The 72,089-nt window shown below is 38.3% G+C and overlaps 2 pseudogenes; both read right to left on the reverse strand.

Moving 5' to 3' along the window:
- Positions 1 to 10,363: 10,363 nt before the first annotated feature.
- LOC149192748 (protein-tyrosine-phosphatase PTP1 pseudogene) lies at positions 10,364 to 32,880 on the reverse strand (annotated as a pseudogene).
- A 200-nt stretch (positions 32,881 to 33,080) lies between these two features.
- On the reverse strand, positions 33,081 to 33,680 carry LOC149192749 (serine/threonine-protein kinase TIO pseudogene; annotated as a pseudogene).
- Between the last annotated feature and the right edge of the window lie 38,409 nt (positions 33,681 to 72,089).

The raw sequence follows: 72,089 nt of genomic DNA on the forward strand, positions 1-72,089 counted from the left end.
TTAGCCTGTGAGCTGTATTGTTCGATTACAGAGAGAGCAGGATAGCTTGTGAGCCAATTATTTGTGTAATCTGAACATTTTTACACTTGTATGATAATACAGAGATAGGGGTTTTGGCTAAGGCTTTCCCCAGAGTATTCTTCTGTGTTCATGTGTGATTGATTTCTCTTCATCTGTTATATGTGTTTTATTTGATCTTGCTCATATTCGATTAAGCTTCCGCAAGTTTTTTGTAGAGGTAGATCTTGTATTTTGCTTTAGTATATTGCATAATCTGTTGATCTACAGTGGGAATTTCTACATGTAGTCTGGTCGGTGTTTGGAGTAGTTATTTGAGAAGGTGCCCAATTTGTAAATAAAAGAAATTCTTCCAGAAGTATATGACTGTTGCATTCTAAAATCAAAGAAAGTATCTTGAGAAAAAGACGTTTTCCCTCTTCTAGCATTGTTCAAACCCTTCCATAACTATTAGGAATAATCCCTTCACTAAAATAAATGAATTTCAATGCTTTAGATGAGTTGTCGCATAAATTCAAAATTTATGTTTTTCTTGTTAAATGACGATAAAGATGTTGCATATCAAGTTACAAATGTTCCACATCTTTGCTAAATAGGTTCAAAGTCTTTGGTTTAGGCCTTGCACTATGCTATTACTAGATATTAAACTATTGCATGTTGGGCCTTCTCCAGAGTCATAAAAAAATCATCATTGATGACCCATTGTTTAAATTTATTCCAAAAAATATCATCTTTATGGCATCCAAATCAACATCCTATGGTCTTGTCATAGGAAGGAGGTAAAGAAGAGTGTAACACCCTCCTCCCGCATTCACCCAAGCTAACCGGTCCACTGGGGTAAACATGTGATGAGAGGCTACTATGATGTGATTCAACTCCCCAAGTATAGTTAAGGAAGTGGAACCAACAAAACAAAACCAAACTGACCTTCCCTAGGAGCTACAAACCCTTCAAGAGGTAACCAACCCTTCCAGTTTCTTAACCCTAAGACAACTTATCTTTTTACTGTCCTAGAGCCTCATTCGCTCCCATGAAGGGGAATGCATGTGACCAAATAGCTCCTGTCTCTCCCATAACAAGGCATGCCAATGAATGTGGACTTTTCCGGGCAGTTATGAGACAACGACCCCAGATTCTATGCCACTTTTTCAGGGCCAGGACTCAGGCCACTGCCCAGAAATTCATGAAACTTTCAGGAATGATAAATGACATTGAAAAAAAGGTACTAATGCAAACACTTGAGTAAGGACTTGACCAGACCCCTACTAGCCATGACATACAATTTGTCAAACATGTCACAAATATGCAATCTACAGGTCATAACAACAGATCTAAGCATAGGAGTCTCATACTTCTATGAGATTTGTAAAGAAGCATTTTTGCCTTATCAAATTAGATGCATTATCATCTATTAGGTCATATATTCATTTTAATTTCAACTACTAATCAAAACATGATGACAACCATACATCAAGTCTGTCATAAAATATACTCATAACCAACATATAACCAACATAAATAACAAGGATATAACAACCATAAGAATCACATACGAGCCAATATATTTAGACATGAAATACTAAGGAGAAGGAACTCCTATTAATGAATTCAAAAGCCAACCAGTTATGAGACTTCCACAAACCACTTGACCATAGATTTGTTGAACCAAATATTTCTTTCATCCAATCACCCCTGCACGATATTCCAAGCATGAATGTAGGACTCAAAATGAAATCAAACTAGGTTTTCTTAGGCTTTACTATAATCCCCACGAGATCACTAGGCCGTAAACAAGCATGGATGCAACCAGATTTCTCCACCTACACCGTGAGGAATTTTCCTGTCTCCTAGTCTCTAGGCTTTATCGTCTATCCTTCCATACAACAGTTGAAGATTCCTAGGCCTAATCAAGACTCCACCCTCCATGCTTTACCGTATATCTCGTCATTCATCGGTTAAGGATTCCTAGACCCGATCGAGGGCACCCACTTCTAGGGTTTACCGTATATCCTGCCATTCACCGGTCGAGGATTTCTAGGCCCACTGAGGCACACAAAATCATGCTTTACTGCAATCCTACCTTCTTTGGTCCAATTATTCCTAGGCCTTGTGTTCTTTCTTTTAGAGACCACCTCACTCAGTTTTGAAACCATCCGGAAATCCAACTCAACCAAATACACGAGAACCCATCACACCATGGCTATCTGGAAATGGAAAGGCAAGACTGAAGAACACTGTCACACCTGGAAAAACCCATGCCAATGACAACAAGAGAACCAAATACACACATGCATGTACCATGCATGCCAAATCTAGAAAGGAAATCACACATGCAAATTGATGCCTGCAGATAATCCGGTTGTAGCTCCTAGATGTTTCTTTTCCTTGCTTGAATTTTTCTTTTGCTTTGCCTTCTTGGTCCTTCCTTTTCTTTCCTTGATCCAATGCTAGAGTGCTCCAAGAATGCTCTAAGTGTCTAAGATTGAGAGAGAGAGAGAGAGAATAGAGAGAGAGCTCCAAAAATCAACTGACAAAAAGGTACCAACTAATCCTCATAAGCATTTTTATTAATGAGGCCTCTATTTTCTTCAATTTTCCATTCTTGACATGAAAGCTGTGACCTTTCACCTTCCTTTTCTCCTAATTTCCATTATTTTCATAAATAAAATGCCAATTAATTCCTCATGCCTTTTCAAATCCTTTTCCATTTCCTTTGCAAATTTCCCCTTAGCCATAATAAACCAAATGAAAATCCACACTAGGATGTTTAGCCCAACAATCATCTTGGAATACGTGTCCCATGACCTTGGTTATTATTTTGCCTTTATTAACTTTATTACATGGAATTTTTACCAGGCCTATTACAGAACCATGCCCCTTGGGAGAACACAATCCATAGTGTTCAATGACACCTACAACCAAAAAGACTACTGAAAGAAAAACACACTACCCATGGAGCTTTATAACACAACTCATGGTGGTATTTACATACATATACATATGTACATATACCAAAACATCACACCAAGACATATACCAAAAACATTTTCTCAACTAGCAAATAAAGAAGGATACATAACCCACAACTGATCTGCCACCTCCTATGTAGCTTCATCAGGCCCAAAGTGCTTCCATTGCACTTTACCCTACTCGATTGCTCAGTTTCGGAGCATGAGCATATTTCTATGCAATATACACTAAGGTTTCGACTGGAATTCTCCATTTGGCTCCATCTACAATATAGACTAGTCAATCACATGATCACCATATTTAACATACTTCTTAAGCAACGACACATGGAAAACATCATGGAATTTCACTTTCGGAGGCAGTGCAAGTTGATAAGCTACTGGTCCAATCCTTTCAAGAATCTTGAAAGGTCCACAAAAATGAGGTGCCAACTTGGGACATGATCCAATCCTCAAGCAACTCTTCTTGGGATTGATGCACAAATACACTTGTTCCCCAACCTGAAACTCCCTAAACATCCTATTCTGATTTGCATAACTTTTCAACCTATCTTGTGCTGTGTTTAGATTCTTCTTGATAACCTGCATTTCATGTTCCATCTATGCCAACATGTCCAGTCCTATAAATACCCTGTTCACTGGATCACTGCAACTGATGGGAGTATTACAACTCCTCCCATATAGTGCCTCAAACAGACTCATCCTCAGTGACTCTTGATACCCATTGTTATAAGCAAACTCAACAACCAAAAGGTACTCCTCCCATCTCATTTGCTGATGCATCACATACATCCTCAACATGTACTCCAATATCCTTTTGACCCTATATGTCTGTTCATCTATCCGCTGATGATAAGATGTGATGAAGGCCAACTCTATCCCCAAACCTGCAAATAACTCCTTCCAAAACTTGGAAGTAAACTTAGCATCCCTGTCTAACACAATCTTTCTTGGAACTCCATGCAACCTCACTACATGTCTGATGAATACCTATGCCACATCACTAGATGAATAATTATATTTCACTAGAATGAAGTGTGCTAGCTTTGTCAAATTATCAACCACAACCATGATGGAATCATGCTCTCTATATGTCCTCGATAAACTTGTGATGAAATCCATGGAAATGACCTCCCACTTCCACTTTGGAATCAAAATCAGATGTAGTAGTCCACCTGGATTCTCACATTCTGCCTTCACCTGTTGATAGTCCAAACATCTAGCCACAAACTCCGCCACTTCCTTGTTCAGTTTCGGCCAATGATAAAACTTATTCACTACTGTCAATGTCTTCTGGTACCCTGGGTGACTTGAATACAGTTTTGCATGAAATTTTCACAAGATATTCTTCTTGATATCATTGTCGTTTGACACATATATCTTGTCCCTAAATATGATCAAACCATTTGTTGTAAGATGATAGTCCACATCCTGACCACCTGTAGCCTGTTGTAGCCTGTGCATAAGCTCCATGTACCTGCCATCCTGTTGTGTTGCCTGTAAGATATGATCATGTAAGTATTTCCCATAAGAGCTCATAGTTGTAATGTGATTCACCTGTACTCTCATGCTAAGAGAATTTGCAACCTTGTTCTCCTTACTGTTGATGTATCTGATCTCAAAGTCGAACTCACTGATCGTGGCCAATCATATAGCTTGCATGGCATTCAAATTCTGTTGGTCAAACAAGTATCTCAATCCACTGTGATCGCTCATCAATACAGACATCCTTCCAAGAAGATAGTGTCTCCAAATCTTCAATGCATAGATGATCGCTACCAACTCAGGATCACATTTCAAATAATTCTACTCATGCTCATTTAGTTTATCCGACTCATAGCATACTACCTATCCTTTCTGCATAAGGAATCCATCAAGTCCTTTCTTGCAAGCATATGTGCACACCACAAAGTCTTTATTTGGATCTGCAATCTTTAACATTGGATCATTCGTCAACAATTGCTTCAACTTTTCAAAATTGGCTGCACATTCCCCTGTCCATTCAAATTTCTTACCTTGCCTCTACAATGACGTAATAGCATATGCAATGCGAGATAAGTTCTAGATGAAACTCCTATAATAACCTGCTACCCCCATAAATGATCTTACCTCATCCACATTCCTAGGAGCTTCCCACTCCATGATAGCCCTTATCTTCTTTGGATCCACTGTTATGCTTTCCTTGGAAACAACATGTCCCAAGTAATGTACCTCTGTCTAAAAGAAACACCATCTGCTAGGCTTGGCATACAAATGATGTTCTCTTAACAATCTGAACAATGTTTCTAAGTGTTTGGCATGTTCTTCCTCATTCTTAGAATATATCAAGATGTCATCAATGAATATAATAACAAAATTTTCTAGATAAGGATACAATACACTATTCATCAAGCACATAAAATTAGCTAGAGCATTAGTTAAACCAAATGGAACTACAACAAACTCATAATGCCCATACTTGGTATGGAAAGAAGTCTTGTAGATGTCCTCTTCTTTAATGCGTACCTTATAGTATCATAATCTTAGATCAATCTTCGAGAACACTATCGCTCCCTTCAACTGATCAAACAAGTCATCGATCCTCTTCAATAAATACATGTTCTTGATGGTTACCTTGTTCAACTTCCTATAATCAATGCATAGCTTGAGAGTACCATCCTTCCTCTTCACAAACAACATTTGTGCACCCCATGACAATACACTTGGCCTAATGCATCATTTATCAATCATTTCCTTCAACTGAAACTTCACCTCGACTAACTTTGGAGTGCGCATCTTGTATGGTGCCTTTGATGCTGGTGTTGCCCCTGGTACCAACTCAATGGAAAATTCCACTTCTCTGTGAGGAAGAAACTCTAAAATCTCTGCTGGAAACACATCCTGAAACTGCTACAAGATCGGGTACCTGCTCACTACTCCATGCCCTCAGCATCCTTACCTTTATCACTAAAAATATGCACTGCAAATAACACACACCATTTTCTACAACTGTGCTTTGCTTGCATAGTTGTCACCATTATAATTGATGTTTCCTTCTTCTTAACCTGCAAGATTCTTTGTTCTCCATTTTCATCCAAGCACTCAATGGCCTTGTCATAACAATCCAATTTGGTCTTATGAAGATACAACTAGTCCATACCCAAAAGGATACTATATGATCCTAACGGAAATACATTTAAATGTGCTAAGGTAGGCATACCATTCAACTTGAATGCACAATATCTTACCCAGTGATACACTCTCTTCTTTGTACCTATAGCCAACTGCACTAAATAGGATTATGCATGCACTTTATTCAAACCACACTTATCCACCAACTCAGGACTAATATAACTATAATTATATATAGGGTTAATCAAAATGGAAACAACTTGATCACAAAGCTTACCGTCCATCTTCATAACAATTTCCTGGTGATCTACCTACTTGTTATCCAGCGTTGCATAAATATGTGGAATTCTCTGCCCAACATCCCCAACTGCCTATGCCTCCTGAGCACTGTAGATATGCGGCCTACCACCCTCATTCTATGGACAATCCCTCTTAAGATGATCGTTACCACATATCCAACACTGAAACCATCTTGTATCGTCACCTATATTATGTTTCCCTCCAGGTTATGACCGATGTCCCTATCTAACCATGTTGAACTTCTTATAAGGTGAAACATTTTTTTTCTCACCTGCATCCCGAGGCCTTGTTCTTTTCAGCTGCCATTTAAATTTAGCTTTGTATTTCCCTTTTTAGCCATGCTGCAATTTTGTCTTATACTTTGACTGCTTATAACAATGCTTCAATTTCCCAATGACTTATTCAAGCGATTGAGGCTCAAAATACTCAATCCGATCTCTAAATGCTAATGGAAATCCACTAACAAATCTCTGAACTTTGGCCTTCTCATATTTAAGATACGGTAGATAACTCAATAACTCCAAGAACTTAGTCGTGTACTCCTGATCTGACATCGACCCCATATTTAGCTCATAGAATTCCTTGGATTTGCTTTCATAGTACCTCTCTTGAAAATACTTCTTGCTGAAAAGTCCCTTGGATTCATGCCAACTCAAGTCTTCTGTCTTAATGTCTCTAACCCGCTTCACATCTTCCCCCTATATTTATGATTTCCCTTTGAGGCTAAAGATAGCTATTATGGCCTTCACATTCTCTGTGTATTCATACAACTCAAATAATTTCTTCATCCCAAGTAGCCATGCTTCTTCATCCTCCAACTTCTTCAAATCCCCATCAAAGGTAGGTCACTTGGCTTTCTTGAACTCATTTGGAAAATACCCCTTGTCACTCCTCCTATAAGGATGATAATGATGAGATCATAATGCTTGTCAGAACCAGAACTAGAATAGAACCTGTGTCCATAACCTATCCTATCAGGACTATCCAAGAGCCTTCCATCTTTGATCATGTCATAGCTATCTGACCTATTCCCACCATGAGATATACTACCATATGCCCCACTGGTTCTGGCCTCCTGCCCATGGCTGGTCTGAAGCGGTCCCTGTTTTTGCAATTTTGACAAAATATGAAGGATTACTACATTGACTTCTGCTTGTTTCTCCTGTGCCTACATGATTCTGTCATTGGCTGGCTTGCAACTTATTATTTCTACCTTCAAACTTCTCAATGTATCTGCTAAGTCAGAAGAGTGCCCAACACCACGTTTCTCATCTGATCCATAGGGAGAGTCTCGTGAACTGTAGTCTACCATCTTTCTAGTCATGTTTGATCTCTTTTCTACAAGTATACCATGTCAGCTAAACCCAAAACATAACATAATCAACATACATAGTTCAGTGGAGGATATTTCATCTGCAAGATCAACCAAATTAGAAGGATAAATGTATAATCATAATCATAACAACATATAATCATCATTCAATCACTATCAAGTTATCAATGCTTGATCATACCAACCACATACCATGACCTCATGTATGACAACTACAACCATATCAATATATGCATAACAATTAAGAACTAACCTGCATAACCAATGCATAACCTACATACACTTATGATGACCACATCCAACAACACACCATGGCAACACAAATGCAGCCATGACCAAGACCATGTATACATAACATGCACATATATCATAAGCATAGAGAACACATATATGCAACTAGCATGAATGCATGACCAACACACCACCCATTCAATCCAAGGGGTGAACCATGCTCTGATACCACTCTGTAACACCCTCCTCCCACATTTACCCAAGCTAATTGGTCCACTAGGGTAAACATGTGACGAGAGGATACTATGATGTGATTAAACTCCCCAAGTACACTTAAGGAAGTAGAACCAACAAAACACAACCAAACTGACCTCCCCTAGGGGGTACAAACCCTTATGGAGGTAACATACCCTTCCAAGTGCTCAACTCCTGAGACAACTTATATTTTTATTGTCATGGAGCCTTAGTTTCTCCCATGAAAAGGAATGCATGTGACCAACGCCCTCCAGTCGCTCCCATAGCAAGGCATGCCAATGATTGTGGACGTTTCCAGGAAGTTCTAAGCCAGCGACCCCAGATTCTGTGCCACTTTTTCAGGGTCAGGAATAAGGGAACTACCAAAAACTTCATGAAACTTTCAAGAATGATAAATGACATTGAAACAAGGGTACTAATGAAAACACTTGAGTAAGGACTTGACTGGACCCCTACTAGCCATGATAGGAATTTCGTCAAACATGTCACAAATATGCAAGCTATAGGTCATAACAATAGATATGAGCATAGGGGTCTCATAATTATCTAAGATTCATAAAGAAGAATTGTTGCCTTATCACATTAGTTGCATTATCATCTATTAGGTCATATATTCATTGTACTTCCAACTACTAATCAAAACATGATGAGAGCCATACATCAAGTTTGTCATAAAATATACTCATAACCAACATATAACTAACATAAATAACAAGTATATAACGACCATAAGAATCACATATGAACCCGTATATTTACACATGAAATAATAAGGAGAAGGAACCCCTATTAATGAATGCAAAATCCAACTAGATACGGGACTTCCACACACCACCTGACCATAGATTAGATGAACCAAATATTTATTTCAACCAATCATCCCCATGCCATATTCCAAGCATGAATGTGGGACTCAGAACCAAACCAAACCAGTTACCTTACGCTGTACCACAATCCCAACCGGATCACTAGGCCCTAAACAAGCATGGATGCCACCAGATTTCTCCACCTACACCGTGAAAAGTTTTCCTATCTTCTAGCCTCTAGGCTTTACCATATATCCTACCATACAATGGTCGAGGATTCCTCAGCCTAATCAAGACTCCACCCTCCAGGTTTTACCATATATCCCACCATTCACCGATCAAGGTTTCCTAGGCCTGATCAAGGGCACAAACCTCTAGGATTTACCATATATCTCGCCATTCACCAGTTGAGAATTCCTAGGCCCATTGAGGCACACCAAATCTGGCTTTACTGCAATCCCACCTTCTCTGGTCTAGGGATTCCTAGGCCTTGTGTTCTTTCTTTCAGAGACCACCTTACTATGTTTCAAAACCATTCGACAATCCAACTCAACCAAATAAAAGAGAGCCCATCACACCATGGCTATCCAGAAATGGCAAGGAAAGGTTGAAGAACATTGTCACACCTGGAAAAAACCATTCCAATGAAATCAAGAGAACCAAATACACACATGCATGTACCATGAATGCCAAATCTAGCAAGGAAATCACACATGCAAATTGGTACTTGCAAATAATCTCATTGTAGATGCTAGATGTTGCTCTTCCTTACTTATTCTTTGCTTTCCTTTGCCTTCTTGGTCCTTCCTTTACTTTCCTTGATCCAATGCTAGAGTGCTCCAAGAATGCTCTAAGTGTCCAAGAGTGAGAGAGAGAGATAATAGAGAGAGAGTTCCAAAACTCAACTGACAAAAAGGTACCAACTGATCCTCAGAATCCTTTTTATTAATGAGGCCTCTATATTCTTCAATTTTCCATTATTTTTCCTTCATTTTCCTCTTTACATACAACTTGTGAGCTTTCACCTTCCTTTTCTCCTAATTTCCATTATTTTCATAAATAAAATGCCAATTAATGCCCCATGCCTTTTCAAAGGCTTTGCCATTTCCTTTTTCAATTTCCCCTTAGCCATAATAAACCAAATGAACATCCATACTAGGATGTTTCACTCAACACTTAGATTGGAATACATGTCCCATGAACTTGGTTATTATTTTGCCTTTATTAACTTTATTTCATGGAATTTTTACCAGGTCTGTTACAACAAGCATTTCTCATTCATAAAGGTATATGGATCAACGATATTATATCCTAGAAATTCCATTTGAAAGAAAAGAAGTTTAGCATTGTATTGTTGTGCTTATATCTAGGGAAGATACATTACCTTCTAGAATTCTGTAAATGGTGTGACTTGAGGTGCAAAATGCACCAGTTCTTCCTACACCAGCACTATAATGTACAACAAATGGGCCCAACTGTGGAGGTATCAAGTATAACCTTTTAAAAAGTTCAGAGACTGGTTGAATAATTTTAGGAACTCCATGGTCTGGATAGTCAGGATATTAAATATGAAGAAAAGACAGGGGAGGCTCCTCTAACTCTATATACTCCACCTCCAAAAATCGTAGTGCTATTGAATTTTGACTTATTTTCAAACTTTTGTTTTCCACAGATATTCTTCCAAATATTCTAGTCTTCTCCTTTGTTATAAAATAATCAGCACACATTATCATCTTTTAGTTGTCAATCATCCAAGTGAGCATAACAATTACAAGACAATAATGTTGAATTATCATCCCCACAAAAGTCTTCTTTTGTCTCTGGTAAAGGACCCTATGTGGCTGCAAACTTTGGAATATTTTCACCTCATAATGTAGCTGGCATTGATGTAGTCATTTCCTGCACTTTCATATCTCTCCCTTTAAAACCCTCATTGCTTCTTTGAGGGAAAGAAATCTATTCCTACTTAACATGCAAAAAATTCTTTCAGGATGAGGCTTCCTTTCAATTTCACTTGATTGAAGTATGTCTTGTAACCTTTTTTAAATTTCTTTATGAATGTCTAAACCTGTGGCCAACCATTTGAGAAAGTACTTCATCATGGAACTTGAGCAATAAAATAGGGCCTATAAGCGCAATTCCGAAGATTATTGTTTGAAGTTTACTTCTCCATATATTTGATTTGTTTGATATCTGAGCAGTCTCCTAAGGACCCATCAGTTAATCCTAGACAAAATACTAGAATGCCATTCTTGTATGCCGAGTAACAATATAAAGTAATTGTCACTAGGCACTTGCTGAGAAAGAGTTGATGAAAGACAATATGCTAATAAATTGGTTGTAGGAATCTCAAGTATTTTTAAACCATTACCAAATCCTTTAATAAGAGGACCTCTAACATGCAAGGGTTCAATTGACAAAGTGTTTCAGTTATCCAGTCTTCAAATGGTGGTAGAACCCATCATTCAGGACGCAAATCAACAAACATCTTAGCACACATTTTAGACAAAATTAGAGGGAAGTGTACAAATACATTTCTAAATTCCACCCAAACCAACAAATAAAGAAACAAACTTACAATGAGCAACAAGAGAAAAATTTAGCTTGAGATCCTAAATGTGACATTTCATCATAGGATTTTGCAATAACTATATTATCATAGCTATACTTAATTATGGATCTAGCACTCACATGTTTATTTTTAGTTTCTTGGGGTTTCTGTGTTATGGGAAGAGAAGCTTCATAAGCAACAATTTGGAAAAAAATAATTCAAGGTTCTGCATGTAAAATATAACCATTCTACCATAAAAAGAGAGAGCAAGTGGTAGCCCATACAAGTCTGCATGTCACAAACATTTTGTGGATTCTAGTGCAGGGAAAGCACAAGCAAACATCAAGCCATATGCAACATTTCTCTACTTTTTGTTTCTTCAACAAGTGTAAAAATTTTAGCAACAACACCAATTGTCATGGATGTTATCTCTAATACCACGTGGAGTGCATATATGAACATCACCATGCAAACAAGCAAAGCAAGGTATACCACCAATGGGGGAAACTACAACTAACATATGATCTACCAAATTCAATATGTATAGAGCTCTCATGACTGAACTAGGTAGTAGAATCAAAGGTTCTATCACTGTGACATCCCCTGGTTAATATTTCTCCCTTGTATATAATTGTAATTATTTTAAATGGATGAGAGAGGGACATAGATTCCTTTTCTTGAGAAAGTAGGTTGCTTGAGGTAATTTTTGTTTTAAATATCAGTCCTAGTTGGTTGAAAATAATTAAATGTGCTAGTTGTGCATTGAATTTAATTGAAGAAATAAGGACATATGTTATCACCAAAAAATGATCACCTAGCCATTTCTAACTAGGTGGATCAAAATACACCATGTGGATTTAATTTTACCATAGTAAAATCACTTTCACTGTGGAAAATACTTTAGTAAACCACTTTTATTAAATTATTTTCCGATTTAAATAAAAAAACCCCATGAGAATAATTAGATAAATCATTATTTATTTAATTTTCTCTAGGAATTATTATTAAATCATTATTCCTTGTCACATTTGACTAAATCCCTTAGGAATATTTAAATAAATCATTATTTATTTGAATTTCCTTATTTCTGTTATTAGAATAATTATCAAATCACTATTTAATAATTATTTTGATTTCACACCTTTATTGTTTCTCGTGAAATAGCTCCTAAATCATTTTATTTGTTAATTATTTCCAAATAAAGGAATTTAACCATTTTAAGTTCCTTTTCCCTCTCCAATAAATATAATAAAGTATTCCAAGTAGTTAGATGTGAATTTGTTCAATCATATTTTATTATTCTTCATTTTCGAGATTAAATTCATACTTTGCTATTTAAAGGAGCGTTTTTCACTCATTCCTCACCATGATCATTATCATCGTCAACATTATCGTCATTTTTTCTTGAGCTCCCACTTGAGTTCTTCACTTCGTTTGGGTTTTTCACATGATTGAGAGAGAGAATCTATTTCTGAAGCATTAAGGATATCAAAGGACCCATCCCACGGAGGGGGACTTACACAAAAATCGGTTGATCTCCTTCGCCAAGTGTTATAGAGAAAGATTTTTTTGTTTAAAATTGTTTTTCCACTGGGTTATTATTTTGGATATATCATTCTGCTGCTATTAGTTCCAGATCTTGTTTTCTTTTACTGCAGATTTTCCATTTGTGTTATAGATCTAGAACGACAACAACCATTAACTTGTTGTTAGGGTCACTTGTCACCTAGTGACTCAAGTGAAGGTTTTTGGTACATCTTCCAGGAATTTTCATACTAACAATAGGTCTAAGTCTCCTTCAGCTCTAACCACAAGCAAGAAAAGGACGAAAATTAAAGACTAGCATGGGTTGCACTGTGAAGTATTTTATGCAATAATGGGAGAGAATGGATAGTTAGTTGGTTGGAAAGAAAATACAAATAGGAGTGGAAGATAGGGCCAATGGGTGATACATGTACGCTCTCTCTCTAGGAGAGGCACAGGGGAATACATAGAAAGGAGGAGCTTCATGGGCACGCAGAAGCTGTGGGAGAGGTAGCGAAGGTAGCATCTCAAGCAGCGTTATTGAGCAATGGAGAGAGTTAATACCAGCTGAAGAACCCTTTTAAAATCTTGTTTGGCATAAGAATCGTAGAGAGAGAAGAGGCTTACATCTAGTGGATGAATACAACATGGCCCAGTGGCATCTTGTTTTAGCTGTTTTTTTGGTTAAAAGCCCTTAGAAGCACTTTTCCTCATGCTTTGGAATCTTGCTCGGAGGTGACAATTGCAAGTAAGAATTTCTTGTAGCTAGCTAAGGTTGGGTGGAGAGTTAGAGTCCCACTCTTAGTTTCTAGAAAATTTATAAGATAAGTATAACCTTATGCTTATGATTGTGATTACTATAATGTGTATGTTGTTTGTATTAGGAGAATTTCATGATAATTTTAAGGAGTGTTGGTTCCTCCACACATCAGTTATATAGATGTTGTATGAGGCATGGTATGTAATTATATTGTTTACATGATTGAGTAATATGTTGTTGGGACTGTTTAAAAGGTGCTAGAACAATGTGTGGTTGTATTGGTTATGTGCTGGTAGTGACCAACATGGAAACTCCTTAGTGCTTGTAATGGTATAATCTTTGTTTTACCGCAAGCTCTCATTAGCACTATTCACATTTATGAGTAGGAATAATGGAGATTCCTCACTCCATGCCATATAGGTTTGTTTACCTTGTATGGTTACCTTTTCAAGCCTTCCATTGAAGCACACCCAGGTTCTTGGTTCTGCTTTTTCACTTTCTCCAGGCTCATGCATAAATAAGCCTTTCATTTTTGTGTTGTTGATGAGATTGCCTCTTGGGTTTGGATAACTTGATTTCATGTTCTTGGAATTGACATGATATTAGCCATATACCTGATGAGATATGTTTCCCAATGATAAGTACTTCATTCTATATGTTTTGGGTATAGTGTGGATGGTAAAATATGGGTTTTGCTAACCTTGGTAAATTTAGGCTCAGGAATGTTGGTTTGAAATGCATATTATTTATTATGGATAGAGATAATGGCTAGTCTTTGCAATATGTTAATCATATTAATGAGCACAATTATTAAAGGAAGCTCAAATCATCATATTGAACTGAAATCACAACAGTAAAGCTGGAATTGTATGTGTTACATTTGATATAAGAGCTTGCATAGGTAACTATACTTTTAATCCATGCTACGGTAAGCATATCTTTGCAAGAAAATTAAATACTAGCCCTCATTCCTTAATATTCACTACAGTTTCTTTCTTTTGGTCCTCACTATGAAGACTAGGCATATTTCTACTAAACTATGTCTTGAGGTGTTGACTGTAAGTATTTGTGCAATTAATAAATTTTGGTTATTAAAGGGTACATAACTAAGTGGCGGTTTTGTTTGTTCACAGTCTTAAAAAGCCTCTCAAACAAATAGATGCATGTAATGATCCAACGACCTGCTATATATATATATCTATATATATATATATATATATATATATATATATATATATATATATATATATATATATATATATATATATATATTAATATCTCCTGTATTGAAGGAGTACTTCGAGGGTTGTCGCTTGAATGTCTCGGTAATTGTAATAGTCATGGTTGAAAACTCAATGTAAAAATATATAAGACCACAATCGATGGGACACGTATTCCAAGATGAATGGTGGGAAAACATCCTAGTGGGTGTTCATTTCGGTTATTATGGCTAAAGGAAATTGGTAAAGGCAATGGAAAAGACTTTGGAAAGGCAAAGTGGCATTAATTGGCATTTTATTTATGAAAATAATGGAAATTAGGAGAAAATGAAGGTGAAAGGTCACAAGTTTCATGTGAGGAGGAAAATGAAGGAAAATAATGGAAAATGAAGAAAATTGAGGCCTCATTTATAAAAAAGCTTACGAGGATCAGTTTATGGACTTCTTATCAGTTCATTTTTGGAGCTCTCTCATTATTCTCTCTCTCTCTCTCTTGGACACTTAGAGTTTTCTTGGAGCACTTTGGCATTTGATCAAGAAAGGAAAAGAAGGCAAGAGGAAGCGAAGATCAAGCAAGGAAAAGTAGGATCAAGAAGCTACATCATGATTATTTGCAGGTATCGATTTGCATGTGTGATGTACTTGCTAGATTTGGCACGCATGGTGTTGCATGAACTTGTTTTCTGTCATGGCATGGGTGTTTCCAGGTGTGACATTGATTTTTAGGATAATCCTTGCCATTTCTTGATAACCTTGATGAGATGGGTTCTCATACTTTGGTTGAGCTAGATTGCCACATGGATTCGAAGTTGAGTAGGGTGGATCTCTGAAATGACAGACACATGGCCTAGTGGTCCCTGAAATGCACTTTGGATCAAGGTAAAGCTACTGGCCTAGTAACCCTTGAGCCAGACCATGGATTGCAGTAAAGCGAAGATTGTGTGTCGTGGTGGGTCTAGGAATCCTTACCGGTGAATGGCGGGATATACGATAAAGCCAAGAGGTGAATTTCTCTCCGTTGGGATGAGTAGTCCAGGGATAGGATGTACAGAAAAGCCTAGAGAGTGGGCCTTGGTGTAGGGCCTAGTGATTCCTAGATTAGACTGTGGATTACGGTAAAGCCTGAGAGAATAGGAGGCACTCAAATTCCTCACAATGTAGGTGGAGAACTACGGTAGCATCCATGCTTGTTTGGTTCTTTTCGGTTGGTTATGAGTCCCACATTCATGCTTGGAATATGGCATGAGGGTGATTGAATGAAGAGAGATTTGGCTCAACCAATCTATGGTCGGGTGGAACGTGGTAGTCCCATCCTCGATTGGTTTCTACATTTACTAATGAGAAATCCATTCCCTTGTTTTCCATGTGTAAATGTACTGGTTTATATGTCAATTCTATGGTTGATGTATTTATGGTATTTGTGTTGTTACTATGCTGGTTATGTATATGTTTTATGACAACAGTTATGTATGGCTCCCATCATGTTTTTACTTGTAAATTAATGGAAAATGTATATATGACCTAATAGATGATAATGCGACACACGAGGGAACAATGGTTCTTAGTGATTCTCAGATAAGTATGAGATCCCTATGCTTAATTCTATTGCTTACACTTGTATATTACATGTTTGTGGTATGTTTGACGAAATGCCTGTCATGGTTAGTAGGGGTCTGGTTAAGGGCTCGTTCAAGTATTTTCTTTAGCATCATTGTTTCCCTGTTATTTTACTGCTCTTAAGATGTCATTCCATACTGGGTAGTGACCTGGGCTCTGAGCCTGAAAAATTGGTTCAAATCTCAGGGATGTTGGCACAGAATTTGACAAAATGGTCCCTGGACACTGGATTGTAAGCCTGTTAGAGCATCTAGAGGTACCTAGACATTGGCATACCCATAGCATGAGAGCGTCCAAAGGTCAAGTGATAAAAAAATTCAGTGGGACCTAGAGGCAAGCTGCTTGAAGTGTTGGCATGGTTCTCAGGGGTCCTGTAGCTGATGTGGAAGGTCTGTATGTTGTGTTTATGTCGGTTCCATTTCCTTAAGGTTACATAGGAGGTTGAATCCAATCATAGTAGCCTATCGTCGCATGTCTACCCCAGTTGGCCAGTTACTTGGGTAGATGTGAGAGGAGGGTGTTACAAAGTGGTATTAGAGCATGGTTCACCCCTCAAACTGGATGGGTGGTGTGTTGGTGATGCATTCATGTCGGTTTCATATGTTTTCCTTATGCTTGTAGTCCTTGTGCCTGTTGCATTTGCATGGTGTTGATCATGGTTGTAGTGATGTCACCATGGTAAGGTTGATGGTGTCGTTGTGGAATGTGTCGTCATGAGCGTATGGTTGTATATGCATTTGTATGAATGTCAATGTCTATATGTTATTATGCATGCATTGTCATGGTTATAGTTATGCATGTATAGTAGGTTAAGCATGCATTGTGAGGTAATTATATAAAATTAGGTCATCATGATGATATTGGTTTGTTATGATGCTGATATGTTGGCTGAGATAAAGTAGGAGATGGAGATCATTAAAGTGAAGTTGCAACAATGGACTTTGGGGTAAGAGCAGATCACCATATAGGTATTGTATGTTTGGCGTGCAGATATGTTAATTAATGGATTGTTATATGCATTAGGGTTATATACATTAGATTTACGTACATGTCTACTGAAGTTATGGTTACATACATGATAGATGCTAGTTGATTAGTATAGTCATATGCACACGTGTCAGATAGTCATGAATGATATTAACCTGTGGTTGTATGCATTACTATTGTTGTTTTATGTTAGATAACTTGATGATTATGTATTTGTTATTGATGAGTATGTTATAGGTTAACTTGTTATGATTATGTTACATGTTACATGTTGTTTTTGAGCATGTTATAGATTAACTTCTTGTTGTTATATGATAGTTAGCTTGATGATTAGGTTATATGCTGTTGATGAGCATGACATATAACTTGTTGTTGTTATATGCTAGTAGCTTGATGTTATATGTATCATACTAAGTTGGATTAGTCTATAAAAATGATTAAGGTTATTAAATCCAGGTATGAGTTAAGATGTTGTGATATTATGTCATACTAATCTAGACTGATGGTACATACTTGATTGTTATGCATGAATGACAAATGTTTATGAGCTTAGGATGTGAACATGTTAGTTAGTTAATGTTATGGATATCCTGATATTATTTGTGCTTGAGCTGATGTGTTGTAAAGTTATATATAATGCTAACTAGATTGATTGTGAAGACAAGATAACCTCCCCTGAGATACATTAAGGTATGAGTTTGCTTATGTCGTATATTTGGTGCTTGACTGTTTGATTATATTGTCTAGTTGATTAATTTAACATGGTATGTTTGCAAGTTGGTTGGATGTTTGATTAATCACATGATATGAGTATTTGTTCAAATGACCTTGTTTTAACATGATTGTACTAACAAATATGTGTTGAGATAGTTGATATGCACATGAGTGTAGTAGGTGACAGTTGTAGCATTATGTCTAATGGCTATGAGTTGATTATGAATTGTGACATGATTGCTAGTCTTGGTTATGATTGTCTTGATATTTGGAACATGTGTTTGACATATGTAAACAGTGAAAGAAACATGCTTGGTATTAGCATGACAAGGTAAAAATTGATGGTTTTATATAACTAACAGTTGGGTGATGTGATAGTACATAGTAAGCCTCAATTACAACAAGGTAAAAAGGTAAAAGAAAGGAACTGGGAAAGAATTCTTTTGGCTATGTTTGGAAACCCTAATTCTAAACAAATGAGTGCTTTGCATACAGGAAGTCTTCTTAACCTTGATTTCGTCTGACAGTATGTAGGTATGTACTATATTCATGGACATGTACTTGACAAGTATAACAACTAGTATCTAGTTATAGCTAGATATGTCAAAGGAATTGGAGTCCCTTAAGATATGGTGTGGATGTGTTCAGTTGCAAGACAACATGCTTGGCACAACAAAGTAAGGTAACCAATGTATTGTTATGTTTATTTTTGCACTGAAAGTTATGTGTTGATGGCAATATGATACAAGGGATTGCATGGAAAAGAAATTGCCATGGAATCTTGAAGAAGGCTCAGGTCGAGATTTCCCTTGGGAGCACTGGGAACCATGGGGATTGAGTCACGACGTCTATTTTCAGTCTTGTGATTTTGGTATTTTGGTGAATTTTTGTGCTTGATTGCGGTTTTGTTTGTGTCTTGTGCATAGCCATGCCACTTTGTTTGCGATGCCATATTGTTATTGATTTTCATGGTCTTCTTCTTGTTTGTTTCTTGTGCTTGCCTTTTATGTTTTCAGTCTTGGTAATTGGTTGGGGAAGGAGGAAGTTAATGGAGCTCGGGGAGAGTTGTGTGGTACCTCGACATGTAAGGTAAGACCTAGATGAAGCTCGGTGCATGTATAAGGGAAATTGAAGGCAAGAGTATTGCAACCAGTTGGACTGGTTGGGTCCATTGGTGTAAATGGATGATGGTAGGACAATCATGGGAAAGGCAATCAAGAAAGGTAAGGTGAATGGATTTGAGGCGTCATATGCATTGGTTATGTTGGGAACTAATGTTCTCGACGTTGCGCATGTGTTGCACACATAAAGGGAGTTCTCTTAACCTTGACCTTATGATATATAGTATTTATGTTGTGATCATGATTATGTTGATGTCTATATGTGTACACATGCATGTATGTATGTATGTCATGTTTGGCAGAGTCATCATGGATCATGATTATTAAGGCTAATATTCATATATATGTATGTATGTCATTCTCTGACATGATTATGATTGTTTAATGCTAATATTTATATGTATACATATGTATGTATGAATGTTGTTGTCTGACTGGGTCATTAGATATCATTCTTGTGAAGGAATGATTTCTTATATAGGTGAATTGCATGAAGAAGGTTCCTGTTTTATGAGGAATCAAGTGGGAAGAGTAGCCATGACAAATATATGAGGTCAGTATCATGCCGATATGAATTGATATTGTATGCTTGTATTATGCCTATGCTTATGTTATGACAGGTACCGCTGAATGATACATCAACGGAATGAAAACAATGTGCTTTGCGGCATGCTAAGATAATCATGGATGGCAAAGAGACATTGGAAGCAGGTTGCTTGGTAGAGACAATGTGGTTTTGGATGTACAATGCTAGTGTTGTGCATATGTTGTACATGTTGCATTTGTGATGTTTTGCCCATGCGAAGTTGTGTATATATATAGTATGTATACATGTTTTTTATGTAATGCTATGTAAACGGTGGCACATATTGTGTTGTGTGAATTTTGCATATGCAATGTTGGGTATAGATGGTGCTATGTATATGTTGGATATGCGGTGCTGTGTACATATTGTATTGTGCACATGATGGATATACAGTGTTGTGTACATATGGTGATGTGAGCATGTTGGATATGTAGTGTTGTGTACATAGGGTGCTATGTACATGTTGTATATGCATTGCTATGTACATATGGTATGTGTTCATGTTGTACATATGGTGCTATGTACAGATGGTGTTGTGTGTGTGATTGTATAAGTTGTGTTGTGAGCATGTGGTGTCATGTACATGTTGTACATGTGGTGCTGTTTGCATGTGGTGCTGTGTACATGTCATGCATGTGATGCTATGTACATGTGGTGTCGTGTACATGTCATGCATGTGGTATTCTGTACATGTGGTATTCTGTACATGTTGTATAGGTGGTGTAGTGTACATGTGGCATAATTGTGTACACGTTGTGTAGGAAATGCAGTGTACATGTGGTACTATGTACTTGTTGTACATATGGTACTGGTGAACGTGTGGTATTGTGTGCATGTCATACATGCTGTGTTGAGGGCATGCAGTACTATGTGTGCACATTGTGTAGTCGGGGTATCGTGACATGTGTATTCGTTATGTTGTACTCTGTGTACACATATTTATTGTGTTGTACATTGAGTGTAGTTGTATGTATTTTGTGGTGGTGTACACCGGATGTAGGTGTATGTATTATGTTGCATTGTAAACTGGGTGTAGGTGTATGTGTTGTATGTCAGGTGTAGGTGCATGTACTTCATGGTGTTGTATGTCGTGTGTGGTTGTATGTGTGTGATGCACACTATGTGTATGTGCACATGGTTGAGGAGAAGGAACTGGGTGTTTTTCAGGTGTGGCAACCGATCCGGTGTGCGTACAGAATAAAGATAAAGGAAGAAGTAAGGATCGATGAAGGATAAGTATCGATATCTTATGTCAGTTTTATTATGCATGAGATTTATGATTTTGGTCTATGATGGTTACATGTGATCTATGATTCTGGTTTATGATGGTTACTTGTGATTTATGATTTTGATCTATGATGGTGGTGTTTTGAGCTAACCTGATGTGATATGTTTATACATGTTTATTTGGTCAAAGATGCTAGATTGACTTGTTGTGACAGGAAACAAACATAATTGCAATTGTAGCTTATTGACGAGCTACCAATGAGGTATGCTTTGAAGTATTTCAATTTATTTTGAATCTAATGGAAGTTATGTGCTTGGTATAGAAAGCATCGAAATGCTCAGTTAGGTGGTTAAAACTGACTACAAGAAATAACATTGTCAGTGACAGGAATTAGAAAATGTAGTAGTATGCTGGTAAAGTATTCAAGAGAAAGGCCATTATGGGACACTGGTACCCAATAGTGTCCATTGATTTCCATGAGCATGCTATGACCGATATGATGGTTTTAAGGTAGGGATATGCCTTAGTTTATTGTGTCTTCCAATGCGAGGAAACCTTGCCAAGGGATGGACTGCCCAGGATGGGGGTGCCAGTGGAACTTGGAAGGTGAGTGACTGCACGGAAGGGGGTGACCGATTTTCCTGAGGGACTGTGTAGCATAGAAGGTAAGGCTGGGGATGGATTGTGTAATTAGCATTTCTAGATGGAACCAGATACATATTGGGAGTGTGCCTTGGAACAATGAGCCGGTAACTGTTCGCTGAAAGGATAAGTGGCACAAGATTATAGTGTTGGATATTGGATGCAGTTTGACTGTGGCAGTGGATTCTGGACTTCCCGGGAAGGAGGTGAATCCTGGTATTACTTTGAGGGTGGAGGTGTGAGCCTCTGGATTCCCTTATTACGGATGCGGGCATCGTATCCTTTTATTTGCTGGATGAGAAAATGTGCATATGTGCATATGTGTATGTCATTGTAAATACAATATCGCGTTGGATTTATAAAGCTCCATAGACAATATGATTATTTGTTGGGTGAAGAAAATGTGTATGTGTGTATATGTGGTTATTATTATAAATATCGTAATGAGATGTGTTATAAAGCTCCAGTAAACAATATATTTTCCGTGTTTTAGTAGATGGTCATTGTAAATAATGCAATAAGCTATGTTATAAATCTCCATGGGAAATATGTTTTGTTTTTAGCAATCTTGTTGGTTACAGGTGTCATTGAACACCGAGGACGGTGTCTCCAAAGGGGGAGGTTTTTGTAACAACCCTGGTTAAAAACTCCATGTAAAAATATATAAGACCACAGTCAATGGGACACATATTCCAAGTTGAATGGTGGGAAAAGCATCCTAGTGGGTGTTCATTTCGGTTATTATGGATAAAGGCAAGTGACAAAGGTAATGACAAAGGCTTTGGAAAGGCAAAGTGGCATTAATTGGCATTTTATTTGTGAAAATAATGGAAATTAGGAGAAAAGGAAGGTGAAAGGTCATAGGTTGCATGTGAGGAGGAAAATGAAGAAAATAGAGGCCTCATTGATAAAAAGGATTTTGAGGATCAATTTATGGACTTCTTGTCAGTTCATTTTTGGAGTTCTCTCATTATTATCTCTCTCTCTCTCTCTCACACACACACACACACTCTTGGACACTTAGAGTTTTCTTGGAGCACCTTGGCATTAGATCAAGAAAGGAAAAGAAGGCAAGAGGAAGTGAAGATCAAGCAAGGAAAAGCAGGATCAAGCAACTACAACAGGATTCTTTGCAGGTATGAATTTGCATGATTGATTTCCTTGCTAGATTTGGCATGCATGGTGTTGCACGTGGTTGTTTTTTGTCATGGCATGGGTGTTGCCAAGTGTGAAAGTTTTTTTCATCTTAGCCTTGCCATTTCTTGATAGCCTTAATGAGAAGGGTTCTCATACTTTGGTTGAGCTGGATTTCCAAATGGATTCAAAGATGAGTGGGGTGGATCTCCAAAATGAAAAACACACGGCCTATATGTACTTGAACTAGACTGTGGATCACGATAAATCCACTAGCCTAGTAACCCTTAAGCCAGACTATGGGTTGTTGTAAATTCAGGATTGTGTGCCTCTATGAATGGCGGTATATACGGTAAAGCCAAGAGGTGGATTGATCTCCGTCGGGCCTATTAGTCTCGGGATGGGATGTACGGTAAAGCTTGGAGAGTGGGTCTCAGTTTAGGGCATAGTGATCCCTAGATTAGACTATGGATTATGGTAAAGCCTGAGAGACTAGGAAGCACTCAAATTCCTCACGGTGTAGGTGGAGAACTTTGGTAGCATCCATGCTTGTTTGGTTCTTTTCAGTTGGTAATGAGTCCCAAATTCATGCTTAGAATATGGCACGTGGGTGATTGGCTGAAGAGAGATTTGGCTCAACCTATCTATGGCCGGGTGGAACATGGTAGTCCCATCCCCGACTAGTTTCTACATTTATTCATGATAAATTAATTCCCTTGGTTTTCATGTGTAAATGTACTAGTTTATATGTGGATTCTATGGCTGATGTATTTATGGTATTTTTGTTGTTACTATGCTGGTTATGTATATGTTTTATGACAACAACTATGTATGGCTCTCATCATGCTTTTACTTGTAAATGAATGGAAAATGTATCTATGACCTAATAGATGATAATGCAACAAATGACATGAGGGAACAATGGTTCTTAGCGATTCTCAGATAAGTATGAGATCCCTATGCTTAATTATGTTGCTTACACTTGTAGAATACATGTTTGTGATATGTTTGACGAAATGTCTGTCATGGCTAGTAGGGGTATGGTTAAGGGCTTGTTCAAGTATTTTCTTTAGCATCATTGTTTCCCTATTATTTTAAATGAAGATGTCATTCCATTCTGGGTAGTGACCTGGGCTCTGGGCATAAAAAGTGGCTCAAATCTCGGGGACACTGGCATAGAACTGGACAAAATGTTCCCTGGACGCTGGCTTGCAGGCTTCTGAGAGTGTCCACACATCCTTGGAAGTTGGCATACCCATAGCATGAGAGCGTCCAAAGGTCAAGTGATCAAAAAATTCAATGGGACCTAGGGGAAAGCTGCCTAAAGTGTTGGCATGGTTCTAAGGGGTCCTATAGCTAATGTGGAAGGTTTGTATGTTGTGTTTCCGTCGATTCCATTTCCTTAAGGTTACATAGGAGGTTGAATCCAATCATAGTAGCCTCTTGTCGCATGTTTACCCCAGTTGGCTCTAGGCTCAATGTTCATAGTGTTATCACAAAATCAAGCACTGAAAGGCTGCTGATCAGGTAGACTCTGTGCAACTATTTCAAACTAGACTTTTGACTAAGGCTTAGCCTCCTTAGCCTGAGAGGGCTCTCTCAAAAGGTTATTGATTTTGACTATTGATGAGATGGCTAACTCTTGCAAAGTATATTTAACAAATATGTTGGCTGGACAGACATTACAAAGACTTCCATTGGGCTTATGGAGTTAATCATCCTTCAGTAAACTATAACACTACTCATTCATAGAAGTCAGGGCATGTAATGTTTAAATACTCAAAACACATCTCATAGAAACCTCAGCTTATAAATACACACAGGAAATCAGAGCAGCAAAGTGAATTCTGAGTGATTGTGTATCTATACAACTGTAAAAGCATAAAGGATAAAACAAAACCACATATCTTGAGCATTTGAAACACTGTATGAATCCTGAGAAGAAAAGCATATAACTTATATTATTGAACTCTGTTCTTTACATAAGCCAAAACATCACTCTGTTTTTATAAAATATCCAACCCTTTGTACATCAGCTCTTCTGCTATATATAGAGCTCTTTACACAACTTAGATTCCTCCTCCAACATGAGGGAAATTCGAATTCAACCTACTATGACACCTATTGATACTCAAAACTAACTATTAAATGCAAATGACACCTAACTAGCAGTCCTAGAGACCTAATACAACTAGGAGTGTAACTCCTTATCATGATTCAACAACCTTATCTAAGCATTTAAAGCATTCTTTGACACCTAACACTCCATGAAGTCGAGTTTGATGAAGCCTCCCACGTGGTCACCCAACTGCTGATGACAAACCCTAGACAAACCCTAGAAATTAGGGAACATGTTTCCCTGTTTTTAGGATTAGATACGTGAAAACTGGCACGTGGGACAGAGCCTTTATCTCTTCATCCATGACACATTTTACTAAAATTAAGGAGGTTTTTGTAGCCCATGATGTCTAGAACAAAAACCTCTCCTGGTTTTTTAAAACATTCCTCCAGCTGTTCAGAATCTGTCCTTGAAAAACACGTGTCAAACAGGAAACTGTCTTTTGCTCTGTTCTCGCTGAAAAATAGGTCTTGGGACAGAGGTCATAAGTTCTCGTACAAAATGTATTTGGAAAAACTGAAGGAGGTTTTTGTGAAAAAATCCATGCTGAACAAAAACCTCTTTTGTTTTTTTGAAACACTTCTCCATCTTCCCGGAATAAGTCTTTGAAAAACAGGTGTAAAACAGGAGATGAAAAACTGCACCTACAACAGTTTCGTAGCGCAACTTTGACCACCCTTTTCTCCGAACTCATAATGGAATTGAAGAAACGGAAAGAGGTTTTTGTAACTCAACATGTTAGGAAGAAAAGCCTCTTTCAGTTTGCAAAATTGAGTTCTCAGCTTCTCTAGAAAGCTTCTGGAAGTTACCTAGTAAAACAGTTTTTTCTGCTGAAACAGGCTGCTACAGGGGTTTCGCAGCGCGCTGCGAAAACACTGATTTCGTAGCGCAAAACAGGATTTTTACACTGTCTGTGCTAAGAAAACGTGGATTCGTAGCTAGTTTCAAAATTTCTCCGAAATTGTGTGAGATATGTCTTCTAAATACATGGTGAGGCTTCTAGGACATGGAATGAGGCTATCAAACTTTATTTGAAGATGGACATGAGACTCTAACCCTATGACTTAGACTCTAAAACATAAAAATGACTTGACCATGACTGATACAAGAATTGAGAAACCATGTAAGTTTTCCAAACTTTTTAAGGAAGTTTTACAGTGATAACAGTGGCTCCACTAGGGATAGTGTGCCCTTGTGGTACATTAAGAACCTGTAGCTCCAGTGCCGCTATCCATCCTCTAGAAGAAAACTTTGAACTTTTGCCCAATTTGCTCCTCAAGCCTTTAATTATTTCTGAATGAAGAATTCCAACTGAACCTACTGAAACAGATGCTCAGTCAACCTACCCTGAGCTTATTTGCACATTCCTACCTACCCTATCAGCTACAAGCTCCACTTGTAGCTCAAGCAACATGATATTTCCAATAAAGCCAATCAATTGTCTTTTCTGATATGGGAGGCTCTTGACTGCATTCAACCTCAAAATAACCATGGTAGTGAGATGACCAAATCAACCTGTAATATACTTGATCTTCATAATGCAAATAAAAATGAAAGACCGGAGTGCAAAGCTTGTCCATATATTCACTTATAGGGTCAAAGAATACATGGTTATGTTGATGATCATCATAACATTCTACATCTCTAGACAACTGATTCTCAACCACACAAGGTTCTTTTGATATGCTATTGAACTGCTTTTCTGAATGCTGCCTACAAACAATGTAATTTTCCTCTTTCTTATGATCATTTATTGCTGTAAGCTGCTGAGAAGTTTGACATAAAAAACCAACCTTTTCCTCTGCCTGAGGGTCGTAAAAGCTATCTTCCACTTCTTCTTGTTGTGTATAATCATTTTTATCTTCATTATGATTCGAAGACTGAGAATATTGCTGCATCTCTTCATTCATATCAAAGGATAAAACATGGTTTTCACAACAAGAAGAAGTGGAAGATAGCTTTTACGACCCTCAAGCAGAGGAAAAGGTTGGTTTTTTATGTCAAACTTCTCAGCAGCTTACAACAATAAATGATCATAAGAAAGAGGAAAATTACATTGTTTGTAGGCAGCATTCAGAAAAGCAGTTCAATAGCATATCAAAAGAACCTTGTGTGGTTGAGAATCAGTTGTCTAGAGATGTAGAATGTTATGATGATCATCAACATAACCATGTATTCTTTGACCCTATAAGTGAATATATGGACAAGCTTTGCACTCCGGTCTTTCATTTTTATTTGCATTATGAAGATCAAGTATATTACAGGTTGATTTGGTCATCTCACTACCATGGTTATTTTGAGGTTGAATGCAGTCAAGAGCCTCCCATATCAGAAAAGACAATTGATTGGCTTTATTGGAAATATCATGTTGCTTGAGCTACAAGTGGAGCTTGTAGCTGATAGGGTAGGTAGGAATGTGCAAATAAGCTCAGGGTAGGTTGACTGAGCATCTGTTTCAGTATGTTCAGTTGGAATTCTTCATTCAGAAATAATTAAAGGCTTGAGGAGCAAATTGGGCAAAAGTTCAAAGTTTTCTTCTAGAGGATGGATAGCGGCACTGGAGCTACAGGTTCTTAATGTACCACAAGGGCACACTATCCCTAGTGGAGCCACTGTTATCACTGTAAGACTTCCTTAAAAAGTTTGGAAAACTTACATGGTTTCTCAATTCTTGTATCAGTCATGGTCAAGTCATGGTCAAGTCATTTTTATGTTTTAGAGTCTAAGTCATAGGGTTAGAGTCAGGTAGAAGAACTTTATAAATAGCTGAAACAGAGATAGAGAAGGGGTTGGATGTTTTTGGAGAAGACTGTTTTGGTTTATGTATAGCAGATTTCAGTAATGCAAATGACTGTTGTTTCTTCTCAGGATTCACAATAGATCTTATTGTTCAAATGTATGATGGTTTATTCTCTTTAATGTTCTTTTACAGTTTGGTTAATGCATAATCACTCAGAACTCATGAATCATGCTCTGACTTCCTGTATGCCTAGGCAAACTGTGTTTCATGTAAGTTATGTTTGAACATTAGATGTAAAGTGCCCTGATTTCTATGAAAGGATAGTGTTATGGTTTACTGAGATATTAGTGACTCCATAAGCCCAATGGGAAGCAATTCTGTCCAGCCAATACATTTTTCATGTGTCTTGTAAGAGTTAGCCATCTTGTTCAATATCAATAACCTATGAGAGAGCCCTCTCAGGCTAAGGAGGCTAAGCCTTAGTCATATGTTAGTGCGTCTGCCGGGAGCCTGAAGATTATTCTTTCCCGAAATTATGAAGCTGAACTTCTGAAGGTAGCAGGAGCTCAGAAGGTTTTTGAGGCTGCAAAACTACCTTGGCGGCTCCATTGTTGAAGAATTCGAAATTCATAGGTTCATGGTGATTCCACTGGAGTTATGAAGGACCCAGATGCTACCATTCTTATTTCAAGGTATGCATGCATAGATTTTTCAGGAATTCATGGTTTCCCAAATCATTTTCCCAAGGATGCATATTTTCTAAGGAATGGTCCAAAATTCAACGGAGAAGATTTGAGTTTCACTTTGAAGCATATAACAGATTTTTGTGAATTTTCAGAGCTTCTTAGAGTTAAACACGAGGATGTTTGCATTATGTTATTCTATGATTCACTTCAAGGGAAATGTAAACAATGGATTGAACGTTTTCCTATCAAATCCATTAAGTCATTTCAAGATTTATGGCTTATGTTTTTGGAGGAATGGATAGATAGGTCAGAGGTGGTGGCAAACTCTCCTTCAGTTCAGGGTTTCAAACAATGGAATAATGATCATAGTAATGGAGAAACAAATGAAAATTTTCCTTTGTCCTTGTCCTCATATCTAAAATCCTTTGACTGCAAGGCAGAGGATAAGATGAGATTTTTGGATGAAGTTGCTGAGGACATTGAGAAAGAAATTGAAGGTTTAGACGATCAAATTCAGGCATATAGTTTTCATAATCATGATCATTATTTTCAGAAGTTTTCTATGGCAGAACGCAAGGAGAGAATGCTGGTTCCTTTCTCTTTCATGATTGAGGAACTGTACACTATTGTTGAAGATCAGTTTGCACAACCAGAAGGTTACAAGAATCATCAAACTGATCATGCATTCTGGGATCCTATAGCCAAATATATGGAAGAGTTTTATTCTCCAGTGTTTCAGCTTTTCTATGAAGGTCAGAGGCAATTTCAGTGGCAGTGGTCATCACCATATCATAATGGCTCTGAACTCCGATGCAGTCAAAGAAATCAGACATCAGATAAGACAAATGATTGGCTACATTGGAAATTTCACATTGATTGAGCTGAAAGAAGTTTAAATTGTTAGGGTAGGTAGGTAGGAAAGTGCAAATAAGCTCAAGGTGACTGAGCATTTTTATTTTTCAGTAGATATAGACTTCTTTCTCCTCCAGTGATCATCAAGCTTAAGCCTGAGGTGAAGGCCCAAGGAACTTAAAGAAGATGTTTGTCAAATAAATTTTTGTTCATGATAAGAGGATAAGGCACTGGAACTGCAGGTTCTTAGTGTACCACAAGGGCACACTATCCCAATTGGAGCCACTGTTATCACTGACAAAATTTCAAAGAAAAAAAAAAGGATCTCCATAAAGAAATCTCACTTCAAGTAAGGATATGCTTCAAAGTTTTGGTAGTTATGCTTGGTATAATCTTTTCAAACATTTCCATTCAGTTTTGGAGGGTCTTGAAACATTTGAAAGGATGTTTTAATAGAAAAGTTCTCAAATAGCAAATTTTTGGGTTGAAACTATGATTTTTGAAAAAACTCAGCAGTTTCGTAGCGCGCTACGAAACTGCTGAAGGTGACAGTTTTGTTTTTGAGGATCTACCTTGAAAGAAAAAGAAGATTATTTTGAAAGGGATGTTGTTGCAGAGGTGTAATAAGATCACTTGAGAAGGTTTGAGCCCTAATCAAAAGGAAAATTCAAGAAATGAAGATACATACGCATGTTAAACCTTGCGCTATGAAATCAGTGTTTTCGCAGCGCGCTGCGAAACCCCTGTAGCAGCCTGTTTCAGCAGAGAAAACTGTTTTACTAAGTAACTTCCAAAAGCTTTCCAGAGCAGCTGAGAACTCAATTTTGCAAACTGAAATAGGCTTTTCTTCCTAACATGTTGAATTACAAAAGCCTCTTTCAGTTTCTTCAATTCCATTCTTAGGTGGGAGAAATGTGTGGTCAAAGTTGCGCTACGAAACTGCTGTAGGTGCAGTTTTTCATCTTCTGTTTTACACCTCTTTTTCAAAGACAGATTATGGGCAGCTGGAGTCGTGTTTTAAAAAACCAAAAGAGGTTTTTGTTAAGCACGGATTGGTTTACAAAAACCTCCTTCAGTTTTTCCAAATATGTTTTCTGCGGGAAGTTATGAGCTCTGTCCCAAGACCTATTTTTCAGCCAGAACAGAAGCTTATATTTCATGTCATCTTCACTTACCATTATATCGGCAATGAACACTGATAATAGTGGTTCAATAACTTTTGATGAGTTGACGGCTGGCTTAAAAAGATATGGATCATGCAGAGTCTGGGGGATGTTGCAAATAAGATGGATGTATTAATGGAAATGACTTTAGAACATCTGAAATTATGTGCTGATGAGGGTCGCCTGAAATTGGTGGATTGGTGATTGCAATACTTGTATAATCATAGCAAGGAGAGGAAGCCTGTGAATCCAGGAGTGCATGGGGTATTCTATTCAGCATGACAGGCTGTTATGTATATACTTTGCTTCCGAATGAAGTCGCTTATAGATGATCCTAAACAGAGATTACTGTTAGAGAAGTTACCACTGAAAAAGATTATTGAGCACAAGTTGAATCCTTTAAAGATTTGTTTGCCAGCAGTCGTGGAAGAATTTCTAAGACAGGTTAAAGCAGTTCATCTATTTGAAGTTTTAGGCTTCACAAGTTCAAAGAACATAATTGAAACAGAGGAATCCAAGGCCTTTGGGGGTGTTGAGAGACTCGGCATGTTCTTTCCATTTGACCCATATTTACTGAAATGCTCAGACAGATTTATCAGACCAAATTTTACTTTTTGGTCAATGGTTCAGACTCCAGTTAAGGATGATGATTTTTAAAGACTGTGTTTTTGAAATTACACAGCAGTTTCGTAGCGCGCTACGAAACTGCTGTAGGTGTTGTTTTATGATGAAGACAAACAGTTTGATGGTAGGATCAAGAATTTGCCAAAGGAAACACCTAAGGAACATTAAGGTGACAACATGAGGCTAGCATAGCCATTCAGATAATGACAAGTGTACCTTTTTGTAAAGGTGAAATGTTTTGTCTTAAGTTAAATCTTTGATAAAGGTACTTTATTACCGGTTGTTAGGGTTTGGAAAGAGGTGAATACGTAGAGTCTTGGCTTGCACACCTGTTCAATCAACGAAGCTTCCAGCACATTTGGGAATATGGTGATGCTCATCATTTTTGGGGTATTAAAAAGCTGGAGACATGCTGCTTGAATTCCGAAGAGTGGTGGAAGACAAGGACCGGAAAAACAGGGGTTCTATCCTAATATTATTGAACCATCAACGCATCCAGCATCCAATGCTAACCTGGAACATTGAATCCTCTTCTCAGCTATCTCGGCCAAACTGAAAGGAGATAGGTGTCAAGGATCAAGAAAGAATCATGCTACGAGGAGGATAGAATTAGAGTTTTAGTTTAATTAGGACTCTTTGTAATTACAGTCAGCACTTAATGTATTTAATGAGTTAGTTAAATGGTAGATAGGGGTAATTAGTAGCAGTCATCGAGCTCCCCTCATGCTGGAGGAGGATGCTCAAAGTGGTTAAGGATGTATCTCTATATATAGATCAAACTTTGATGTAATGGGGGTTGGATACTTTGAAGACTGTTTTGGCTTATGTATAAACAAGGTTTCAGTAATACAGATGACTGTTTTTCTTCTCAGGATTCACAATGGATCTTCTTGTTCAAATGTGTGATGGCTCTCTCAAAAGGTTATTGATTTTGACTATTGATGAGATGGCTAACTCTTGCAAAGTATATTTAACAAATATGTTGGCTGGACAGACATTACAAAGACTTCCATTGGGCTTATGGAGTTAATCATCCTTCAGTAAACTATAACACTACTCATTCATAGAAGTCAGGGCATGTAATGTTTAAATACTCAAAACACATCTCATAGAAACCTCAGCTTATAAATACACACAGGAAATCAGAGCAACAAAGTGAATTCTGAGTGATTGTGTATCTATACAACTGTAAAAGCATAAAGGATAAAACAAAACCACATATCTTGAGCATTTGAAACACTGTATGAATCCTGAGAAGAAAAGCATATAACTTATATTATTGAACTCTGTTCTTTACATAAGCCAAAACAACACTCTGTTTTTATAAAATATCCAACCTGAAGGATGTATCTCAGGGTACGTGCTGCCTCATCCACAAGCTCAACCAGTCCACTCTTGGTCATTCGAAATGCCAGGTTAAGATATCCAATTGAATCGCATATTACAACGTCAAAGAATTGTAGAAGCCTTCTCTTTAGCTCCAATGACACATTGCCAACAGACTGAGATTGCATGAAAATACCCTTCTCTAAAGTACTGGAAATTGCAATGAAGTCTATGACAACACGAAAGGCCTGAAACCCTGTCATTTGGCCTGTGATGCGCTTTCCACCTCCTTCTGTTTTTAAGTATGCTAAAATTATAGATATAATGAATCCATTCAAACAATCAGGTCCATTGATAGAATTTCTCTGTCTAGCCCAAACTTTAAGTAATAATAATGCTTCCACAAAAGTTTTTTGATCCAGAAATGTTCTTTTTAAGGATAATACTGTTGGAATGATCCGTATCACAAAGTCATTTGCAGAAGTTTCTGTGACTTTTTAGAAGCATCATCTGTCTGTGTCTTTCCTATGGGACTACTGCTACGTGCACTGGCAATGTTTCGAGCAGGTGAGGGAATCACAATATTGACTTCACCCCTCCAAGCTGCATCACATCCTCTTGCAGCAGCAGTTGCAGCACGTGCTTCTCTAGCTTCTATCTCTGCTTGGCTCTCTTGTACAAATGGGTGCTCCAAAAGTGCAGGCCAAGTCAATCTATTCTGTGAAACCTTGTTCAAAAGACCCTTCAAAAAACTTTTGAAATTAGGGCTGATATTGTCTGGATATTTAACTGGGTCCTTAACAATGTGCCGAATAAGCGTATAGACAGAATTCGTATAAAAAGGAGGTTGACCAACAAAAAGCTCGTATAAGATTACACCAAGTGACCATAGATCTGCTGTATGATTGTATGGTTGTTCGCGTACTAGTTCAGGAGCCATATAAAGCGGGGTCCCTTTGATTGAACGAAGCACCATTGTATTGCAAGACATAGCTCTTGCAAATCCAAAGTCGCAAAGCTTGACAACACCTCCAGCACCAATAAGAATATTTTGAGGCTTCATATCACGATGTATAATACGATGAGAATGGAGATAATGAAGTGCCCGCGCCAGTTGCTTAGCAATAGCCTGAACTTGTGCTTCAGGAAGTCATTTGTCATCTTCAAGAATCTCCAATAGTTCACCCTGTGCAAATTCTGTGACAACACAAAACTCCTGTGGACTTTCAAATGCATCTAGCATCTCTATGATATTTTCATGCTTCAGCTGTCGTAATATCTCAATTTCCTGCCTCAGATTGTCAATGTCTTTTTCACTCTTTCCATGCTTTAAGATAAACTTCATAGCAACTGTCTGCCCTGTGTACTTGCGCCTGCCTTTGAACACCTTTCCAAAAGAACCTTCACCAACTAACTCTACAACATGATAATTTTCCACGCCCATCTTACAAATTATTGAAAATGGCGGAGATAAGTTCCTTGCAGCAGTAAGAGACCTTCGTCGAATGAACAGAGAATGAGTGGCCCCGTTCGGTGATCCAGCCTCCCTGTAATAATGTAAAATCCAACTGATCTCCAATACTAGAATATCTTGGGAGGATAAAGACAGATGTCGACAGAGAGTGTATTCCATCATCTTCTTTATTATTAAATGTTTCTCCCAGTATTCACATTCCCATACTGCTGTTTCTGCAATTATTCCATCCTTGAACCGACGCAATTCAGATTTTTCTAGCTTCCTTAGCTTCTTTCTTGACCATTGTTTTCCATATTCAACTCCGACCGACTCTCTGCATGATTAGAAACAGGGTGATCCTTTCCACAAGTACACGTATCATTCAGCACATCTATTTGCGCCATGATAACTAAAACTTTAATGCTTCCTTCCGCAATGAACCGAGCAATCTCGTTCCTCCATTGAATAACAGCTACCATGGGACAAACAACAAGGGTGCCTTTAACCTGAGGTAATACCTTGCAATCACTAAAACTGTCACCTTCTCAGCAACATGTGTCAGTATCACAACACCTACTAGATCTAAAACACAGCAGAGTCTGATAAGTATGACAGCTGGGTGGAAAAAGCTATGAATTCGCAAAAAATCCCCAATTTCGTAGCGCAGCCAGTGCAAAATATGAATTATGCACTACGAAATCACCTAAACAATTTTGCGCTGCGAAACTGCTAAAAGGGTTCATGTGCTTATTTGCAGACATTTAGCATTGAAATTTTGTCAGTGATAACAGTGGCTCCACTTAGGATACACCTGGAACAAGTGGGTCTGAAAAGGTATCAAGAGTAAAGACCAGGAGTCAATTAAGCAAAGAGAAGGGCAAATCAGTAGCTGTTGAGGAAAGTCCAATATCAAAGGCCAACTTAAGTGATTTGCTTGAGGCCATTGAGTTTGAGCAGGTAGAACCGGTGCATATTGAACCTATGCATATTGATTTGACTCAATCATCACCTAAGAGCACTAAGAAATCAAAAGCTTCGAAGAGACTAAGCTTTGATGAACCTAGTGAGGAGTTTATGTTCAAACCACGAAGGCCGGTTACAAGGAAACAAGTTAGAGAAGCTGAGAAAGTGCATAAAGGAGAGATAGCTGTAAAGATGCCCAGAACAGAGGTAATTGAAGTATTGACCAAAACAGTGGAGGCAGTCAAGCATAAAGACAAGAACAGAAAGGTTATTATTACCCAAGGAGGAAATGTTATAGCCATAAAGAACCAAGCGGGAGCAGCAAAAGATGAAGTTGCCCGGAATAAGTCTTTGAAAAACAGGTGTAAAACAGGAGATGAAAAACTGCACCTACAGTAGTTTCATAGCGCAACTTTGACCACCCTTTTCTCCCAACTCATAATGGAATTGAAGAAACTGAAAGAGGTTTTTGTAATTCAACATGTTAGGAAGAAAAGCCTCTTTCAGTTTGCAAAATTGAGTTCTCAGCTGCTCTGGAAAGCTTCTGGAAGTTACCTAGTAAAACAGTTTTTTCTGCTGAAACAGGCTGCTATAGGGGTTTCGCAGTGCGCTGCGAAAACACTGATTTCGTATCGCAAAACAAGATTTTTACACTGTCTGCGCTACGAAAACATGGATTCGTAGCTAGTTTCAAAATTTCTCCGAAATTGTGTGAGATATGTCTTCTAAATACATGGTGAGGCTTCTAGGACATGGAATGAGGCTATCAAACTTTATTTGAAGATGGACATGAGACTCTAACCCTATGACTTAGACTCTAAAACATAAAAATGACTTGACCATGACTGATACAAGAATTGAGAAACCATGTAAGTTTTCCAAACTTTTTAAGGAAGTTTTACAGTGATAACACATAGAACCATCATAACCAAGGTGTAAGCCAAGCCACTTCAAATAAAACGTATATCACAAGATGGGCACTTTCCCTCTATTAGTAGCCCTTGACACTTCTAACCATATCTCATACAACCTTTCGATCATAAGTACGATATTAGAATCTTGGAATCTCAGACCTCGTAAGACTGGGTGGTGCTGCTTCCCCAAACTTTTGAGGTTATTTTGTCGGATAAATAATCTCTGAGATTCTCACTCTAGATCGTAAATTTCACGATAGTTTTCATGCTCCAGAGTCAGTAACTATGACTGAATTATCAACGCGCCTTGAAAGAAATGGCTTGAGTTGGGAGGTATTAGTTCCAAGCGAGAACCCTTCTAAGAAGAAATGGACCATGGAAGAAACCCTCAGAGGAAATGGCTTGAACTAAGAGGGATTCTCAAGAATATTAGTTCTCGACGAGAATTATTCTCGGAGGAAATTCTGTAGAAGTAATCCATGAAAATAAATAATTACGATGGCAAAGGGATTCTCGATGAGAAATGGGTCCTCATAGGAAACACCTCGGAGGAAATGGTTCCCGTGGACATGGGTTTCTCCCGAGATCATAATGTCTGAGATGACATGGCTTCGATGGGTCTACACCCATTTACATGATAAACCATGCATAAGTTTGAATGGATGCCTGAGAATTGTTTGTGAGATCGATGACTAGTACGTTAGCTGGGCCTCTCCACAGTGACGTCAGAAAAAAAGGAGGGGATACCCCCACTTTAATCGTATACATTGAATGCATTGTGGTAGATTGAAAATTGAGATCATGGCAGAGCTTTCCCCCTTGTGATGTCAACGAGGGGAGGAAGAGGTACCTCTAATCATCAGATCATTTGTCTCGTTGCAAGTCGTTGGATGGAAAAGGCAGTAAACAAATATACATATATTTATATGTGTGCACCATCTGATATCTATATCTATATATATATATATATATATATATATATATATATATATATATATATATATATATATATATTACATGATATTACCTTGAGTCATGAATGGATCGACGACTAATACACTAAATCCAAGTGGTGGTGAGAAGGCTAACTGGGACAGCCACATAGGTGCCACGTGGGTTCCACATAGTGAATTGATGACATGGCGCTAAACTTTAATGGTCATAACTTTCGATCCAGAGGTCATATTGGGACAAATTTATATCGATGAAATCATCTTGACTAGACAGGCACAATGATATCATCTATTTGAATTTTGAGGTAGTTGAAAATGATTGAAATTTTTAGGCCCCATTTCCATAATGCTACCTTCGATCTTAGTTCATCATAGTGAATTTCCTCCTTCTAACCTATGTTTGGGGCGAGATTAGGAGGGGTTATGTTATAGAGTGGTATCATAGCTTCTAGGTTCAACACTTGGACCTCTGGAAGTTGGTGATTTGATTTGATTTTCACATTAACTGCAATGATGATCGACTTGTTATTTTGAGAAATACCTTGGCAATGCATGTGCTTTCTGGCTTGCATCTTGAAGGTCTAGAATCCAGTGGTTGTGACCTTGGAGATCTATCATTTTCTAAATTTTGCAGAACTACCTGCATGGCTGTGAGTATGGTTATTTGTAGCATTACTGGTTGAGTGATGTGATCTTGCAACTTGGAATTATTGTGCATGTGAATGTCCCCATGATATGAGGGATGTGAAGGAAATCCCTGTGCTACTATAGCCTGGACAGTATGTCTTGTTTCTAATTGATTGTAAGTATATGTATATGAACATATTGGTTCGGATGGGGAAGTCCCATTGCCTAATTTATATATGGCAAAGAAATTCGGTGGAGGTTGACTATTTTTTTATGATGATTGTGATTAGTAAGTTTTCCTTATGAATTCTTGTCTTCGTGATAAATTCCTTCCTTGTTTAAGGAATTGGGCGTGACATACGAAAATGACTAGTTGAATCCTATGAAGGTTGTTATCTCACTATGAGATAGAGCACCCATGTTCAATACCTGAACTAGATAATTTCAAAGGAAAGGGTCATGCGTAGACCTTGTACACGAAGTATTTATAGTTCTGCTAGAGAAAGAGACTACAATATTAGAGCTTATCTTGAATTATCAAGAGTCCCTTGTGTTACATCATCCTCTTCAATAAATACTTATCTTGTCTGTATGGGGTATTCTTCTAGTATAGTGGACAAAGCAATTGAAGAATGTGGCTCACATAATGAGGAGATGGTTGAAGATGTCAATGGTATTGCTGCATATGATATTCAATTTTAAGAAATGCTTTGTTGATTGCTGACCTTGGAAAAAGAGGCTGAATATACATCTATTGCTTTGTTTATTTGTGGAAAAAGTTGATATCTTGATTAGTGGTGATAGACTCAGTAAAGAGAATGAATGAAGCCAATGAAGTCTGGCATTCTTTTTAATTTTGAAGGCTAATTTTAAGAGGTGATAATAGGGGTCTCTACAAAGAGGATGATAGAAATTAATGTTAATAATTTCTAGTAAAAGTATGAAATTTAATCCTATAAATACATGATTATGCATGAAATGAGGTTGATGTGTTAAAGGGTCACTATAATTAATTTCCTTAAGATTGCAGATGCCTTGATTACTAGCCTTGGAATAAAGGATGGATTTAAATTGCTTCTTTGGTCTTGGTACAAAGATATAATGAAATTAATGATGTTGATTTTGGCATAGTATTTGGTTTCCAATTATAGATAAATTTGACAAAGAAACTGAAATCTTCTGAAAGCATGGTTATAAATGAGTTGATATGTGCATGTGCATGTAGAAATTCTGGTTTTTGAAAAATTATGTTGAGATATTTATGTCCTATATTTTGAGACATGTGACTAATACGTAAATTGAGACATGTGTGAAGTTGCAAGGTAGCATGCTTGGTAAAATAGAGCAAGGCGATTGGTATATTTGATTATATCTACTAATGCACTAACAACTGAGTGTGTGTGGCAACACATAGCAAGAATTAGTGGCAGCGAAAGGAAACATGTATCACGACATGGTGAGGCAAGATATGGACCAAGTCCATCGAGAACAAGAAATTGGGACATCCCTCCAAAGGAAAAGAACCTTTAAGAATTTGGAGGTTGAACTCAAGAATTGGAATGTGAGCTAAAGATATGTAGGTAAGAACTTAGAAAGCTCACTAGGAAACAAAAAAATTGGCTTAGGGGAATGTTGAACTGCAAAAACAATTGTGAGAAATGACATTTCAAACTGAATCCTTAAAAAGAAAGGTTGAGATTGGCAGGAAGAGGCCTTGTGAGGCTAAAGAGGAGAAGAGGATATTTTCTTGTTGGTCCTATGGAGAAAAACATCCAAGGAGGGATTGTCCCTATAGGGGGATTGGTCCTATGTATACATATGCGCACTTGTATGATGGTTGAAAGTGCCATGAACGTTGGACTAATGGGGATAAAATTTGGATTTGAGGACTGTTTTATTTTAAAGCCTATAGGTGGTGGATTTAATTTATTTCCCACATGATTTACATCAATTTGATTTTAGATTTGGGCATGGCCATGTTGTGTGTGGTTTCCTCTATGATTGCAACCATGGATTGTATTATTTTTTGCGGTGTTACCTTTTATTTTTCCTCTTGAATTTCCTATTGATGTTATGACATGCCTTTGATTTACATACTTCAGGCTTAGGGCCTTGAGAAAAATCAATTGAAGGTGGAAGGGAGGCCACAAAGATTTGGTGAAAGAGATGAAGAGGACCGCATGTAACTGACATGAGTAATGACCAACTAAGTGAGTTCTAGGTAACGAGGAACTTCAAGATGGGTAGATGGGCTTGAAAAAGGCCAATTATGGAACATATTGGATAATTACTCTTGGACACTGCAACAAGCATAGGTGAAAACATAAGTGGCTGGAAAAGTGTTGCATAATAAAAATGTGAAAAGAAAAGGTAAAAAGGAGGAATTCTGGAAGAGAATTCCATTAACTAATGCATGCTTTAATTACATATATGGAGTTATCTAAACCCTAGTTTTATTTGAAATAAGTCAATGTATATTATGCTTATGACTGAGTGAACAAAAACATGATGCCCAAGTGGCTAGTTGGGTCCATGGAAATAATGGACAATAAAGTGGCAAAAGAGAGTTTTCTTAACTGTGACCTTGTTGCACATGTGGTTATATATTGTATACATGATTATGCTATTGCATATAAATATGAAAAATGCCATTTTTCTGACAGATTTTTGTCAGGGTCCCTTCTTGTGAAAGAGGGTATGTTTAAAATTATCTAATGCAGATGTGAATGAAATAAAATGGTTCTTGGTTAATGAGGAATCAAGTGGGAAAAAGTAGCCCTCACTGATCCCTGATTTTAATATCATGTGAATATGATTCATGAATTATTCCCATGTTATATTATGAACATGGAATGCTGAAGGATATATCACTAGAACAAAAGCAGTGTGATCTATGACATACAAAGAAAGACAATAGAGGCAATGTTTCCTGGTGTCTGTGGATAGGCATGGTGTGGTCTCTGGATTTTCAACACTGTTGTATACATATCATAATGTGTCAAGTGTATTGTGTATGTGTTGTGTTGTACATGTGTATTCATTGTGTTGTATCATGTGTGTATGTGTATGTGTTGTCGTACACTATGTATACATGCATGTGTTGTGTAATGTTTTGGAACAAGAAGGCATGGGTTTATCTGGGGTCTTGTGTTGTATAATGTGTTTAGGACATGAATATATGGGATTGTATAGGCTTATATTGATTTAGGATAGGTAGACTACCTAGAATGAGGGTTTCCTGGGCCTACGAAGGTGTGGAATACACCTATATTTATGTCGATAGAAGACTATTAGGATTGGTAGTGTCCATATTCACTAGGTAATGAATGGGCTTCTATATATATATATATATATATATATCCACACCATTGGATGCTTGCTGGGTTAGGCAACCAATCCAGTGTGTGGTAGTCAAAGAGAAGAGAAGAGAAGGCACTAGGTGCTTTCCAGGTTTAATAAACCTAGTGTGTATGAGGTTAGAGGGAAGAGAAGGCATTAGGTGCTTGTCGAGTTTGGAAATCAACACAATGTGTGTACGGGGTCAAAGAGAAGTGAATTCAATGGGTGCTTTCTAGGTTTGGCAACTGATCCAATGTGTGTACGACAAGAGAGAAGGTCACTGGATGCTTGTTGAGTTTGGCAACTGATCCAGTGTGTGTAAAGCGGGTAGAAAAGAGAAAATTAAGATAAGTATCAATGTTTCATTGGTTTTGAACTTTTAAATTATGAATCAAATTCAATGTTTTGATTTAGGATGGTTTGGATTATGAGCTAATCGAGTTTTGTTGTGATAGGAATCAAAGAATTTTTTTTTCCAAGTTCACCTTATGAATACACTTCTAATGAGGTATGATTTAAAATTATTACACATTATTATGATGAGTCTCATGAAATATGTGTTCCTATGATGTAGGAATGGGTATGGGATTTCCCAGTTCCGGTGAACAAAGTTGGCCGCAAGGTGGAATAACAACAGTATGTTGAAGTCAAAGATTTCAGGGACAGGGCCATTGTGGGACACTGACACTCAATAATGCCCACTGATTGCCATGATGCATACTGTGACTGCTATGATAGTTTTGATATAAGGATATGCCTTGAGTTTGGAACACTTCTGATGAGAGAAAACTTTGCCAAGGAATGGATCGCCCAGGGATTGGGAAACATAGAAGGGGATGCCTAAACTTGGAAGGTGAGTGATTGCGCAGAAAGGGGTGATTGGATTTCCTGAGGGACTGGGAAGAAGATAAGGGAAGGATTGAAAATGATTTTTTTGGGTCATGAGAATGGATAATTGAAGTCAAAGCACATTGGGGGTGTTCCCAGGAATAATAAGCTAGAAATTGTTCCTTAAAGGAACAAGGAGTGCAAGATAGTAGCATTGGACATTGGAGGAAGTCAACACTCCAAAGAAGGGGAACAAATCGAAGTTGGATTGAACACATCTAAAGCATAAAAAATACAGAAAGGACCATTGAAAGATGGATGAAATTATAAATTAATGTTTACAAAGTGGTTGAGAAAACCAATGTGCATATAAAATATATTGTAAAAACTAAAATGAGCTAAATATATAGAAAGGTCCATGTCAGCTGAGTTTATTTTGTATATGGTTATTGAAAATCAGTGTTGGTGTTACCCTCAAGGGGGAGGGGATTGTGACATCCCCTGATTAATATTTCTCCCTTATAAATAATTATAATTATTTTAAATGGATGGCGTTGACTGTAAATATTTGTGCAATTAATAAACACTGGCTATTAAAGAGTACAAAACTAAGTAGTTATTCCATTTGTTCACAATTCTTAAAATCCTCTCAAACGAATAGATGCATGTAATGATCCAAGAACATGCTATATATATTAATATCTCTTGTATTGAAGGACTACTTCAAGGGTTGTCGCTCAAACATTTCGACAATGGAGTGGTTCAATATTTGAAAGCTCAGGAGAGATAGCCATTAGAGAAATTTTAAGGTATAAAATGGGAATCCTAAGGAATATTATAAAATAATAGTGGAAATAATAAAATAAGATTAGATTACATCATCAAATTTTAGAGGGAAAAAAGAAAAAAAAACTATTTTTCAACTTATCTCCCTATAGTTTTATTCAAATTTAAAGTGGGAGCACTTGGTAGATGCAAAATTTAGTTCCTCATCCAAGGAGACATTATTTCATGTATTTCTAATTTTTTGTGTAGGAGGGTCTATTGAAAGTATGCAACATGGGTACTCTTTGGACGAGGAATTAAATTAGGCATCCAATCAGTGCTCTCACTAAAATTCTGAGTAAAACCGTAGGGCAATAAGTTGAAAATATGAATTGAAAAAGTAGTTTTTTTTTTTTTTTTTTAATGTTTTTACTTTTTTTACTCCAAAACGGTGAATCATCCCCCATGGTTGACATCATCATCTTGAATCCTATTGGTTCTTATAAAGTCAAATTTTGTTGTACTTTTTTGTTTCGAGGCCCATTTTAGACCTCAAAATTTTGTCTAATGCCTGTAGTGTGCCATTTAAAACTTAAGGGCAACGACCAATTCTTAGAGCCAGGATCAATATTCATAAAACTATCACCGTCAAGGTGTAAGAAAATTCCCTCTATTGGTAACCCTTGATGCTTCTAACCCCATCTTATATTACCTTTCGCTCATGATTGGGATCTCAAAATCTCGGAACTCGCAATACCTGATGACGTCGCTTCCCCAAACTTCTGAGGTTATTTTGTCTAAGAAATAACCTATGATATTTTGTCTCTAGATGGTAAAGCTATCGTTAGATGTCATGCTCAAAGTCTATCACTGTGACTAACTTATTGATTACCCTAAGAAGAAATGACTTGATTTAGGAGGGAATTCTCAACAATTTTCCTGACGAGAACCCTTCTTGGAAGAAATGGACCCCATAAGAAACCCTATGAGAAAATGACTTGAGATAGGGGCAATTCTTGGTAATATTAGTTCTTAGTGAGAATTATTCTCAGAGGAAAATCTGTGGAATTAGTCCCTCGATAGAAATAATTGTGACGATAAAGGGATTATCAATAAGAAATGGGTCCTCGGAGGAAACTCCTTGGAAGAAACTCCTTAGAGGAAATGATTCTCGTGGCCATGGGTTTCTCCTGAGATTATAATTTCTAAGATGATGTGGATTCGATGGGCCCACACCCATTTACATAATATACCATGCATGGTTTTGAACGGATGACTGATAGTTGTTTGTGAGATTGACAACTAGTATGTTAGTGGGGCTTCTCCTGGGTGATGTTGACAAAAAAGAGAGGGGGTACCCCTGCTTTAATCCCATCCATTAGTGCATTGTGGTAGATTGACAGTTTAGATCACGATAATGATTTCCCCTTTGTGATGTCAACAAGGGGAAAAGAGGTCCCTCTAACTATCAAATCATCCAATTCATCACAGGTCATTGGATGGTGAATGACATAAATAAATATACATATATTTATATGTGTAGTGTGTTAAGAAAAATGCTGAGAGGGGGGGGGGGGGGGGGTGAATCAATATTTTTAAGTCACTTTAATTTCCAATTTAAAATTTAGAAATCTATACACTACTGTTGTTTATGCAACTCGCGTGTGTACGTGACTGTAGTAAATGCAAACCATGTATGTTCAGATTACTTAATTTTCCATAACTTCCATAAGATAATTAACTTAATCAGTGCATTATTAGATCATTATCCATTCACTATGCAGTGAAAAACAGATAAATCACAACACATAAGCAACACATCAACACATATGAACACCAAGATTTTAGGTGGAAACCCAATGTGGGAGAAAACCACCATTGTTATCGTCTTCGTCTTCTTTCTTAGTATATAAAGAAAATATTCATTACACATTTTGTACTGGTGGAGACTCTTACCAACATGCAGGAACCCACCTTTAGGGGGCTACAATCTACACTTGTTCTCCAACACCCACTGGAAGCGAGCTACAACCCCCTAATTTGATTTACTGGCTCCTATTGGAAGGGAGCTCCTACCCCCTCACTGGAGGCTGCAACCCTCATCATCTTGTGGATCACATTTCAGATTTTTTCACACTGGATCCACCTATCAAAACATGTAGGCCGCCTTTCATCATATTTTCACACTAGACCCATACCAACAATAATCCCAAACCAATATGCCAAGCTGAAAAACTAAATCTCAAAATATGAATATTGAAACATTGTAAACCAAATGAATCACTGAAGAATCAAACCATTGAATATTGAAGCAATCCAATCACTAAAATGAATCTCAATCAATACAATAGATGAAATCAATATAATACCAAGTAATACTGTCACACCTCAACCATTTAACCATTCTTTGATTAATCACACTATTGGATAACAGATAGACATCATAGAAATAATGTGCAATCACTACAAACACCGATCAATATTAACTTCAGAATATATATGTGCCTATTTTGAAGTATACACACATATATACGTGATTATTGTGTATAATACATGTGTACAAATCACAATTCATTGGATGTTGAAAAAGAATCACTGCATCACCCGCTGAGTTACTGACATACTGAGTCACAATAGCAACTAATCACAAATCAAAACTCTGTAGCATCATCAGTAACCAATATTCCAATCCACAACTAAACCAACCCAATCAACATTGCCAGATAGAGAGTATCATGATCAAGACATCATTGACATATAGTAGCAAATAGAACAAATATCATCAACTGTCATCATCAACTAGCAATTGAAAAACCTAGTACATATATGCAACTTCCATAAAACAGATCTGCGTATAGACATGACTACCATGCATAAAATTTGTGTATATATTTCAACATAATGAATAAATTATCACATAATTTATACGTGAAAGTATTGAACAAGATCTGCATATGTATGTGGCCTTACTTTAGAAAAATACATGTATAGATCTTAAATCACACAATTAAACCTTCACTGCAAACACCACACATATTCCACGTACCTTACTGTCAAATCACATATTACTTCAAGCACATTCAAACAGATCCTACAACATTAGATATTCAAATCGGTTAAATATAACTATTAATGCAGTTTCATATCTCTTAGATCTGACACTTGTCCTTGCTCCTTGGTGCACACCTATTTCAGATCATATCACATATAAAATAACCCATTACATTGCACACACAACTCCTTGATCTCATTCTCCTTATATAGGTTTTTCCTTTGCTAATACCTTAGGTAAATCCCTTGGTAATGTTGTTAGTATTCGTTAACGAGATCAAATAGACGTTGCCGAAATAATACTATGGGTGATTACCATGGTAATGACCCCTGGTATCTAGTTTTCCATGGTTCATATTATGTACATGAATTTTGTTCACAAAGCCTTTGTATGTACGAGACTCTTCTTCATAGGGGTCATGTATACTTTCTCAAACTTCACATTTGTCATCCATTTGTAATTGCACTGCCATTTATTTTCCATATCTTCTCTAATGCATGTACCATACCGCCTATTATCTTCATTACTTCCACAATCATCATATTATAACCAAGTTGACATCAAGTGCATCTTCGACAAATAAGTTTCCATCAAGGACAACACATTAGCCATTATGCAAGAAATATCCCCTTTTGGACTTGATGGAAACCACTTTGGTGTTTGGAAAACACCTGCAAACACCAAGTGTTCTCTCCCCTTTTGACATCAAGGGAAAAGAGCTGGAGTAGGCTAAATGAAGTACTTCCCTTGAAGAGCTCATTGCTGAAGGTTGGATCTACTGATATGAAATCTAAAATCTGCATACTGACCATGCTCCCCCTGAGCATATGCTAGACCTTTTAAAAATATATAATAAAAGTACAAGGCTTTATTACTAAAAAAAATAAGACCTTTCCTATCACCAATGAATCTATGCTCCCATGATTACATCAATCACTCAACATAATGGGGTTTCATATTGGACAAAATTTTACATCAATTGCCAAAAATAATGGGGTTACATGACATGAATTGATCCCAATAGCCCATACATGACTGAATTTTACAATGATTACAACATAGGTCTTTGCATGACTTTTACATCAAGAGACATACATGAAATTGATAACCATAAATATGAATTTCAATAATGAAGGATCATTCGTAGTAAGACCATCATAGTCATCAACAACCATCATGCACCATATAGGAATCTACAACATAATCATCTGACAATAGTAACATAATTGGCATAAAGACATCATCATGAAAATCCTCATTGTAAAGAAGCAATAGGCGGATAAGAAAATGTAGCATCAATAACATACATATCCTCCTTATCAAGTGAATTAAGATGTAGCATTAATCAATAATAAGGCACTATTCATAACTTCATCATGAGCAACCCAAGAATCATTGGTATAGTGACAACAACACATATGTGTTTAGTAATGACAACAACAATAACCATACAGCAATATCACCAACAATCATATGTTGGACACAGAGTGTCATTGATGTCAATATGGCAATATTCGAGGAGCAGATAGAGATGAGAGGAGTAGACAGAGCCGAAGAAGAGGAGCACACAGAGCCATCAGAGCAGATGGAGATGAGAGGAGCAAATATGCCACGGATAAAGCTCAGCCGTTGAATCGCGTGATTCGATGGCAATGATCGTATCAGAGGGAGCCATCGGGAGGAAATAAGATGAAGAAACGAGGGCCGTCGGATCATGGCTGTGTAGATCTGACGACCATCGGGTAGCAGCGGAAATGGGTGGTTGAGAGTCGTTAGATCTCCACGTGGCAAATCCAATGGCTGTCGCGCAGGAAAGTGGCATGGAGGTTAATGTGCGGGAGACGTACAAACAGGAGGTAAGCGGGATTATCGCACCGCCTATTGGAGATGGGCAGTATCTGTATATGGCCGTGCAATCCAGTGAAACAGTGACACGTGGCCAGTGCGATGGGCGCGAAACAACTTTCCCCGCGGGCTTTCGCGTGCGCAAGTTCGCAGGGCGGGAGCTGTGAATGCCGTCAGATCTTGTGGCGGATGATCGAACGACTGGGATAATCGCGCACATTTCAGGGTTTGCAATGTGTTGATGCCTCGAAAATCGCTGCAACAACATTGGGGGATAACCACCCGGCCCGGACCTTAGTACAACTCCTTTTCCGTTTGGAATGGTGGCTCCGACTGGGGATAATGGGACCAGTTTCCCAGCTATGGATAAACGGGATGAATGGATAATTGATTGACTAATCTAATGATGGGCGAATAGCTAAATCTATCAGCAAAATAAAAGAACTATTACTTATCCCGGGAACTATTGTACTTTGAAGTGTAGCGCTTGATGATCTGTGTCTATGGACAGGCATATAGATGACTCCATCTAACAGACATGGACATTAATGCATTCAAGGATTACTTTGCTTAAATAGTTAAGCAAAGCGATTAAAGCAATATTACTACACTTGTCATTTCTATCATCGACACATATATGATTAAAAGAAAAGCACACCATAAACATCCAATAGTGGAAGGAATACAGAATTGCTGTTAAAGCACATACATATATTCGATAATAGCAAAGATAATCAAATAACAATTCATATGAAAGGAATGAATTCAGACATAGATAAAAGTACCATATGAGCCGCTAGACACTCCCAATATCAATCACTACTTGTGATTCTTCCTTCAACGCAGAAACACTTTCAAACAAAGACAATAGTGCACAATTGCATAAAAGCTTCCTTGTCAAATTTAGAACAACTGGTCCAGTTTTATAAAAGAATATGGCTGAAGCACAATAGTGCAACTTCAATCTTTAAGTCAGGTACAAAACTTTACGACCCTTTCCAAAACAATGAAAGGGTCTATAAATACTTAATTAATCTAACTATCTATAAAACATAAATCCTACTTAATTGGTATCAATTGATTTTGATCCTATTTTCTTCAGCAATCTGGCAGTCGGCGGCATGAATCATCAAGTAGGCTGTTTGCCTTTAAATCTGAGCTGACTTATAGCAAGCATCGGCTCCACTTCAGGTGGTCTGTTGAGGTGCGAGCTGAGCTGGGCAGCATAGGTGGCATCCTGAATATCGGGGATAATATACCCGATTGCATCCGTAAGGCACTTGAGGGCGGCTCTCTGTGTGTGCGGCTTTACCAAGAAGAACCAATAGGTATCCTAGGTTAAACTGTTAATCCCAGCGATTAATCTCCCCTTTTCCTCTAGATCGGGGTAACATGATTGTTCCAATGTTTTCATTGTTGTTAATTTTCCTGGTGTGCATTGGGAAATCATGTTTGATAAGTAGAGAGTGTTATTGACTAATTCAACTAAATTGCTCGAAGTTGATTTACATCTTGAAACTGCCCTCTCTGCTTTCATCAGCTGGGACTGCCATTCTGTAAAGAGTATATCTTTATGTGATTCTAAGATCCTTGGTAAGTTTGCCTCTTGTCCTTGATCAGAATCTTGCCAGTCGAGAAATGCAGCTATCGTTTCTTCAGCTTGATCCAATTCAGTCCTTGCCTTGTCGACTTTATTACTTATGGATGCCGCTAATTCACACAATGGCTCTGCTTGGGCGATTTGTTGACATAGAAGCTTAATTTGGGCTAGTAATGCAGTATTTATCTGTAGTGCTTCTGCTCTGAATTCAGCTACTTGTGGAACGCCCTTTGTCTTTTCAATCTGTGCTGATAGTTGAGCGATTTGCTCATCTTTTGATTTCAACATTTTCTCATTCGCTGCCTTCAATTACGCCAAGGCCTCTGACAATTATTTCTGCTTTTGGATTGCGCTTTGGTCAATCCTTTGTTTTTCTGCCTGCAATTGTTGAGTCAGTTGACTGTTTAATTGCTGTTGCGTCAACAATTGCTGCTCTGCCTGCTCCGCTTTCTTCTTTGCTTCAGTCAGCTGTGCCTGTAACGAGAAAATCTCCTGATCCTTTGTTTTTAGTAAAAGGCTTACCTCCGATGCCTTATCTATTGTCGCTGCCGAATAAGCTCCAGCATATTGTGACAGTTTTGTCAGGTCATCGGAGGGGTCAAATTCCTCCTTCCAAACCACATTGCCCGTGACTGTCTGTTCTGGGAAAAGGGGAGGTTGATCAGTCCTTCTTCTTTTCCTTTGTCGTTTAACTACAGCTTTATGCCTTGGGCTGTAGAAGACATCCATGGGAGGAATCTCTTCTACTTGCAAAATGATTTGGTCGGAGGGGTCCTTTGGTATTATCTCTACCTCTTTAGAAATGGGTGGGCCGCTGGTTCCACTTAGAACCTGTGATGAAGTGGTTTCATGTGTGTCTGTTGCCTTTGAAGTGTCAGTGTCCTTTGAACATTCCAAACCACTGATAATGGAATCAAATTGCTTCCATTCCTGGAGCAATTTAGGATCGATATGAGTATCCACATTGACTTCAGTGGTGGTCTGTTTTTCCTTTTCAGTTTGGGTCTCCTTCCGCACTTTTTCTTGTTCTTTCTTCTGTTGATTCTCATGCTCTTTCTTCTAATTTTCCTCCTGTAGCTTCTCTTGTTCTTTTGTTGTAACTGGAGGTTCCTTTGACTGTTGCCGATTAGGCTCGCTTGACGATGTCGCTGGGGTTGTTGCTAATAGATCTAGAGGCAGAGTTTGCAACCTCTGTTCTCTAAGTCTGTTAAATTCAGTCAACCCTTCATCATGATATTTCATTTTGGCCAATGTTTTAACCTGCATTATTGACTCAGCTGAAGAGAATAGGTCGTCAAACATATCTTCTTTATGATCAAATTTTGACAATTTGGCCTGTTCTAGTGCATTATAGGCAACTTTGTTTGGATCAAATTGCCTATTTGGAAGAGTTGCTAGAGTTAATGATTTAATCTTTATAGCTTCCTTTTCTGCATGTTTGAGATCATGCAAGGTATAGACACCGCATCTCAAAGGAAAAGAGGGCCAGCCCTGCTTCTTATTTTTCTTGAGAGTCTGTGTAACACTCTCAGCAATAATCTGGTAAGAGATTTCCCTTGCTAACAGTTTATCAGGTATGTATAAAGGGAGGACATGAGGTTCGGCTTGGCTACCGAAAACTCTTATATAAGTGAACTTCTCCTCTCCAAACCAGCTTCCTACTGCTGTTAAATCAATCCCAGCTTGGTAGGAAATCTTGGGAATGGGTTTATCAAAAATAGAATAATAAATAGGCAACATAAAGCCATTGCAGACTTGGTACAGATGGTGCTTATAAGAGGATTTCCATAATTTCTGATGGTATATGTGAATAGGCGTGGGGTCTTGTGGCGTCCACCTCCAGCCGAGCATGGGAAATTCAGAATTAAAACATAAGGTATCTAAAATATAGGCACTGTAATAGAATGGGGGAATTATCCTTTCAGAGATGCGAGTATTATTCCTAAACTCAAGAACAGCTTTGGCTAGTTTATCTGAGAGAATAGTGGCCCAATCCATTATTATACTGTTGCATGCCGCTTCCATTAAGGGAACCATTTCTATAGTGAAATTAGAAGAATCATGCAATCCCCACAATCTACACATCATTATTCCAGCGTAGCAATAAGGAGAAGCCAAGGAATCAACCGAGTACTTACCGGAAGATTCATGTTTGTGCTTTGCCGGATTTTGTCTCCAATCCCAGATGGGTTCGGATTCAACTTCGTTCTCGTTTCGGAATTTTTCCAGGAACGCCTTATTGTGTGTCTTCTCTGGCTCAGGAAAATGATACATTTGCCTTAGATCATCAGATTTGAACGACCCGAAAATTCTCCCGTCTCTGGTGCTGAAGGTTCTATCCAGGATTGGAATTTCCTCAATTGCCCACCGCACTACATCTGTATATGGAAGAATTTGTTCCCTAGCTGCTATCCGATGAAGGAAGGAGTCAGCTAAGTCCTTTAGAGTGGCATCAGATTTCCGAGTTGAAACTGCAGTAGCTTCTACTGTTGTCACTTTAGGTTCTTCGACCTCAATCAAGTTGTAGGTACTTTGCCAAGTAGTTCTGCCGAGACTAGAACATGTAGTATCCGAGATTAACCCTTTCTTTTTGTTTGAAGGATCAGTGACAACTTGTCCTGTGGCTGGCGCAACGGAAGCGCCTGTGGTCTTCTTAGATTTCTTCCCCATTTTACTTGAGTTTTCTTCTTTGAATGAATTCTGCACAGAAGCGAAAATAAACGTAACACAGAGAACTTGCAATGAAAACTTCAATGTGATGAGATATATTGACCGATGCGGGGTGAGCGATTAACTTTTAAAATGGCCGCGGATACAATCCATGGGAAGATTTTAGGACTTACAATTACATTAAATGACCGTTTAAAACCTACCAATCCTTAAATGCCCATTATATCATCAATCGGCCAAATGATTAATTTAAGCGTGCTGTAGATGTTTTGGCGGTTGAGCGCAGGTGAATCATTGTTGGACAGATCAAGCTTTTAATATGAATTGATCGTAATATCCCTCCATTTAAACGGTTTTTTGAAATCTGTGCTTTATCGCAATTGGCCATCGGGGAAAGCTTAACCTCTAATATTGACACTTCTTGAAACCCTGATCGCCGATAGCGATATCGCATCACATCGGGAGTATTGGCATTACATGAGACATTGATAGTATATCGCCGATTGCCGATAGCGATATCGCATTGCATCGGGGGAATGGCCTGTGGCGTTTTAAGAATGTGCATAGAACATTGTCAATAGCCGATAGCGACATCGCCTCGGCGGAATCCAATGTTCCATCTAGTTATGCTCCTTGTGTCATTGCGATATGCGATCTTGCGATCGCTTTATCGCAAATGATAAAAGATTGATTTATTTGAATAAATGGGTTTTTTAAAAAGGTTTTTTATAATGTTTTGATTTGGTTTTCGGACCTTTCTAAATAATACAATATTGATACCAATCAAAATCTAAAGGGACCCATTTCATATGATAGTTTTTTGTGAATAAAAATGATATGAAATGGGGGGTTGTTGTAAAGCACAACAATTGGCGATTCACTGGAAGAAACAGTTATCTCTGAAAAGTATATAAATACTTAAACTTTTTCGAAATAGAGTTCTAATCAAAGGGGAAAATTCTAATATAACTAGGTATATATGCATTCTGAGTAAAATGAAACTATTTTTGCTAATTTCCTCTCTTTTTAAGAAAATAGATACATTCTAAGTTTTAAATAGGCCTCTATTGGTTTATAATGATAAAACAGAAAACCTTTCCAAATCAGCTTTTATAGTGAACTCGTCTGTCATAGGTAGAGCCTCTGCTGCCAGCAAACGTTCATAGTTTCAACAGGGATACCTTTTAACCATGTTATTTTCCATTGTCCCAATCAACTAAGAGTGTGATTAACAGAATGAATTCAAAGCATGTTTTCATATTTTGTATTTCTTTTCCTTTTTCTGTTATTGGTAAGATAAAAAGTCATTGTCCTGGTTTGGTAGCCAGCTATTGACAATGCCATTCACTGGTAATAATCTAACCGAACAAGCTGGCTCGTAATGAGACCCCTTGTCTTATAATTTTGAAGCGATTACCCTGTTATGGTATGCAGTATTGGTAATGTCGGTTAAACTATTTCCCTATGATCATGGTAAGCAGGCTTGTAATAAGACCTCTTATCTTTTATATCAAAATTTTAGAATTACACTTTGAGTAATCATAAAATTTGGTGAATGGGATGGACAATTTTCTCCTTAAGAGTAGATGGATGACAGGGTAAGAGTTGAAGATGCTAAAGTTGGATTGGCTTCTATCTTGATATTGATAACCTTTTTGTGACCAATTTGAAAACAGAAAATGATTTACAATACTTCTAAATTTTGAGAGGAGTTCACAAAACTTGTGAAGTGTGGTTTCAGAATACAATGATACCTAGTTTCCTAGAAATCATCCCCTTTGGTTAAGACTTCTATTATTTTAAAAGAAAATATCATACTACTTCTGTGGATCAAGTTTTCAAACACAGCAAAGGTCAATGGAGGATATCTTACAACATTATTTTCTAAAAAATCCTACAAACTACAAAACTCTATTAAACTAAAAGGAGAAGGGGTTACCTCCTCAATTAAAGAATTTCTTCAAGATAAGGCCATTAACAGGGAGAGAATCTCTCAAACCTGATAAATCTTGCAATATGAAGGTCGAATGGCCTATCTTCTCACAGATCTGAAATGGTCCAAGCCACATCTTTTGGAACTTGGTGTGTTTTCCCTTGTCCTCATGGGCTTTGTCCCATTTCAGAACTAAATCACCGACTTGAAATTGTTTTGAACCGGATGAGACTGAATCAAAAGCTGTCTTGATGATTTGCTGATGTTTGGCATGAATAACCCTAGATTTTTCTCTTTCCTCTTCTAATTTTAGAATTTGATCATGTCTAAGCTGAATAGAAGAAGAAGGAATTTCCTCAATGAACTGAACTAGGGCTAAAGAAGGAAGAACAAGATTTGTGGGTAATACTGCTTCTTTTCCATACACAAGGTTGAACAGGGAAGATCCTATAAAAGATTTCTGTGTTATCCTGTCGGCCCATAATGCAAACATTAAGGATTTGTGCCAGTTTTTATGATTCTGTTCGATAGTTCGCTTAATGATTTTGATCAGATTTTTATTGGTAGACTCTGCTAAACCATTACCCTGGGGATAGTAATTAGCAGAATATTTCAATTTAAATCCTCTTTTAATAGCGAAGTCAAACATAGCATTGCCTGAAAAGTAAGATGCATTATAAAAAACAAGAGAATTTGGGACACCAAACCTGGTAATGATGAATTGATCTATGAATTCAATGATTGCTTCAGAATTTGCTGTCTTCAAAGGAATTGCTTCAACCCACTTAGTAAAATAATCGGTAGCAGTAAGGATATACTTATGCTGTTTGGAAGAAGGTGGAGTAATTTCCCCAATGATGTCCAATCCCCATTGCTCAAATGGTTGTTCAATGTTGACTGGTTGCAGTGGGAAAGCTGATTTTCGTTGTCTTCCACTAGAAGTTTGACAATTGCGACATTTCCTTACATACTCATGGGCATCTCTAAACAGAGTGGGCCAATAGTATCCAGCATGAATAATTTTGTGAGCTGTTGTGTCAGCTCCAAAATGTCCTCCTGCTGGTCCATCATGTAACTCCTGCAAAACCTTTTGTGCTTCAGGTTTCTCAAGGCATCTTAATAAGATTGAATCATAATTCTACTTAAAAAGCACATCATCAATAATTGTAAAATTTTTCACTTTTAACCTAATGGCCCTTTTGTTTTTGTAAGACAGGTTAGGAGGTGCATAACCATTTTTTAAATAAAAGATTAAATCTGCATATTGAGACTCAGAATCAGTAACACTTATCTGGTTAACTTCTTCAGTTTGATCTGTATCACTTGATTCTAGAATATTGGATGCTCCTGCCAATAACCTGCAAAAACCTTGGCCCCTAACAATCTTTGCTGGCTTAATTTCTAGGTCATATTCTTGAAGCGTTGTGACCCAGTTTGCCCTTTTTTCACCCAGTTCTCTTTGGATTAATAGTTGCCTAACTGCAGGGAAAGGAACTATAACTTTTGTGTGGGTTTTGAAAAGGAAGGGTCTATAATGTTTGACCGCTTTAAATACAGCAAAGGCTTGTTTTTCTACTTCAGAGTAATTCAATTCAGCACCCTGAAGATTTGAACTAAAAAATGAAATGGGTGCTTCCAAATTGTGATCGTTGAGCTGCGTGAGTACTGCTGCATAAGAAGAAGTGGATGCGATAGTGTATAATGTAAAATGATTATAAAAATTGGGAGTATTTAAGGCTGGGGCATTGATTATTGATTGCTTGATTAAATCAAACGCTTCTTTTTCTGCTGATCCCCACTTAAAGACTGAATTTTTCTTGATCATAGTTTGAAGTGGCAAAATAAATTGAGAAAAATCAGGAACAAATCTTTTAACAAAATTGATTTGGACTAAAAATGACTGCATGGATTTCTTATTATGTGGGAAAGGGATTTCAGAGATTTCTTTGATCCGATCAGGATCAATATAAATGCCATCTTTAGACAAATAAAGCCTAAGAGCTTTCCTTGGTCAAGAGCAAAGAAAGATTTTTTAGGGTTAAGAGAAATACCATATCTTTTGCAGCGTTGAAAGATTTGATTTAGGTCACGCAAATGATTGGACCTCTCTTTAGAGAATACAGTAATATCGTCTAGATAGACGACTACTGTTCTATTAATCAACCCTTTAAAAGCTATATCCATCGCTCTTTGGAATGTCGCTCCTGCATTAATAAGTCCGAAAGGCATTTTCTGATATGCATATGTTCCCCATTTTGTTCTGAATGTGGTTTTAAGCTGGTCATCAGGATGGACCAAAACTTGGTTATATCCTGAGAAACCATCTAGAAAGGACATTAATTCAGAGCCTGCTACTGATTGGAGTATTTGCTCCATGGTAGGTAATGGGAAATTGTCTTTTAAGCTTGCTTTGTTCAAATTCCTGAAATCAATACAAATCCGAATGTCGCCATTTTTCTTTCTGACTGGCACCATATTGGAGACCCAGTTTGAGTGTCGGACTGGAAAAATAATCTTGGCTTTCAAGAGTTTGTTAAGTTCAGTTTTTATTTGACTCTCTAAGCTTGGATGTATTTTTCTTAACTTCTGCTGAATTGGTTTCTGATCGGGAAGCACTGGAATGGTATGCTGGATAATAGATGTATCATATGTCTTCAAATCATCATATTTCCAAGCAAAAACCTGTTTATTTTTCCTTAACAGTTTAATGAATGCCTCTTTCTCTTCCAAGGAAAGTCCTAATCCTAAATTAATGTTTTGGGGAGTTTGCTCAGTGCCAAGATTTATCAACTCAAACCTTAGGGTAGAACTTTGGAGCTTTGTATTAGTCACAGGTTTAAACCTGTCTTTAATATCATAAAGATCCTCCAGCTTTACCACAGGCTTAGGAATTGAATTTTCCTAAGGTGTTTCTCTCATTTGAAAGTCATGGTCATTTTCCTCAATAATTTGATTATCATAGGACTTTTCAGAAGTTAAGAATTGTAAAATATCCTCATCATGGTTAAATACTCTCCAATTAGTGACATTGTCAGGAATTGATGGCCTAAAAAGCAATTCTACTGAAAATCTATCTGGGCTATAGTCTTCAGAAGGTAGGAGCTTGGAAGCTACATTGGCTAGCAAGTTGGCTGCCGAGTTTTGAGACCTAGGGATGGAGGAAATATTGAATGCCGAAAAGTGTGAGGTGAGTTCTTGTACTAGCGATTGATAATGTTTAAGATGATTTGAAAGACAATGAATTGTATTTCTCACCTGTTTGATAATAATTTCAGAATCGCCGAATACCTTTAGATATTGCACTTTCAGGCCGATTGCTTTATATAGTTCTTGGACTAAGGCTTCATACTCGGCTGTATTATTAGTGCATTCAAATTCTAGCCTATAGGACAGCATTGTTTTTTCTCCTTGTGGACTAACCAAAATACATCCTGCTCCTGAGCCCTCACTAGATTTGGACCCATCGAAATATAACGACCAAAATAAAGAAGTATTAACAATTTTATTTACAGTTTTCTCAGTATCATCGAAACATCTAGACCTATTTGTTTGTGAAAAATTCTCAATCTGAGATGTAAAATGGTTGACTGAGAAAGGGGATGGCTGGGCAGTAAAGTTACCAAAGAATGACTCAGATGAATAATTCCCCAAAATGTTGTTATTAAATGCTACAGGTTGGTTTTCTTGCTCAAATTCAGTAACTGTATGGGTCATATGTTTTTCTCGATCAATCCTTATTTGATTTGGCTTTCCCTTATAGGGAAGCCACATATGTGACCAATCAGTAGAAATATACCCATGTAGTTTTTCAGACCAGTCCCTACTCAATATTAAACCGTAAAATTCAGGTATATCGGCTATTAGGATATGAATCCTTTGTACTACCCTGGGGTCAGCAGATAACCTGATAGTTACGGAATTAATCTCTCCCACAACTTGTACTTTGGTCTTGTCCAACTGTACAATATGAATAGCAGACTTCTGGGGTTCAATGTTCAGTTTGGAACAAACTGAAGCTGGCATTATGTTAGAAGATGCCCCTGAGTCAATCAAACAGTTGTGCAGGTTTCTGTTGTAGATCTCATAGGTTAGAAGGAAAGGTGGAGTATGAGAATTTGATCTATCTCCAATCAGAACCGAATCGGTAGCTTCAACCATACCGGGAGGAGGTTGCCTTGAATCATTAGCAGCTTTAGCACTGGGAAGAGGTGAAGAAGGAACAACATTCAATTCTTTGAGAAGCAATTTCTGCTGATGTTTTAATTTACTAAGTTCAAACATAGTAATGTTTGCTTTAGTTTTCTTCATGTCATCAACAATATTGTACTCCATTGAATCGGATACCACTAATGTTTTAGATGTTGAAGGAGTATTAGAAGTTGAAGGTTGGCCTTGGGGAACTGCTGCAGGTGATTTCTTTGCAGGTATTTTTTCCTTTGTTGTAGTAGCTCCTGCACTCCTTTTCTTTGACGTTGCCTGAACAGGTTCAGAAGTACTTTTACTCCTAGTAGTGACCGGGAACGATTCTTCTTCATTATCAGTATCGGAGTTGGGGAGTATAAAATCCCACATTCCATGACATTCTACTACTTCTTCTTCATCATCAGTTGGTGAGATTGTTTCCTCTTCCTCTTCTTCTTGCTCTGAATCTGCATTAGATATGACATTCGGTGGTTTTGATTCAGTTTTCTTATAAGTCCTAAAGGGTCTTTTGGTTGAGGTTTCGGCTACCTGTTTCTTTATTTCAACCATTTCGTTTGAGAAAGTTTTTAGGACCTTTTGCAAACCCTCCATGTCATATGGGTATTTTGGGGTTTTCTTCCTTGAGTCATCTTTAAAAGAGACTTTTTTGGCTTTTCTGTCTTCCAGAGAAGCTTTCTTTTCTAGAGCATTAATGCATTTCTCCACAGCAAGTGCTTCTTTCATGTTTTCGGCTAAGGTAGGTTTCCCAGCCCTATCTACAAAAATGGCTATATTGGCAGGTAGGGCGGTTATATACCATTCACTTCGAATTTGTTCACTTGGTTTGGAGGCCGTTGGGATTTTATTCAGGAGTTTATTGAATCTAGCATTAAATTCCTTAATTGGTTCCTTATGCTCTATCCTAAGATTGGAGAGATCGTTTATTAGGGTAGCCAAAGACCTATCATCTCCATATTTGGTAAGAAACTGCTCTTGGAAAGTGGTCCAACTGGTGATGGAACCAGAGGGTAAAGAAAAATACCAGGATCCTGCTGATCCTTGCAAGGTGTAAGGGAAAAGTCTAACAACAACATCTTGTTCTGTTACTCCTTTCAAGTTGACTGCCAACATGAAATTATTAATGTGTTCCTCAGCCTGGGTCCCATCATCTGGGTTAAACTTGGGTAGCCATTTTTTAGGAGCATCTGGTAATGGATGCAATGGTGCAGGCATATTGATTGCACCAGGCCTGGTCCATGGATCTGCCATTGTAATAGCAGTAGTGGTTGATACTACTGTTGGAATTCCAGATGTCTGGGAAGGAAATGATGTTGAGGAGTGAGCAGTTTGCGATGTTAAAGCTCCTAATCCCTGATGAACAACAATATGTAATGGGGGAGTGGATGGCTGACTTTGCAGAGAAGAAGATGTAATGGAGGATGTGGATGAAAGCTCTTCACTGTCAGATCCTTCAGTATATTTCTTCGCCTTTTTCCTTTTGGGTAAAGGGAACTTAGTGGGTTCAATGCCGAGCTTTTCGCTCTAAAGTCTGGTGAGAGGGTGAGGTAAATTGAACTGCGAATTCGCACTGCTTTGTGATACCTCAGATTTCTGTGGTGAAATCGAGAAGCTCTGAAGTTTGTGGATAAGAGACTGGACTTCAGGGGATTCAAAACTTAATTGTTCTGGAGTATGATGGGTTTGAGCAGTGGTAGTTGATTCCTCTTCTTCTTGTTTGGATACTGGAGAACCAGCATGCAAATGGGAAGTTCGAGGGGATACGGAGGGAGAATTACTCTTAGAATGGCTTGCAGATTTTGGTTTGTTTTCCATTCACAGTTGATGCCCTCCTTCTAGCGCCAAAAATGTTGATGCCTCGAAAATCGCTGCAACAACATTGGGGGATAACCACCCGGTCCGGACCTTAGTACAGCTCCTTTTCCGTTTGGAATGGTGGCTCCGACTGGGGATAATGGGACCAGTTTCCTAGCGATGGATAAACGGGATGAATGGATAATTGATTGACTAATCTAATGATGGGCGAATAGCTAAATCTATTAGCAAAATAAAAGAACTATTACTTATCCCGGGAATTATTGTACTTTGAAGTGTAGCGCTTGATGATCTGTGTCTATGGACAGGCATATAGATGACTCCATCTAACAGACATGGACATTAATGCATTCAAGGATTACTTTGCTTAAATAGTTAAGCAAAGCGATTAAAGCAATATTACTACACTTGTCATTTATATCATCGACACATTTATGATTAAAAGAAAATCACACCATAAACATCCAATAGTGGAAGGAATACAGAATTGCTGTTAAAGCACATACATATATTCGATAATAGCAAAGATAATCAAATAACAATTCATATGAAAGGAATGAATTCAGACATAGATAAAAGTACCATATGAGCTGCTAGACACTCCCAATACCAATCGCTACTTGTGATTCTTCCTTCAACGCAGAAACACTTTCAAACAAAGACAATAGTGCACAATTGCATAAAAGCTTCCTTGTCAAATTTAGAACAACTGGTCCAATTTTATAAAAGAATATGGCTGAAGCACAATAGTGCAACTTCAGTCTTTAAGTCAGGTACAAAACTTTACGACCCTTTCCAAAACAATGAAAGGGTCTATAAATACTTAATTAATCTAACTATCTATAAAATAGAAATCCTACTTAATTGGTATCAATTGATTTTGATCCTATTTTCTTCAGCAATCTGGCAGTCGGCGGCATGAATCATCAAGTAGGCTGTTTGCCTTTAAATCTGAGCTGACTTATAGCAAGCATCGGCTCCACTTCGGGTGGTCTGTTGAGGCGCGAGCTGAGCTGGGCGGCATAGGTGGCATCCTGAATATCGGGGATAATATACCCGATTGCATCCGTAAGGCACTTGAGGGCGGCTCTCTGTGTGTGCGGCTTTACCAAGAAGAACCAATAGGTGTCCCAGGTTAAACTGTTAATCCCAGCGATTAATCTCCCCTTTTCCTCTAGATCGGGGTAACATGATTGTTCCAATGTTTTCATTGTTGTTAATTTTCCTGGTGTGCATTGGGAAATCATGTTTGATAAGTAGAGAGTGTTATTGACTAATTCAACTAAATTGCTCGAAGTTGATTTACATCTTGAAACTGCCCTCTCTGCTTTCATCAGCTGGGACTGCCATTCTGTAAAGAGTATATCTTTATGTGACTCTAAGATCCTTGGTAAGTTTGCCTCTTGTCCTTGATCAGAATCTTGCCAGTCGAGAAATGCAGCTATCATTTCTTCAGCTTGATCCAATTCAGTCCTTGCCTTGTCGACTTTATTACTTATGGATGCCGCTAATTCGCATAGTGGCTCTGCTTGGGCGATTTGTTGACATAGAAGCTTAATTTGGGCTAGTAATGCAGTATTTATCTGTAGTGCTTCTGCTCTGAATTCAGCTACTTGTGGAATGCCCTTTGTCTTTTCAATCTGTGCTGATAGTTGAGCGATTTGCTCATCTTTTGATTTCAGCATTTTCTCATTCGCTGCCTTCAATTGCGCCAAGGCCTCTGACAATTCTTTCTGCTTTTGGATTGCGCTTTGGTCAATCCTTTGTTTTTCTGCCTGCAATTGTTGAGTCAGTTGACTGTTTAATTGCTGTTGCGTCAACAATTGCTGCTCTGCCTGCTCCGCTTTTTGCTTTGCTTCAGTCAGCTGTGCCTGTAACGAGAAAATCTCCTGATCCTTTGTTTTCAGTAAAAGGCTTACCTCCGATGCCCTATCTATTGTCGCTGCCGAATAAGCTCCAGCATATTGTGACAGTTTTGTCAAGTCATCGGAGGGGTCAAATTCCTCCTTCCAAACCACATTGCCCGTGACTGTCTGTTCTGGGAAAAGGGGAGGTTGATCAGTCCTTCTTCTTTTCCTTTGTCGTTTAACTACAGCTTTATGCCTTGGGCTATAGAAGACATCCAGGGGAGGAATCTCTTCTACCTGCAAAATGATTTGGTCGGAGGGGTCCTTTGGTATTATCTCTACCTCTTTAGAAATGGGTGGGCTGCTGGTTCCACTTAGAACCTGTGATGAAGTGGTTTCATGTGTGTCTGTTGCCTTTGAAGTGTCAGTGTCCTTTGAACATTCCAGACCACTGATAATGGAATCAAATTGCTTCCATTCCTGGAGCAATTTAGGATCGATATGAGTATCCACATTGACTTCAGTGGTGGTCTGTTTTTCCTTTTCAGTTTGGGTCTCCTTCCGCACTTTTTCTTGTTCTTTCTTCTGCTGATTCTCATGCTCTTTCTTCTGATTTTCCTCCTGGGGCTTCTCTTGTTCTTTTTTTGGAACTGGAGGTTCCTTTGACTGTTGCCGATCAGGCTCGCTTGACGATGTCGCTGGGGTTGTTGCTAATAGATCTAGAGTCAGAGTTTGCAACCTCTGTTCTCTAAGTTTGTTAAATTCAGTCAACCCTTCATCATGATATTTCATTTTGGCCAATGTTTTAACCTGCATTATTGACTCAGCTGAAGAGAAAAGGTCATCAAACATATCTTCTTTATGATCAAATTTTGACAATTTGGCCTGTTCTAGTGCATTATAGGCAACTTTGTTTGGATCAAATTGCCTATTTGGAAGAGTTGCTAGAGTTAATGATTTAATCTTTGTAGCTTCCTTTTCTGCATGTTTGAGATCATGCAAGGTATAGACACCGCATCTCAAAGGAAAAGAGGGCCAGCCCTGCTTCTTATTTTTCTTGAGAGTCTGTGTAACACTCTCAGCAATAATCTGGTAAGAGATTTCCCTTGCTAACAGTTTATCAGGTATGTATAAAGGGAGGACATGAGGTTCGGCTTGGCTACCTAAAACTCTTATATAAGTGAACTTCTCCTCTCCAAACCAGCTCCCTACTGCTGTTAAATCAATCCCAGCTTGGTAGGAAATCTTGGGAATGGGTTTATCAAAAATAGAATAATAAATAGGCAACATAAAGCCATTGCAGACTTGGTACAGATGGTGCTTATAAGAGGATTTCCATAATTTATGATGGTATATGTGAATAGGCTTGGGGTCTTGTGGCGTCCACCTCCAGCCGAGCACGGGAAATTCAGAATTAAAACATAAGGTATCTAAAATATAGGCACTGTAATAGAATGGGGGAATTATCCTTTCAGAGATGTGAGTCTTATTCCTAAACTCAAGAACAGCTTTGGCTAGTTTATCTGAGAGAATAGTGGCCCAATCCATTATTATACTGTTGCATGCCGCTTCCATTAAGGGAACCATTTCTATAGTGAAATTAGAAGAATCATGCAATCCCCACAATCTACACATCATTATTCCAGTGTAGCAATAAGGAGAAGCCAAGGAATCAACCGAGTACTTACCGGAAGATTCATGTTTGTGCTTTGCCGGATTTTGTCTCCAATCCCGGATGGGTTCGGATTCAACTTCGTTCTCGTTTCGGAATTTTTCCAGGAATGCCTTATTGTGTGTCTTCTCTTGCTCAGGAAAATGATACATTTGCCTTAGATCATCAGCTTTGAACGACCCGAAAATTCTCCCGTCTCTGGTGCTGAAGGTTCTATCCAGGATTGGAATTTCCTCAATTGCCCAGCGCACTACATCTGTATATGGAAGAATTTGTTCCCTAGCTGCTATCCGATGAAGGAAGGAGTCAGCTAAGTCCTTTAGAGTGGCATCAGGTTTCCGAGTTGAATTTGCAGTAGCTTCTACTGTTGTCACTTTAGGTTCTTCGACCTCAATCAAGTTGTAGGTACTTTGCCAAGTAGTTCTGCCGAGACCAGAACATGTAGTATCCGAGATTAACCCTTTCTTTTTGTTTGAAGGATCAGTGACAGCTTGTCCTGTGGCTGGCGCAACGGAAGCGCCTGTGGTCTTCTTAGATTTCTTCCCCATTTTACTTGAGTTTTCTTCTTTGAATGAATTCTGCACAGAAGCGAAAATAAACGTAACACAGAGAACTGGCAATGAAAACTTCAATGTGATGAGATATATTGACCGATGCGGGGTGAGCGATTAACTTTTAAAATGGCCGCGGATACAATCCATGGGAAGATTTTAGGACTTACAATTACATTAAATGGCCGTTTAAAACCTGCCAATCCTTAAATGCCCATTATATCATCAATTGGTCGAATGATTCATTTAAGCGTGCTGTAGATGTTTTGGCGGTTGAGCGCAGGTGAATCATTGTTGGACAGATCAAGCTTTTAATATGAATTGATCGTAATATCCCTCCATTTAAACAGTTTTTTGAAATCTATGCTTTATCGCAATCGGCCATCGGGGAAAGCTTAACCTCTAATATTGACACTTCTTGAAACCCCGATCGCCGATAGCGATATCGCATCGCATCGGGAGTATTGGCATTACATGGGACATTGATAGTATATCGCCGATTGCCGATAGCGATATCGCATCGCATCGGGGGAATGGCCTAGGGCGTTTTAAGAATGTGCATAGAATATTGCCAATAGCCGATAGCGACATCGCATCGGCGGAATCCAATGTGCCATTTAGTTATGCTCCTTGTGTCATTGCGATATGCGATCTTGCGATCGCTTTATCGCAAATGATAAAAGATTGATTTATTTGAATAAATGGGTTTTTTAAAAAGGTTTTTTATAATGTTTTGATTTGGTTTTCGGACCTTTCTAAATAATACAATATTTATACCAATCAAAATCTAAAGGGACCCATTTCATATGACAGTTTTTTGTGAATAAAAATGATATGAAATGGGGGGTTGTTGTAAAGCACAACACAATGGTAGGGTTTTGCTCTGCAAACCCCTCTGTCGATAGTAAGCTCATAGCGGGTTCTGACGACCTCCTCAACCTGGAAATCCAGAGTAAACGCGTCCGCTTTGGCACCATATCCACTCAGAAGTTGATTATTGTTCAGGGTTCATTTAACAGGTCACTCTTTGGCTCAGCATGGGTGCCGAAAGGCTTAGCACACTTCCTTAGCCATTCCAATGGAGGGTTTTGACATCTAGGTGCTTTCTGGACCACTGAGGTTTTATAAGATTGATTGGTGTTTTACCGCTGCAGAGGACAACCCCATAACCGTTTCTATTATGACTTTTAGGATTTCTACTGCGAGTTAGGGATTTTTAGTTGATACTAAACTCTACTAGTTAATGGACTGAACTCGGTCTTTGGAAGAAGTGACAGCTTCTCCGGCTTTCCAAATAGTATTTTACCTCCTCTGTAATTTATATTTGTCAACTATCATTTTCTTTTGATTAACATTAAAATCAAGCGAGTTAGAGGAAACGACAGCGACTGAGGAGGAAGCCCAAGAGACGGTGTAAGCGGAAATGAATGGAAAAAGGCATGGGAATGTATAAAACAGTAGAAACAGAGAACTGTTGGTGCGGTTATGGTGGTGAAGAACCCGAGGGTGAGATAGTAGAAGCAGCAGAGGCTAAAGAGGCAGAAAAAAGCAGCGGAGGCTGTAGAGGCAGTAGAAGCAGCAGAGGCAAGAGAGCAGGAGTGAGACAACCTCAACTGAATAGAGTGCAGCAACATACCTATTTATACCAAGGTTGGGTTGGATCCCAAGAGGTTGGAGCCTCAGAACTGAACAAGACTGAAGTCATTGGGGTAGGTGCTGCTAAGTGCAGAACCACTGCAAAACATAGTTGGTGCTCTGGAGGTTGGAGCCTCACTGAAGTCCAAGTTGGAGCTTGGCAACTATTCACAGTCAGATTTATACTTATATTGTATTTATTTCTTTGCACTGTCTTGAGTTTTAATAAAAGCATTAAATTCAGCTGTTGATTTCTGTGTTCTGTGTATACATATACATATCTATATAGGTTGTTGGCAATCACTAGAACAATTAAAAAAAATAAATAGTAAGAAATACTGATTCACCCCCCCTCTTAGTATTTCCAACAATTGGTATCAGAGTCGGCTTCTTCATACCAGCCTAACAGCTTGAAGAAGGATCCGCATCCATGATAAGAAACCACGAAGCATCAGGAAGATCTCCCTTGTTCGATGGCACTAACTTTGGTTTTTGGAAGAAAAGAATGACTTACTACTTAATGTCCCTTAGACTTGAAGTCTGGCATTTTGTTCAAAATGAATACAAAACTACTTCCACTCTTCCAACAGACCAAGATGAGAGGAAAGCCTACATCGCAAATGCAAAGGCCATGAACTCCATCACTAGTGGAATCACTGATTCCAAGTTTACAAAAATCATGCACTGTACCTCGGCCAAAGAAATGTGGGAGAAGCTAGTTGGCTTGTACGATGGAGACTCAAAAGTCAAAAAGGCAAAGCTTCAAACTCACAGAAGACAATTTGAAAGTTTGAGGATGGAAGATGAAGAAGATATTGCAGCATACCTCCTCCGAGTAGCTGAAGTGGTAAATTCCCTGAAAGGATTGGACGAAAAATTTGAAGAAAGTACCATTGTTCAAAAGGTATTAAGGTCTCTTCCAGACATGTTTGACTCCAAAATAAGCGCTATAGAAGAAGCAAAGGATCTAGATACCCTAAAAATGGATGAACTCCATGGAATTCTCACTGCCTATGAAATGAGGAAAGGTGGCCCAAGCTCCAAAGATGCAACATTCAAGGCCTCGAGGTCAAAGAAGGGGAAAGAAAGGAATGACTGTAGTGATGAGTCAGATGTGGAATCTGAATTGGCTCAATTTGTACGAAAGCTGAAGAAAGGATCTAAGCTTAAAGGCAAGTATCCTCTTATCTGTTTTAAATGTGGTAAAATAGGTCATTATGCAGAAAAATGTCCTCATAAACATGACAATGATGATGAAGGAAATTCTAAAAGAATGGCACATAAAAGGAAAGGGTTCAATAAGAAAAAATTCTTCTCCAAGCAAGATGAGTCTGATGAGGATGAGTTTATGGTCATCAAAAGGAAATTAGATGAGGAAAGCGATCATGATGAAAGCCAAGAAGCATTATTCATGGCACTCGCAGATGATGATGACTCAGGGCTGGAAGGAAATGTAGATGAACTATTAATAAGTGCCATTGAAGAAAATGAGAAACTACGGAACAAAATCATTTCTCTCAAAGTGGAAAACGAGGAAATAAGAAGGAGAGAAGATCTCTTGGAAGTAAAGCTTAAAGAAAAGGAAGAAACTTGTGAAGAACGCGAGACCAAAATAGTGTCTCTGAGAAAGGAGTTGGAGCAAATTAAAAAGGGCTGTAAAACCTCTCAAATACTTGAGACTATTCTAAAAAATCAAAAACCTCAACATGACAAGTCTGGAATAGGTTTCAAAGGAGAATCCTCAAGCACTAAGAATAATGCGAAAAGCTATGTCGATGCACTTTTCTGCAATCCAAAAGATGAAAAGTGCACCCCAGATCCCAAGAATGAAGAGAGAATTAATCCAAAGAAGAATGTGGAGTCGAATCATGGACACTACAGAAAATACAAACCTGTACTCCACCAAGGGCCCATCGCAAATCCAAAGAACGAGGGAGGAGTAATTCCCAGGAAGGAAATCGACTCAAATCGTGGTTGCTTCAACAAGTACAAAACCATCTTTCTTGGACACTGCTTTCACTGTAAAAACTTCAGTCATCAAGCCAGACATTGTATGGCTCGCAAAAGTGAAAAGACAAAGCTAAAGGATAGAATAATCAACTCATATTCCCACTCAAAGGAAGAAAGACGAGTAGAAAGAACTCTAGCATGGACAAATGCGGCCTGGCTCTATGTGCTCAAAATAATGGAAACCAGTGGTTTATAGATAGTGGGTGCTCCAGACACATGACAGGAGACAGAAGGAAGTTTGTCTCACTGAGCAAAAAGGAAGGGAATGTGTCCTTTGGAAGTGGATCTGGCAGAATTGTAGGAAAAGGAACAGTTACTCTGATCAATGGAAAAGGAAAAGCTCAAGATGCTCTGCTGGTTGATGGACTCAAACACAACCTCTTGAGTGTCAGCCAAATCTGTGATCAAGGACATAAGGTTGTTTTCAGCACCAAAGACTGTGAAATAAGGAACTTTGCCTCAGGGAAACTTGTGGCAAAAGGGGTGAGGACACCAGACAACATTTACATTCTGAACAAGATTCAAGAAAATAAATGCTACTTGAGTCAGATAGATGAGAGTTGGCTGTGGCACAAGCGACTTGGACATACAAGCTTCGAAAATCTGATCAATATCAGCAAGATCAAAGCTGTACGAGACATCCCAAGGCTGTTCAAACCAAATCAAGCAGTATGTGGTCCATGTCAACATGGAAAGCAAACCAGAATCATCCACAAGACAAATGAACACTCTACATCGAAGCCCTTAGAGATCATCCATGCTGATGTATGTGGGCCAACTAGAAATCAAGTACTCCAAGGAGAAAGGTACTTTGTGTTATTTGTTGATGATTATGCTAGAATGATGTGGATATATTTCATAAAGTATAAATCTGAAACTTTTGAGTGTTTCAAGAATCTAAAAGCCCTTGTAGAAAATGAAAAAGATTCAAAAATTAAGTGCCTCAGAACAGACAAAGGAGGAGAATTCACATCAAATGAGTTTAGTGAATTCTGTAATATTCATGGAATTAAAAGGGAATTCTCGGCTACCAGAACACCTCAGCAAAATGGGATAGTTGAAAGAAGAAACCAAACAGTCCAAGAAATGGCAAGAACTATGCTATTACTAGCAGACTTACCGCCTAGATTCTGGAGAGAAGCAGTAGGGATAGTTGTCTACACACTGAATTGAACTCAATTAAGACAAAATTGTGATAAAACTCCTTATGAGCTATGGAAAGGAAGACCTGCTTCAGTGAAGTACTTCAAGATCTTTGGAAGCAAGTGCTTCATAAAAATAAATGATGGTTCACCAGGAAAGTTTGATTCTCGGGTTGACGAAGGGATATTTCTTGGATAATCTACACTGAGCAAGGCTTAAAAGTGCTACAATTATCGACTGAAGAAAATAGTGGAAAGCATTGATGTAAAGGTTGATGAAGATCTTCCAGTAAAGGAAATTGAAGAACATGAAGATGACTCTCTCATTGAAGAAGAAGAACCTAAAGAAGAAGAAATAGATGAGGAAGAAGAAGAAGAAGAAGAGGAAAGAGAACCACCTAATACCCCTTCTAAGATGAAGTATGTCCAAAGACACCATCCAGAAGAGTAGATCATTGGCGATAAAGATGAAGGTGTGCAGACCCGAAGAAGGATAACAATTACACCCAAGAGAAAAGTCATTGCCCTCCTATCTATGATAGAACCAGAAACATTTGCAGAAGTAAGTAAGGATCATCATTGGGTAAAAGCCATGGAAGAAGAAATGACCCAAATTGAGAAGAACAAGACATGGGAGCTGGTACCTTTTCCAAAGGACAAAAGCATAATAGGAACCAAATGGGTGTTCAAAAATAAAATGAATGAGGAAGGACAAGTTATCAGAAATAAGGCAAGACTTGTTTGCAAAGGCTATTCACAAATTGAAGGAATTTACTTTGAAGAGACATTTGCACCAGTGGCCCATATGGAAGCTATCAGGATGTTCTTGGCATTTTCTTGCTCAAAAGGATTCAAAATCTATCAAATGGACGTGAAATCAACATTTCTAAATGGGGAACTCAAGGAGGAAGTCTACATGGAGCAGCTAAAAGGTTTTGATCTAACAGCAGGAAAGGACTTAGTTCGTAAGTTGAAAAAGGCTTTATATGGGTTGAAACAAGCTCCTAGAACTTGGTATGCAAGACTGGATCACTATCTACAACAACAAGGCTTCAAAAAGGGAGTGGATGGAAGCAATCTATACATAAAGACAGATCAAGGTAAGTTACTAGTTTCTCTTGTTTATGTCGATGATCTGATTTTTGCTAGTAATAATGATGAAATGAACCATGAATTTTCTCAAAACATGTCAAAAGAGTTTGAGATGTCAATGATAGGAGAGCTGTCCCACTTCCTTAGACTTCAAATATCTCAAACTAGAGCAAGATTGTGTATATCTCAAACCAAATATCTAAAAGACATGCTCAAAAAATATGGAATGGAGGATTGTGCAGCCATGAGCACACCTATGACCAAAAACTGCAAACTGAGCAAAGATGATTACTCCCCTCCAGTAGATGCAACTCATTACAGGTCAATGATTGGAGCCCTTCTATACTTAACAGCTACACGACCAGACAAAATACAAGCAGTAGGAATGGTGGGAAGATTTCAATCTGATCCCAAACAATCCCATTTATTAGTTGTAAAAGGAATTCTCAGATATCTGAAGGGAACTTCTGATTTCGGTCTTTGGTACCCAAAGGACTCAACACTGACTGTAACTGCATACACCGATGCTGATTGGGCTGGAAGTATAGATGATCAGAAAAGCACTAGTGGAAATGCATTCTTCCTAGGAGACTGTTTGGTATCCTGGCTCAGCAAAAAACAGTCATCCATATCATTATCCACAGCCGAAGCTGAGTATATTGCTGCAGCAGACTGTTGTTCTCAGATACTATGGATGAAGGAAGCTCTAAAAGATCTTGACATATGTACAAATCAACCAATTTCCGTCTATTGTGACAACACAAGTGCTATCAGTCTCAACAAAAATCCTGTGATGCACTCAAGAACCAAACACATACCAATCAAGTATCATTTCCTCGGTGAAAAAGTAGTTGAACAAAACATCGTCCTGGAATATATCAGTACTAAGGAGTAAATAACTGACATTTTCACAAAACCTCTTCCTCAAGAAGCATTCAAACATCTGCGTCAAAAGATGGGGGTTATTTCTTTATCATCACTCAAGTTCATTCATAAAGATGTAGCAGGACAGGGGGAGCAGTTTGACAGGGGAGTCCATATGCATCCCTTTGCCATTGATGTCAAAGGGGGAGAAAGCAGAATAATATTGCCATCAATAACAAAAGGGGAGATTTTTGGACACAGATTGTCATTGATGTCAATATGGCAATATTCGAGGAGCAGATAGAGACGAGAGGAGAATATAGAGCCGAAGAAGAGGAGCACACAGAGCTATTGGAGCAGATGGAGACGAGAGGAGAAAATATACCATGGATAAAGCTTAGCCGTTGAATCGCGTGATTCGATGGTGGTGATCGTATCAGAGGGAGCCATCGGGAGGAAATAAGATGGAGAAATGAGGGCTATCGGATCGCAGCCGTGCAGATTCGACGGCCATCGGGTAGCAGCGGAAACAGGTGGTCGAGAGTCGTTATATCTCCATGTGGAAAATCCAATGGCTATCGTGCAGGAAAGTGGCATGGAGGTTAATGAGCGGGAGACGTACAAACAGGCGAAAAGCGGGATTATCGCACCGCCTATCGGAGATGGGCGGTATCCGTATATGGCCGCATGATCTAGTGAAATGGCAACACGTGGCCGGTGCGATGGGCGCGAAACAGCTTTCCCCGTGGGCTATCGTGTGAGCAAGTTCGCGGGGTGGGAGCTGCGAACGCCGTTAGATCTTGTGGTGGATGATCAAATGTCTGGGATAATCGTGCATGTTTCGGGGTTTGCAATGGTAGGGTTTTTCTCTGCAAACTCCTCTATCGACAGTAAACTCATAGCGGGTTTCGACGACCTCTTCAACTTGGAAATCCAGAGTAAACGCGTCTGCTTTGGCACCATATCCACTCAGAAGCTGATTATTGTTCAGGGTTCATTTAACAGGTCACTCTTTGGCTCAGCATGGGTGCCGAAAGGCTTAGCGCACTTCCTCAGCCATTCCAACCGAGGGTTTTGACATCTAGGTGCTTTCTGGACCACTGAGGTTTTATAAGATTGATTGGGGTTTTACTGCTGCAGAGGACAACCCCAGAACCATTTCTATTATGACTTTTAGGCTTTCTGCTGCGAGCTAGGGATTTTAAGTTGATATTGAACTCTACTAGTTAATGGACTGAACTCGGTCTTTGGAAGAAGTGACAGCTTCTCCGGCTTTCCAAACAGTATTTTACTTCCTCTGTAATTTATATTTGTCAGCTATCATTTTCTTTTGATTAACATTAAAATCAAGCGAGTCAGAGGAAACGACATCGACTGAGGAGGAAGCCTAAGAGACGGTGTAAGCGGAAAAAAATGGACAAAGGCATGGGAATGTATAAAAAAGTAGAAACAAAGAACTGTTGGTGCGGTTATGGTGGTGAAGAACCCGAGGGTGAGATAGTAGAAGCAGCAGAGGCTAAAGAGGCAGAAAAAAGCAGTGGAGGCTGTAGAGGCAGCAGAAGTAGCAGAGGCAGGAGAGTAGGAGCGAGACAACCTCAACTGAATAGAGTGCAGCAGCATACCTGTTTATACCAAGGTTGGGTTGGAGCCCAAGAGGTTGGAGCCTCAGAACTGAACAAGACTGAAGTCATTGGGGTAG

This window comes from Pinus tabuliformis, chromosome 2_2 (assembly GCF_031772625.1).
Source record: "Pinus tabuliformis cultivar Carrire ecotype Pingquan chromosome 2_2, CPIR1, whole genome shotgun sequence".
NCBI lineage: Eukaryota > Viridiplantae > Streptophyta > Pinopsida > Pinales > Pinaceae > Pinus > Pinus tabuliformis.